Genomic DNA, 52,277 nt, shown 5'->3' with positions numbered 1-52,277 from the left:
ACTCCTCTTTAGGGTATCTAATGCTCTTTTCTGGCTTCTATGGGCACCTATATTCAAATACATAAACAACACATATACATAATTACAATTTTTAAAAAATATTTTTCTGGAAGACTTGAGTCGAGTGTTTCCCCTAGGATGTGATTCTAAGTGTGCCAAGTGTGAAAAAAGATAGAGCAGTGTAAACAGAAATAAACGGATCTAAGAATTGTTGATGTAGAATGAGCTCATATGGGTAAAAATTGGGATAGAAATCCTAGATTGATTGATTGATTGATTTTTTTTTTCTGTTTTTCAAGACAGGGTTTCTCTGTGTGATCCTGGCTGTCTCTGTGCCCCAAGTGCTGGGATTAAAAGTGTGAGCCACCACTGAGCAGACCCCTGAGTTTCACCTGTAAGCACTAGTGGGATTGTGTGATACTGAAGTGGAGGGCTGTGAAGAGGTGTGAGGGTCAGTCAAGGGATGGGCAATGCAGAGGACATATACATGGGGACGTGTATGAAGGACTTTGTGGCATCTCAGAGGAGCACATACAAATATACTTATGAAAAAAAGTAAGGCACTAAGGATTTGTTTACATGTGAATAATGTTATGTAGAAGAAAAAAAAAGAGAGACTGGGTGTATAACTCAGCAGCAGAGCACCTGCTCAGCATAAGAGCACCAGATTCAACTCTTGGCACCGCAAAGAGGAGGAGGAGAGGCAGAAACCACCAAAGATTTCCTGCTGTAACGTCAGTGCTCACAGGCTTAATCAGAAGGATCGCTGTGAGTTCAAGATTTATCTGGGCTACACAGTGAGTTCCAAGGAAGGGAAATGGAGAACCAGCCTGCCTCCATCTTAAGCTTAAAAGCCATCTTATAGTAAAAAACAAACTAGGTTCATTCTTGTTTATGGTTAAACCCCTCATTTTTCCAGGATTGGGCTATGCCCCATCTGTAACCTTAACTACAGATAGTTGTGTATTTCATATTCCAGGAATGGCAATGATGTGTTTATTTCAAAAAGTTGTTTATAACCATCTTGCAACCCTACCTTTGTTTCAAAAGGTGATCTTACCACCTACTGACCACCTTGTTATGACTGACTATCTTGTTCCAGCACCAGGCAACCACGCCTTTGTTTCAAGAGGTCATTAGGACTTGTTTGGCCTGCTCCTATAACCCTGCCTGTTTTCTCCCATTTGGAAACCCCCTACCCCTTGTCTTCCTCATATCCAATGCTGACCTCTTGAATGTGGCCTTCAGGGGAGGCAGCTTGCTTTAATTAATAAACCAATTACTTGATTTTAATTAATTTGGCCATGATGACTTGGCTTTGTGATTTTTCTCTTTTCATCTTTGGTATTAATAAAAAGAAGGAAAGAGGGAGGAGAAAGAGGAGGGTGGGGCAGAGGAAGGAAGGGAATCTCCCAGCTCCAGCATTGTTGGGTGAACATTGTTAAAGGGTGCTGGAGGGTAGCAAGAAAGAATCTCACAGAAATCTGGCAAGGGAGGCTTTTAAGAGGGATGAGTAAAAAGATTCAAAATACATAACCAGGTCACAAGAGACACTGCTTACTATTGAAATGTGTCCCGGCTTTAACATGCAGCGTGTCCTAGCCTTGCTAGAAAGGCTCTGGATGGGGCTATAAAACCAAAGCACAGTGTCCTGCGCATGATGGGAAGGGAAACGTAAAAACAAGTCAGTGCCAATGAGAAAAATGGCGCCGAGAGGCTTTAACTGTATCTCATTAGGGAATGATGGGACGTGTGTCATGGTAGAAGAAAGCTAGGGCTTAACTTGGTAAAACACGGTACATTCAACTCCCCAGTGTTGCACAAACTGACCATGGTGGTTTGAAACTGGGAGTCCAGCATACGGGACATACAGCACCAGAAGTTTGAAGGGATCCTCTGCTACATAGTGAGTTTGAGAGCAGTCTGAGATACATGAGACCCTACATGAATAAACATAACACGTGTCTCAAGCCAAGATGTAGCAGGGCAACCAGCATCATGGGTGTGTCATGTGTGTGTCCAAATGAGACGATATCTAATGTGGTGGCCAGTGGCGGTATAGTAGAAGGTAGAGCTGAGCTTGGGGCTTTATTCTTTAAGTGATGCTGACTTCAAATATCTGTATAATCATAATGAGCCATGAAACCTTTCTATCTGTCTGTGTGATGGTTGTCCACTTGGCAGGATCCTTGGGTGTATTTGTAGGTGATTATTTAGCCTACATTAGCTTCTGGGGAACATTGTGAAGGATACCTTAGTTATGTTAGTTGCAGAGAAAATACCCACCATAAATGCAGGTGTCACCATTTGGAGGGCTGAAGTCCTGGGTCCAGCAAACCAGAAAGTAAGCTAAGCCCTAGCAATCTCTCCCTTAGCATCCTCCCTGCAGCTGCAATGTGGTTAGCTGCCTCAAGTTTCTACAAATGTGACTTTCTCACAATAAACTGTAACCTCAAACTATGAGCAAAAACCCCCTTCCTTCCATAGGATATTTTTGTCAGGGTATTAATCATAAAAGAAAAGCCAGGAGCCCAGTGAGGATAACGGTGACACCAACACCAGTAACGGGATGAAAGGAAATGGAGAACACCCACTGGTGTGGTGGGCGGGCCTCTCCTACACACCAGGCAAGTGTCCTACCACCAAATTACGTCTTAAGCTGAGTCCTCTACACCTTTGACATAGGCAACACAGAAGAGTGACAAAGCGCTTTGCTGCCCAGCTGACTGTCCAAGAATTCTGACTTAGAGAGACTAGATAAACATCAGCAGTGCCCTCCGAATTTCTCCACTCAACAATCCTTTCTGAGGGTAAATCGTTCAGGTGACTGACCGCCTGTTCTCATGCCCACACTTAGCTAAGTAGAGCACACCCCTGTCTTTCTTCGGAGTCTGCCTGTCAGCAGCTCGGCCTCTTTCCCACTCTTCTGCAGTTTCTAAGACCACCCCCCTGCCCTGTAATCTGCTATAATTTGATCCATAGGCAATTCATCAATAGATGCGTGTGGTGATGCATGCCTGCAATCTCAGCACTCGGGATGTGAGGGACAATGTTAGGATTTCAAATAGTGAATTAAGGTTAGCCTGGGTTATATCACATGAGACGTGTTTTCTTTGTGCAGCCCTGGCTGTCCTGGAAAACTCCCTCTGTATACCAGGCTGACTGAATTTAGAGATCTGCCTGTCTCTGCATCCCAAGTGTGGGGTATTAAAGGTGTGTACCACCCAGCTCAAAAAAAGGGGGTCACAGTTAAGTATCAGGCACTGCAGAGAAAATATGATTTAAATTAAATTATGAAAAATAATTTTGGAGAAGGGAATAGGATTGAAAAGGCATATCTAATTTTTTTTTTTGTTTTTCTGTTTTTACATTGTGTGTCATACACATAAATGTGCATGCATGCTTATGAGCCACAGAACTTATGTGGCATCAAGGGACAACTCGGGCTTAGTGGCAAGCACCTTTATCTGGTGAGCCGTCTTAGCAGTCCCACGTTTCTTCATTTTAAAGATATCTATCCTGGGCTGTGGGTGTGGCTTGGTGGCAGAGCTCTTACTTAACATGCACAAAGTCTTGGGTTCAACTGGTTACAATGGATGGAATAACTGCTGAGATGTTAGAATGCTGTGCTTACAGCAGTTTCCAACCTTTCAGAGTCTATTTGTAAAGGAAAACAATTTTACTTAACAAAGCACCAACTTTTTATTCTCAAGGTAGAACAAATGCACACTCTTGTCATTCCAGATCATCAGACCCTTAATTCAGACCATGTATCAGGTTAACCTCACAAGATGCTAGTAAGAATGACATCGAATGACCTCACCAGTGTTGGTGATATTAGATGGGGACTCATGTGTGTCGTACAAACACGCAACACACCATCTGTACCTTCCTATTGACTTTCTTCACTTGAGTGGTCCTTAAGTTTCTGGACACCACAACATTCTTAGTGCCACAGTGGTACCTGGACTCCCCCCACCCCCATGTGTTATCCGTACGATCCTGTGATGTGCGCTTGAAGATATCGGGGGACACCAGCCAATCACAGTCCTGGCGGTGTACTACCTCCCACTCAGCGTCCACTCTTACCAAGGAAAAGGAGGCCTTGCGGTGTCTGTCTGCTCCCTTTTAATGCCTGCACTTCCTCCTTGCATTCAGAGGAGCGCCAGGGCCAGCATGGGTGCTTCTCTGCCCCCTGGTGGCGAATCAAGAACCCTAGCAAGCCTGGTTCTGTGCACTGTACACGGGGTGCTGGTTGTGAACCACTGTTCTTGGCCTATGGGCAGTCTAAGTTCTGACAATTTTCAGGTAAACGAGCTCTTGGTCACAGGACACAAACAGCAACGGGGGAGTGTGGGGGGAGCTGGAGAAAAAAAAAGCACTTGGGCCTTGAATTGACAAGGTTACCAGCGTTTCTTTTAAAATGGCAACAACATTAAAGAAAACGTTTCAGTGAGTATAAGTCACAGAAACTTAGTTCTAAGACCTATTTTAGTGGCTTCTTTCTTCACTGACTTCCATCAGTGCTTGCTCTTTCTGAACATTGGCCTAAACAGTAGGAATGCCTAAGATGTCCTGGGAGAGGTCCAGGCATTTGAAGTCCATTGACAGTATCTTTGCTATAGTTGTCAGGTGAGACTCTGGGGAACTGGCAGCCCTAATAGGGCTTAGCCACCAGTCCTCCACAGGCCAAACAGTGGGCTGCAGAAAGATTTACTGTGTGCAGCAGAAGCCTGTCTTCTCGCAGCATGGCACCATTGGAGAGGCCCCATGTTTGGGGTGAATACCTGGCCGGGAGTGGGTGGGACAGCTAGAACACATCTTTAATCACAGCATCCAGGAGGCAGAAAGTTTCTATGAGCTTCCAGTCAGCCAAGGTTGCACAGTGAGTGCTGTGAAACTTAAAGTGTGTGTGTGTGTGTCTGTGTGTGGAGTGGGGTGGAGTATAGGGGTGACTCCGGGTTAAGAGAACTGTTTCTCAAAGACTCACATAGTGACTCACAATTGTCCATCACTTCAGCTCCAGAACACAGGACTCAGATATACAGGTGAGCAAAAACCACTCAGTCACACAAAGTTTAAAGTATAGAAAAGGGAAGAAAAGGTGTCGAGTGTCTAGATAACATTTTCATTCCTGCCTGTACTGGTCCATTTCTGCAGAGTCCTCACCAGCAAGCACCCTAAGGCTTCTGAGTAGCAGAGATGAAAGAGCTCTTAGTGTTGTGAGAATGTCTTAGAATATGGCTCCAGGCTAGAACCCCAGACTTGGCTGGGTGGGACTACAAATTCCTTAAGAATTAAAAAAAAAGATTTATTACATGTAAGTCCACTGTAGCTGCCTTCAGACACACCAGCAGAGGGCATCAGATCTTATTACAGATGGTTGTGAGCCACCATATGGTTGCTGGGATTTGAACTCAGGACCTCTGGAAGAGCAGTCAGTGCTCTTAACCACTGAGCCATCTCTCCAGCCCCACCTTAAGAATTTTGCTCTAGCAGGTGGTCACTCTCAGAAGGTGTTGTAGAAAGGGCACAACAGAGGCCATTTCTAGTGGCCAATCAGCTCCCCAAAAAGCCCGACTGAGGGAATGAAGGGTAGCAGTTAAGGCCCAAGATTGGCTCAGACTGCCTCTCAGCCCTGCCTTGCGAAAGCTTCAGTACCCACAAGCTAGCTGCTGCCTGGGATTTCTTCGTTGCCTCGGAAGACCAGGCAAAGGTGCCTGCAACCAGCAGGGGTCAGCCTGCATTCATAGTAGGACAATGCTCTAAGACTGCTCCTCTTAGAAACCTTCCTCCGGAAACAGGAGCTTGCCCCCAGGGCTTCACTTTCCAAATCAGCTTTGTCATTCACTTGTAGAAGCAGTGGGCTGAAAACCTGGAGGGAACAGCAGGTAAACTGTTATTTAGGATTTGCCCCAACCCCTCAGCAACACTTCAAATTCAACACCTTGCTGTGAATGCTGGTGTGTGGTAATCTTGCAACTCGGGAGGCAGAAAGCTCAGAAATTTCAAGACCAATATATACAAGCAAGTTCAAGGCTAGCCTGACTTACATAAAACCCTTACCTCAGAGTCTGGAGAGATGGCTCAGTGGTTAAGAGCACTGGCTGCTCTTCTAGAGGTCCTGAGTTCAATTCCCAGCAACCACATGGTGGCTCACAACTATCTTGTAAGGGGATCTGACATCCTCTTCTGGTGTGTCTGAAGATAGCTACAGTGTAATCATATAAATAAAACAAAATAACTCTTAAAAAGAAAAAACTCTTGCCTCAAAACAAAAAGAGAACTGAAACACTTTTATCACAGTGCCTGAACCACAGTATTTGTTCAACTGTTCAAGGAAATTCAAGAACCCAGGAGGATCATGAAGCAGAGGCTCATGGGAAGGGACCGCTGAAACAGGCTGAGTCTGGAGCTCTCTAAGCTCCCATAGCATCTTCTTCCACACACAGAATTCTTGGAAGGGACACAAAATGAAGTGACCTTTCTGAGGACAGACATGTGGGAGAACTGGCAAAGCACTGCCTTTAACCTGTATGCTCCAGGAGCAGGTCCTGAGTCTAACTTGAGTCTAACTGTTGGTGACTTGAGTCTAACCTGACTTTAACAGTTGGTGACCTGAGGGCTATTCATGCTCTCCCCCCCAACCACAACCACAGCCCCCTTTAAACACAGACAACCCACGCTGATTAGAGAAAACGACACATAGATCTTTATTGAACACCAGTGCCAGCACCAGCCTCTTTCTCTCCAGCACATGGGCAAGGGGCCTTCTCCCCTGGCCGGGATGCAGTGGAAGCCTAGCTCCAGGAACTGCTCTCTGAAGGCCAGCACCCTCCTGGGTGCTCGGTGGGGCTGGCTCAGGTCTGCTCAAACTCCTGCTCACAGTAGCCCACACTGATGGGCTGGGCCTGGACTCCTCTCCTGTAAGAGAAAACAAAGAGATGGAAGATGAGTTATTTGGCCTTGGACCATGGCAACACCATCTCCAAGATAACCAAGAGCCCCCATTCCCATGTCGGTGAATCTAAAAATATGACTGTACCCAAATTACTTGGTGACCTCTCTCTAAGGTTCTCAATGAGGACACTCTATCATGTAGGTATCTACTCCCCCCCAAATTCAGTTACAGTGGAAAGAGGCCAGGGCCTGAGGGATGTCTGATGCTCTTGGCCCACTTCTGCTTCTAACACTCTATGAGCACCACGGTAGAAAGGACCAAGCTGGGGACTAAGCCCCATCCTTGGAGCTAAGGCTCAGAGGTCCTAAGAATGGACCTTTAGGGACCTCTAAGCACACCTCCACCATTACCACCATTACCACCACCACCACCACCAACCCCAACATGCTTGGAGATAACAAAATACTAGCTCAATCACCCAGTGTCTCAGCCATGTCTGCTCTGTACTAGGCTGTGTTTCTAGGTTATCAAAGGACTGCTTGCACAAGCCACAGTCAAGGGAGGTATAGGCATTCATGAGTCATTCAGAGCTGCCAGGTTCAAATCTTGCTTCCTACAGATTTTTAATGAAGTACTCAGGAGCTGTATACTCCTAAAATGGGAACAAATATTCCTACCTATGGGCTGTGATACAAATTCAACAGGACAGAGCTGTCAAAAAACAGTACCTGGCACAAAAAACTTCCAAGTTTTAGCTCTTACTCTTTTTTTCTTCTCAGATCTGCCCATTGCTTACCTCAGCAGCTCACAGCGGAAACTCGACAAACGTCTAAAGGCAAAGTCTAAATCAGTTGTCAGGTTACTGCTCCACAGTCTCTCAGCAATGGCACCCGCTCTGGGCCTACAGGAGGGAGAACACAGCAGAGTGGGCCCCATGTGTTCTCTGTCCCAGACTGGCTCAGCTGTGAACGATACTTTGTTCAAAGCCAACAAGCGATGGAGACTCTCAGGTGGTTCGAGGGCTCAGTTCGGTTCATTAAAACCATCCTCATTAACATACAGGCAATGATCCCAAGTTCCTCCTCCCCCAAATACAGGAATAAGGGCAAGCCTTAGAGGCATGCTAGCAGAAAGTTAGCTTAGTATACCCAACCATGTCAGGGGAGGCTGCTGAGAACTGTCTTTACTCCCCGTACTATATCTCAAGCAGGTACCTTTGGGCTTTTATGGTACTTGTTTAGTGGAGACAATGGCCATTCTCCTGCACATGCATGTGGGACATGAGCATCCCATGCAAAGAGAAGCATCATCTCAGTGCCCTCCTCTCAGGGTGAAGCACTAGGTAACTGGAAGGGATTGAGACTGTGAGGTACAAGCCCAGCCTCAAGCCTAACTCCTTCTTCTTCTACCTTACCCTCCTGGCCTCACCCCCAAAATCTTACCAGAGTCTGGGAGCCAGGTTTGTGCTGTCCACATACTCTCCCCACATACAGGCCTCCCCGCCAATGACCAGAGCCTTCTGTTCAGGAGTACCTGAGGGAAAACAACAGACCATGATGGTAAAGCTCCCCTTTAACTAACCTAGTGCAGCCCTCTCCTCAGAAGGGCCATTTCATTTCCTCAACTACAATGTGTTCCTTGCCCCTCTTAACTCTCACCCTGCATCTCAGTCCAGACTCTGGCCAATCAGCAGAGTAGCCCATTCTCACCATGAAATGCCAGGGGCTCCACTTGGTACATGTCCTTCCAGTCAGGGCCATACTTTACTCGGTTCAGGTACCAGGGAGCAGAGAGCAGGGCCCGGAAGCCAGCCTTGGTGATCTCTTCTATCTCTACCATGTACTCTACTGGCATCTCTTCCCGCCATACCTGTATGATGGTGTCTGGCCGAACCTGTCAGGAAAGGTCAAAGGGCAGTGATGATACAGAATTCAGAAGATTCTTGAGGTTCGTTCATGTACATCATGCCCAGGCCGCAGAGAGCCCCCTACTTCCCAGCGGCCAAGGATGCTTCCGATTCCTTTGTCAGTCACACACATCCTTGACAGAGCTTCCTGATGCTCCCCTCCCAGCCCCGCTGCAGCTTCCCTGTCTACATGGAACAAGTAGTTATTGGTTGAGAGCTGAGGGGAATGGCAGTGGGGTCCAAAGAAGCAGAGGATCTAAGGCTATAACTCAGAAGGAAACACAGCACATAAAGCCTCAACAATCCTAAGCAGCCACAATTAAATAAAAGTTTCTCACTCTGAACTCCAGCAGTCACACTTTTGGGGCTCTTCAGGGAGCTAAAGAGATGTCACCCAGTTCTCTGACCGCAGAGCCTATTGGCAACATAGCTGGTCCCTACAGAGGTCGGGGAGGGCCAGGGAGATGGAGACAGGGACAACTCTTCTCTGCCCCTGGCTCACCTTTACTTTATTATCAAATACTTCCTGCCACACCACATAGCCCTTGTCATAATCAGAGACGATGTCCAGCAGCCTGGAGAGGAGAGGAGCATCAGCAAAGTGTCACCAGCTCTGTGTGCCAGCCCTCTAGGTACTGAACCACTGGGTACAACCATCTCTGGGTCTACTACCTGACCACTCTAAACCTGAAAGGACAAAGGGACCCTTGTGGGACAGGGAGTGGTCCTGGGGTACTTTGGTACTGAGAACAGACACCATTCTCACAGAAGGTGATTGCTAATATGTCCCGCCCTTCTTCCTCTCTCACGTCTGGATGTAGAAGGACTCCAGCTGCTTGAAGTCAACAAAGCCCTTTTTCTTCATGAAGGCCTCGATGTTGGGGTTGGACTTCCTGAGAAGCCAGAAAAGAGCGATGATTAGCGCTTCTGTTACTCTGATGCCATGACAACCTTCAGGTTAGTCATCTAGCCTCCTGTAACTGCCCCTTTCACCTAGAATATCAAAACCAAAGACAGCCAAAGGTCTCCAATCAAGTTGTAGCCACCCAAAGCTACATGGACCAAAGACACAGGCTAAAAAAGAAAAGGCCTGATCTTGAGGAGTCTCGAGTCCACGCTGTCAGAGAGAATGCATCTTCCATTTGCTCTCTGGATCACACTGGTCTCTGGCTCTGCTGTCAGGAAGCCTCTGACTTCTGACCTGCAGCTTTCTTAACCTGCCATGTGTTTTTGCCCTTATGTTTTTTGTAGGTCTGAGAGTTTGAACTTTATGACTTAACATTAATTAGGTCTTTTCACTTATGAATCCTGAATTCTGTACTTCAGGTAGACTCATGTTTTTAGATGTAAAACTTTATGATGTGTGTATGTACATACATGTGTGCAGGGTCCCACCAAGGCTGCAAGATGTCAGATCCCTTGGCTCTAGAGTTACAGGCATTCATGACCTGTCCATCTTGGGTGCTGGGAACCCAGATACATCAGAAGTGCTCCCTAGCTTGCACTAACTCTTGAGTGGACTATTTTAAGCCTTCTTAAGTAGGGATTATTTTTTTCCTCTATCTTTCACTTTTCCAAGACAGTTCTAGGCTCAGAATATCCACAAATATCTCAGGGATGTGAGGGAGAAGGCAGGGTTCATTCCAACAGAGAGGCCCTATACTTGCTCCTCAAATAGAACCTCTCTGGGATGAGACATGGTTCCCTCAAAAGTGAGTCCTTAAGTAGCAGTAGTAGGCCCATGGTGCTGACTGAGCAACCCACCCTCAGGCTGGTGCATGAAGTCCAAAAGGCTCATACCAGCAGGTGAAGTCAACTTCATCTCCTCCTAGGTGGAGATAAAAGTCTGGGAAGACAGAGCTGATCTCCAGGAACAGTGTGCTCATGAAGTCGTAGGTGCTGTTGAGACTGGGGTTCACGGGTCCAAAGGTGCCAGACAGATGGGACCCAGAGTAGCAAGGTGTTAATAACCCAGGGACACCTAAGTTAACAGAGAACCCACAAGTGTTACAAATACATATGTCTATGTACACTCCGGCACATTAGGCCTTGTTGTAGAGCAGATGACTATGTTCATCCACATGTGTAGCACTGGGTACTCACGGGCGTCAGTAACCACCACAATCAAGTAAATACAAATATATCTACCATCAGAGACTGAGGCTGGATTGCAGGCCCACAAATACTCATGTGTATGATCCTGCATCAATACATGTTTCCCAGTATAAATCACCCAGCTCCTGAGGCCACTGTCGGTTCTCAAGGGGACAGCACACAGCACCCACTGACAGCCTCTCCACCCTCGTTCCTACTGTCCAGTTCCACATTTCCTGAGGGATGTGTCTGGGCCTGGAAGCTTCCAGGTGTGGCAGAGGCCAGGTAGCAGCCCTTTCCAGTCTTCCCATAGGTGTCATCTGGGGAACTCTGGGCTCTTGGATACAGAAGCAAGTGAGTGAGCTCACCATGCAATGGTGATCTCTGAAGGCTAGCCTCCACTCCTTCTCTGATTTTTCAGAATGGGTTTCACTGCGTAGCCCTGAATAATAAAGAACTCACTCTGTAGACCAGGCTTGCTTTGAACTCAGGAATCTGCCTACCTCTGCCTCTTGAGTGCTGGGATAAAGATGTGTGCCAGCACCCCTGGGCCCCATCTTCTTTCATACAAATTCTACCCTAGGGGTCAAAGTCCTCAGTATCTACTCTAAGGTATAAAAACCTGACAGCAGTGTCTGGGAAACACTTTTGCTTTTGTTGGGGTGGAGGGAGGGCAGAGGGCAAAAGCCTGAATCACTTGTGCCTCAGGTTGGCATTGAATTTTCAATCCTCTTGCCTTTGTGGTTTCCTAAGTGATGGATTTACAAGATGTCTACCAACATGCCTGGCCTCTTCACTTACATACACAAACATATAATACATACATACTTTTAAAGCTGTCGTTTCATGTATATGGATGTTTTGTCTGTGTATGTGCATCTGCACAACAAAAGATATGAGATCTCATGAGAATACTGTTATACATGTTAATTATCTGTTAGGTGGGTGCTGGGAATTGAACCTAGGATTTCTGGAAGAGCAACCAGTTCTCTTAACTGCTGAGCCATCATCTCTCCAGTTCCACCTGCCCATAATTTTGATAGTGAAAGTGCTCTCTGCATAAATAACACCTTTTCCCAGGAGCAGCCCCAGGCAGGAAGACTTTGGGGCCAAGACACCCTTAGAAATGACTTCCGTAGCAGGAGCGAGGGTGAGGACTATGCCTGTAGGCTCAGCCGAGCCGCCTCCTTGCTTTGCCTCTGGAGTTGATGGAGAACAGTTTTTCAAGAGCCAAGGCCAAGATATAAAACATATAACAACTGACACTCTGAGCCCCTCTTTGAGCAGACCCCTCCAACTGCAGCACTGTTCGTACCTGGGCCCCAGGACAAAGTGTGGCCAGGAGTGTCAAATTCTGCCAGCACACGGATACCCCGAAGCCTTGCATATTCAATGACCTCCTTCACATCCTGTGCTGTGTAAATGTGGGTGACAGGGTTGAAGGACCCCTGAAAGGCAGAAAATACCCTTTAGATTCTCATTCACTGTGGTTATTTGGAACAGAAGATATTCAAACACCCTGAACATTAAAACACTTGTCCACAGCCCATGTGTACTAGTGACTTCTTCAAGAGTCTATAATAAAATTTCCCAAAAGTTATCACATCTACTGCTTTCTTTTGTTGAGTGTGCATACCTGCATGTAGCAGCCCCATTTCGTGTGTTCCTGTACAACTTTCTCTTATTTTCTGAGATAAGATTTGTAATGGTAGGAATGGTAAGTTGAGTAAGAATGGTCCCCAGAGGGTCTGAAGAGATGGCCCAGTGGTTAAGAGCACTGAATGCTCTTCCAGAGGTCCTGAACTCAATTCCCAGCAACCACATGGTGGCTCACAACCATCTGTAGTGGGATCCGATCTGGTGTGTCTGAGGACAGCGAGCAACAGGACAGTGCACTCATATCTGGTGGCTCACTCTCCTATAGATCTTCTCCAGCACCATGTCTACCTGCATGAGAACAATGGACTAAGTCTTTCAACTGTAAGCAAAGCCCCAATTAAATGCTTTCATTCATAAGAGTTGCTGCTGTGGCCATGGTGTCTTTCACAGCCATAGAACACTGACTAAGACCAGGGTCACTCCTTAAACCTGAAACTCAGCACTGAGCTCCAGGTACCCACTTTCATTCTCTACCCTCAGCAGACTGCCCATCTGCCCAGGACAGCATCTACTACTTTATCTGAGCATTCTAAGGCTAATGAGATAAATAAGGAAGAACTGTACCCATTTAACAGAATGTATGTAAATAACATCAAAAAACCAAAACCAGGAGATATCAGCCACTAAAGGTTACAAAATGGTTTAATGTGGGGACTTTAATCCTTGGTCCCTGACTTCAAAGCTGTTGCCCTTCCCCTCTGATCGGTTACGCTGAAAACTACTACCCTTGAGAACCTGGAGACCATGTTTGGGTAACATAAATCATACCTTTCTGGTGAGCTCTGGGAAAGTGAAGCTCTCATATGGGAAGGAAGAGTCGTCCACCAAGTGCCAGTGGAACACGTTGAATTTATTGTATGCCATGACATCCTGGAAGGTCAGAGCACAACAGCAAAACTCAACCTCCCTCAAGTTCCAGGGACACACTTATATTTCCTTAAGGCAGATATAAGCCAGCTCTTCCTGTGAGGAAGCATGCTTCAGAGCCATCTTCCAGATGAATCCTGGCCACAGCACTGAGAGCTGCAGTCACAGTAGAGCCTCCTTGCTTTCTAAAGTCCCCATGTATCTTAGAACACTGCCTCCTCCCATCTGACTGTGAGGCCTGCTGGGAATTCAGCTGCCCCATAACTTAACTCAGAGAAGCCAAGGCTGACATATAATATGGCAAGGTAAGGCAGCCACGTGTGGCAGATGGACAATTGCACATACGATTCAGGAGTGTTAGCAACTTCCCCAGCAAAGGCTTTAGAGCAACTTTCCCACGATTTAGACTTAATTAAACTGCAGTCAGATGTGCCTGGCAAGAGACATCAATCCCCCCAAACAGTATAAGCAACACTGTATCCAAACCCATCTTATCCTGGAGTGTGCAGTCTTCTATTTTTCCCAGAGGCTCACAGAGTTACATACAAATGCTCTTTTATGCCCCACTACCCAGAACCTATGCATGAAATGAAGAAGGCCCTGAGGCCTGGTTACCAGTGTGTCCAGAATGCTAGACAATGGCAGGTAATGGCGAGATGTATCCAGCAGTACGCCCCGGTGAGGGAATCGAGGAAAGTCTTTAATCTTCGTCTTGTTGATAAAAAACTGTGTGGAGCAAACATTGGATATATCAGGACTCAAAGGGAGCTTACCATCAGGACAGAGAAAGGAGACTCTCTCAAGATCCCCAAAATACTATGTGTGAACATTTTCCAAAGAAACTCTCCTTCCACTTTTTCCACCAACCTCTCCACATCAAAGAGTACAAGTAACTATCCCATGCCACCCAAGCATGCATCCCATGCACTACTCAATATACAAACTGGAATTTCCTAAAGCCAGAAGGTTTATTTTCTTCAAAGCAATATGGCATCAAGGTAAATGCTAACTGACCCAAGGGAGCCACATTACAGATCTCCAAACAGACTCTCCCCTTACTTCTTCCTCGCCTCCTGCTGGGGCCATGCTTACCGTGCCCTCAGCTGATTTCCAAACAAGCTGGCTGAAAGTCTCCAGACCTGTGGGGAGGAGGAGAGGCAGAGTAAAGACCCAGGAGTGAAAAGGTGTGTCCACTTAGAAAGGGTACCGCAGTGTGCTGTCTATGATCTCCCAGTGAACCATGAAAAGAGAACCACACCCCAGATCAAGGAGTCTGGATCCACAGCAGGGCCTCTTCTGTTCCTGAGGGGGAGGCCCAGCTGCTGAGGGCTGAGGTATGAGAGGCAGCAACTTCCCTCAGGGTCTGCCTAATCAACACTATCTTGGAGTCTACTGTGGCCCAAGCACTGGCAGACTGAGTTCAGAGTGTTGCATGTTCTCAGTGGCGTGGGCCCTACTTCAGGAAACAACAGAAGTTCCACAAAGTATCCTGAGTGCCCAGATTTCAAGATAAAAGGCTCATTAGATCATAGTGGTTAGGCAGGACCTGTGAAACACATTACTGTGTACTGTCTGGGACTCTTCCCACTTGCAGTGGGATCTCAAATCTGTAGCCTTGCACCTTTTGTGCAAAAGGGCAGAGGATTGAGTGGGGTTGTTTATTTTTTCTTCAAAGTATATGGATAGGCAGCGGAACCACAAAAACTGAGAACATGCCTCAACCTTGGCCTCCTAAGAGCACAAATTACAGGCATGAGCCACCCCCTCCCTCTCTCTAGGAGATGGCTGGTAGTCTAGCCTTACTACCCACAATGAACTTCTGGCTCTTGGCATGCGCACTAGCATGCCTAGGCTAGCCTTCTGTCTCAAAGACTTCCCAGTTGTGACCGGGTGGGAGACAGCGTCTGGGACAGGGTCCACTCCCACGGCCATGTGTGCTGCGCAGCAAGTTAGACAGTGTCACCTCCTTCCCGACAATGTTACCTCGCAGGGCGCCCCAGACAGTCTCAGAGACAAGTAAGCACTGGTCATCATTAATGGTCAGGGTGTCTGAAATGAGAAAAATTAGTGTAGACCAAAGCATTCTGTATCAGTCCCTGAACAAGTAAGAAAACAAATAGGACTGAGGACAACACAGGGGAAGATGGCTACAGTCACAGGGAGCTCAAGTTTGGATTCTCAGTATCCCTGTAAAAGCCAGACTCAGTGGCACACAAAACTGATGTGCTGGGGGTACGGGGAAGGCAGGATGGAGACCAACACATCCCAGGAGCTTATTAGGCAGCTAGTCTAGTGAAATAATGCGCTCCACGCTACTTTAAAACCATTAGGTGGAGACTGACTGAGGAAACACCTGAGACAAGTGCACACATGAACAATTATACATATTAAACACATATAAATGAATAAATAATCAGCAAACATCCAAACAGCAGGGTGAGCACCAACTAGCCCTGTAGGCCTGGCCAATGATACATGTGGTTCACACTAGGCAGGGTCCTCGGCAAAGCACCAGCCAGCTTGCTGGTTAAGTTTTCCCCCAAGAATCATGAGATGCCAGCCAGCCTGCAGGGTCCAGTCCAGGATGGTCCTGACCATCCTTGTGACCACTTTGCACTGCCTTTTCCTCCAGGCTTCAGCCAGGAGGAAAATCTGAGAAAGATTCGAATACTCAAGCATTCACATTGGAGACTTCAAAGTTCTGAATCTGTTGCTCAGGACTAATGACAGCTTTACTGTAGCATAAACGACCCCATATGTCCTCCCTCCAGTATTAAATGTCGTTGAGAAAACCCAGTAAAGTGTCCATCTCTCTCTCTTTCTCTCCCTTTTTTCTTTTTTGAGACAAGGTTTCTCTGTGTAGCTCTAGCTGTCCTGAACTCCTTTGTAGACCAGGCTGGCCTCAAACTCACAGAAAACCACCTGCCTCTGCCTTCCAAGTGCTGGGACTAAAGGTGTGAACCACCATGTCTGGCTATGTGTCCACACCTTAATTAGTCCCCTGTTCACTCCAGAAGGCGAGTGTTCCATGGGACTTAAGAGTCTGTGACATTTTCTGTAGGTCTTGACACTTGGTGAGCCACAGTCCCTAAGGTCTTTCAGCAGCAGCCTAGCCCAGGCTAGCTTGAGTCCCAGACAAGAGCTTGCTTTGAAGACAGAAAACAGAATGGTACTTACAGTTTTCTACTGACTCCAAATTAGGAAACTCATTACATTCAGCTGTGACGACTGACACCACCAGAATGTTCTTCCCCAACGTTTGCTGTTTTTCTGTAAAGACAAAGTAATCTCAGTGGGCTGACCTGCCCCCAGAAGCAATAGGCAAACCCACAGCTCTTAGGAAGATCCCTAGCTCTAGTCCCTCTGAAAGGGAGGGCATTGATCCTCGGCACTGGCCCTGCCCGGTCACGGTGAGCCTTTGCTCTGCTTGTGCTCCGACGCCGTTTGGAGTAGCTGGCAGCTATCCCTACTGTTGTCTCTTCTCTACAGCCCCAGCATAGTTCCAACGTCTCAACAGCAGCTGCTCAGAGAGGGTCAGCACACTGCAGTACCTGCTGAGTGGCAGACTCTCCTGCTACTTGGTCACCACATAGGAAGCTACAATACAAATCAGCCATGTAAATCACAGGATTTACTAACATTGTTCTTCCCCCAAAATATTTTTCCATGATCAGTTTGCTTTGAAACAGAATCTTGCTGTGTTGCCCTAGCTGGCTCAGAACTTGTGTGTGGAGCATGTTGGTTCCACACTGAAGGCAATCCTCTTGACTCTGCCTACTGAGGCTGGTATTTAGAAAAAAAAGAATTATTTATTATATACACTGTAGCTGTCTTCAGATACACCACAAGAGAGCATCAGATTCCATTACAGATGGTTGTGAGCCACCATGTGGTTGCTGAGATTTGTACTCAGGACCTCTGGAAGAGCAGTCAGTGCTCTAACTACTAAGCCATCTCTCCAGCTCCAAGGCTGGGGTTATAATTATTAAACTGCCACACCTAAGGTTTAATAATTATAACATCTGGATTTGGATATGTGCATCCTTACCTCACTGTAGACTCAGAAGGACACTGTATGTAGTACTTACTGCCTTTCAAAATTCCCCATAAAGGAATTCCCATTTTGTTAAAGGTAAGGCTCAGATAAGAGCAGCAGTCAGGAGGTCCCCATGATGAGGAAGCTAAGCCCTCAGAGAGGCCGAGGGCATCAGCTTATCTCGTTGTCTCATTGTCCTTTCCCCAGCAGGTTCTCTAGGTAAATCTTTCATCTCAAGGGAAAAAGCCATCTTGCATGAGCCAAGCCACTTGGCAATGTTGACTACAGACCCCAGTCCCATGCAGATAAAAATGCCAAAGCAGTTCTCTCTTATTTCTAACCTCTGAGGATTTCAGAGTGCTCTGATTTTTTTTTTTTTTTTTTTTGGGGGGTCTATTTTGTTTTGTGAGACAAGGTACTGCCCAGGTTAACCTCAAACTTGTAGCAATCCTCCTGCCTCAGTCTCTTGACTGCTAGGAGTTCAGGCATGTACCACCATACCCAGCTTGCAAAGTAGTCTGATTTTACTAATGAACCTTCTCTCTGCTCTTTCCTGGAGCTGTATGTATGCCAGTGACCCTACAATACCCTTAACACCCTTCAAACGACATTGTCAGGGAAAGAATGGCTTGGCAGAAGGCAAGGAGAGTCTTCAGAACCAGAACAATCCCAAATGTTACCCATCTCGAAGTGGAAGGGACCCAAGTGCCACAATCCTTGTAAAGAAAGCCAAACCAGAGATGCTAGGCTTTGCCATGTGTCTACGCCTCAGCTAAGGATGCCAGTCAGTTAGAGTCATTCTACCCTACCAGAGTCAAACAGATCTTTCCCCTCACACTAAGCATCCAGTATCCCCAACCCACTAATTCCTACTTAAACCTCTTAGGGAAAAGGAATTTAACTCAGACCTGTCATTATAACTCTGTTCTTCAGAGGACCTGTCTCTCTAAACACATGTCTACAAATCCCCCACACTAGAGGCTGGTGAAGAACACTGACAGATTATACCTCTCAATGAACTAAACCTGTCTCCTTGAGCCTTTCTTTCTTTTCTTTCTTTCTTTTTTTTAAAAAAAGATTTATTTATTATATATAAATACACTGTAGCTGTCTTCAGACACACCAGAATAGGGCATCGGATCCCATTACAGATGGTCGTGAGCCACCATGTGGTTGCTGGGATTTGAACTCAGGACCTCTGGAAGAGCAGTCAGTGCTCCTAACCACTGAGCCATCTTTCCAGCCCTCTTTGAGCCTTTCTTATCTCCAGTGTGGCCCCAGTGTGACTTCAGAACACTCCTGACTGTCCAGATGGTCAACAGGAGAGAAGAAAGGTCCCAGGCCTCCCTGTCTTCCTCATGGTCCTCAGTCTGTCCAATGAGAAGTCACAAATCACCTCCATTTATTTACCACCATCACAGTCCTAATGGAAAATGGGGGTCAAGCTGAAAACTCCAGGCTCATCAGAACCACCACTTGGGAAGCAGGAAAATTCCTATTTTTTGCTAAACGTCATATTTATTTTTCTAAACACACACACATTTGCTGTCTATAATCTGGGTGAGGGGAATGTGCCGCAGACTCTTTTGAAGACCTTGATCAGGAAAGCCTTTCCCCAGAACAATGGCCCTCACACAAGACCCCTTCTCCAGTTACTGCAATGAATCCTAGCATTCCCAGGACCGCCTGGCTTTGGGCTGGTAAAAGTCGATGCCATGGCTGGGACTAAACAAGCTCCCAGAGAGAAGGTCTGGGGGAGGTGACAAAGCCGGAGGGACACTGGGTCATCTGAAAGGATGTAAACACTGTGTCACCACTTGGTTTCGCCTCTATGCTGCCACTGCGCCAGCCACCTCCACACTCACAACATGCCTGGCATTTGGACTAAGGTAGCAAACACCGGGTGCCATGAGGTCAGCTGGGAGAACAGGAAGCTGTCAAGTCCTAGGTGCCCAGGAGCAGTATAAGCAAGCTTGCTCAGGGCTGGGAAAGCTGGTTCTGCAGTGGCCAAACCACAATGTCAGGGTGGGACCACATTCCTGCTCCTAAGACCTCATGACCGCAGATGGACAAAGTTCTTCAGGGCCCTGTGTCATGTCCGCGAATTCCCACCCTGCTCAGCCAGCACCCTGCTCTCATCAGTTTATGAAATATTCTCTTCTTTGGGTTCACAAAGCAGTTTGTATCCTTTTCTAACTGAAGTAACTGTTTTAAAAAGTCCTAAATGTCTGAATATTAAAGACATAAGCATGGCGTCCCGGCCTTGTCCTTACTGCCAGCCTCACTCCTACAATGCCTTTAAGTTCACCACCAACATGGAATTCGTACAAGGCTCTTCTCATCACACAGGTCCCACAGAGGACGTTTCTCTGAATTCTACTACACAGCTCCTCCACTTCCTGTCTGCACATCCTCTCCTGCCCGTTTCCTTACTTGCTGGGCAGATGCACAGGTGTAATGGCGACAATGCTCTCAACAGCCTGTCTGTCATACCAAGGAACAAAATCCTTGGTCCTGACCAACTTCACATTTGGCAGCTGTGCCTCTCCAGGCCTAAGAGAGAGACGCAGAACAGCAGGACTGCATTCCTCTAAATTTATAGAGGTTCTTGAGGCTCCCATGAAAGTCTTCAAGCTGGGTAGATGGCTCAGTGGTGAAACCCTTGCTGTAGATGAGAAACTGAGCTCCAATTCCTAGCATGTGCCTGAAAAGCCATCAGACCTGTGATCACACACATGGGAAGCAAAGACAGGAGAATCCTGGAGGCCTGCTGGCCAGCCAGTCAGCCCAATCAGTGAGTTCTACATTCAGTGAGACCCTGTGTGAAAAGGAGGAGAGCGACTGCAAAAGATATCTGATATCTCTGCTCTCTACAAGCACACGCACAGACATATACCACACATACACACATGCATCAACAACAACAAAAAACAGAGAAACTTGTCTTCCATTGCCCCCTTCTATTCTCTGGAACATCTTCAAGCCTGTGCCACCTTTCTCAAGTCTACGCCCTATCCCACCTCCTTCAGCAGCTTGAGACCTCACATCTACCTTTCCCACCTCACAGAACACCTGCAACCTGCACCTGACTTTACCTTCTTCTCCCTCTCTATGGAAGACATTTCACTTCACCTATACTCTGGACCTCCCCTCAGACTCCTCTCATATGAAGTATCTTCAAGTGATTTCTTCTCGCTGATTCTTTCCTACCAGCATTAAAGTATTTGCATCTCCCCAGTCTCAAGTGCACATCACCTCAAACACCCACGCTTACTCTGGCTTTCCTGCCTTAAGGAAAATGGAGGAAAAAAACGCATTCTTAGTGGTTGGGACTGAACTCCAAAGTCAGGCAGATTGGAATTTAAATACTGATGATAGTCTTTTTTAACTGCAAGGCCCTGGGCAGGTTATTCACTGAAATGAGGCTTCTCATCTGAGATGAGGACCAGGACATCTACTGTACCAGGTAGATAAAGGGAAGATAAATCCATGAACATGAATATGGCACATGCTAAGTGCTCACATGGCTGCATCTGCTCAGTCTTCGCTCTGGACCATGTCCTCACCTCCACAACATGCTGCTCATGCGCCTAAGACCCAGCTTCCCTAAACATACTCCTCTGAAAATGGCTTCACCAAAATTCTGTGGTTCTGTAACCAAGTTCACGGGACCTTTTCCAGTTCATTCATTTATTCATATCATACATTCATTCAATATTTATTGAGGGCCTACTAAGTGCCAGGCTTATTCATTAAGTGTTAGGAATGCAGCAGTGATCAACATGAACAAACACCTGCTGTCAGGACGAACCTGCTATCCACTCTCCTCTTCCTGGACGGCCAAGCATCCCCGATAAAGCTTGAACTGAAACAAAGCTCACTCTATGTGGCCTCTGGTAGCAAAGGGCTTTAATCCCAACACTTAGGAGGCAGAGAAAGGTGGACTTCTCTGAATTCAAGGCCAGCTTGATCTATATAGTGGGTTCCATGCTAGTCAGACTCTGTCTCAAAATGAAAACAGACTTCCATTGACTTAAGGGGCCTCTGCTCTCTCGGTCTACCTCCTTGAACACGACCATCTCTTCTGATGCCAGCCTCCTCTCTTCCTCCTCTGTGGAGAGCTTTGGGGGAGCTTCTAGGAACCTGGCAGGAATTTGCCATTGGGCTAAGACTATGAAATAGGCTCAGGATGAATACAGCTGAGGAGTGTGCTCCTTGTGTCTTGATGGGTCTTGTTAAGATTCCAAATACAGTAACCATGGGACCTTTGTTCCTTAACCACTCTGTTCATGCCTTCGGACTGACCATATTCTTTGTATGTATGTATGATAAAAAGGCAGACTGGAAAAAAAAATAAACCCTCTTCAGCCTCAGCACTGGCTGGAGTCACATTATAACGTTGTCTAATTGTCTGTTTCTTTTCCATCCTCCCTCCCTCCCTGGAGAACCTGTTGGCTAACTGAGTTTGGCTTGGTTAGTCCTCACTTTATGTCCTCTTTGGACATCTCTACTCCCACAGTAAGCTTCCAAATCCTTCTTTCTAGGCCAGTCCCTCTTGTAGAGTTCTGACACTGTACACATGTGGCTCAGCTGTCTCAAGAGCCACTGGATCTTCAGTGGCTGAACCCCACCCCCCATAACAGCATCCTCCTGAACACTTTCCACCAAGTACAGACCCACTCACTCAAAACAATGTTACATGTTAAACACTGTCCTAAGCTCTAAAGACTCAACAACGAAACAGAAAACCCAATTAAGTTTTATAATTACAACGACTATCAACTCTTAGCATTGTGCTGCTTTCTCACACTCGCTGGGCCAAAGCCTCACTCAGTTCAGGCTGTTGTACTTTCTCACATTAAAAACAAACAAACAAACACCCACCCACCCAGGTGGTCCCTCCACCTCCACACATTCCTCATGTCAATTTGCTGTCTTCTGGGAACCTATGGTATGAGCATCTGATCATGACAATCTCCATGTAAAACTTGATGGGCCTGGGGATGCAACTGGGAGATAAACCACGTGCCCAGCATCAAAGATCATGAAGCCCAAGATTTGACCCCCACACCAAAAGCAAAAAAAGATCCTCTTGTCTAAGATCCCATGGTTTTCAGGTGAAGCCCAGGGGCCACGGATGACCTTAAGGCTCATCCTCTTTCCCGATCTATTCAGGAATTTTCATCATAGCAAGGGGAGCTCTTGCCAGAATCCTGGACTCGTCCTGTCTTATCCACACTTTTCTCACCACAAATTTTGTCCTGCAGTTAAAAAACTTGGCATTTCTTCCACACTTGTTGGGCTAAGAAATAATGCTGGTTTTCCTTTTACAAGACTGTTTTGGCCGTTCCCCCACCCTTTCCTAAGAACACTTATCTTAATATAAGCTGTCTATCTCCTCACCTAGGCTGTGAGTTCCTCAACAGCAGGGACCAATCTGTGTCTTTGTGTTCCCAGTGTCTGATACACGGTAGTCAGTCAATAAGTGTTTGCTGAAAAAATGAATGATGCTAGAATTAAAATATGCACATTTACTGCAATGGATGCATAGTGACTGTGCTACAGCAGAGAGCCACAAATGGTAAACATTAACCTAGAGTCTTCACACACCGAATCCGGGAGGTCGCTAACAGCCCAGGCTCACACAAAGCGCCTTTTCAGATACTCTCAAGAACTTTGGGGCTGTAAATCAAAAGCTTTTAGGCCCTTCGGCAGCTCTGGAAGGAAAATTTTGCTCCTTGTAGGGCACTTGGAAACTATGAACCTTCATCTGAGTGCAAAGCCATCTTTCCCTCCACCCAGATCACTCTTTCCCAAATCACAGCACCCCTAGCTGTTGTGCACTGGACACAAAACCTTGGCAATGCAGAGAAAATGATCGGGGTTGTGTTATAAAGTGGCATTTGGCTTGGCCCCTTGAGGACACCTTCCCTGCCCACAGGCTCTGGCATTCTAAACTGACAAGGTCTGTCCTATGTGCACTCCGTTCTCTGCCTCCCACCTTACCACTCACCACACTCTGGCCTTGCCAACTAAGACACACGGAGCACTCCCTGTGCACCACCAGCTGGGGCAGTTAAAAGAAAAACCTGCCCTGGTCCCTGCCCTTGAGGAGCTCACAGTGTAGTGGAAGAGACACACGGTTACTAAACCCTGCGATGAGCTAAGGCAGACAGCACAACTACCTCCAGAGAGGTTAGAAGGCTTTGCATCAGAACAGCCTCCTGTGTATGATCTGGAAGCATGACTTGGGTTCACAGAGAGGTCTTCTGCAGCATGGGACATATTCGGGTGGGATTAGGGTAGTCAGGGCCACTCCATACAATCTCTGCTTTCAGATTTATTTTTATGTACAGGAGCATTTTGCCTGCATTTATGTCTATGTTTCATGTGCATGCAAATGAACATGAAAGTTAGAAGAGGGTCCTCTGGAAGTGGAGTCACAGACTGTGAATAGCCACAATGGAGGTGCTGGGAACTGAACCTTGATCCTCTGCAAGAGCAATGAGCCATCTCTCTAGCCTCCGATGCAACAGCTGTCTTGGAAGCTACTAACACCTCCCCCAGAAGTGCACTCTCTCACCTGCTGAAGAAATGAATGTTCATGAGCATTTTCCCCCAGCCCATCTTTTGTGGTAAAAATGAGATGTTTCTATTTTCTCCATACTTTAAAACTCTGACCTGTCCCTTTCAGTGCCATCACCACCAGAAGAAGAACATCCCCACACAATCCTCCATCCCGAAAGAGAACTTCGGCTAACAACTTCAGTTTCCAGTAAAAACAAAACAACCCCCTTATGATTTTAAACAAAGATGAGTCCTAGCATACATTAGATTATGGCATTTTCCCATTTAGTAAAATCATCTGCAGATTTTTAAATATTGAGAGAAACCCACCACTATCACTTGTAAATACTGAACAAACCACATTAATGGAACACTCCTAACTTAATCTACCTCCTAATTATGACCTGCAAGTTTCTGGATTTTAAAAGCCTTTTCTCCCCGCAAAGATGAAAGTTTCTCTCTGTAAGTAGCTCTGACTGTCCAGAAACTTCTTTGTAGATCAGGTTGGTCACAAACTCTCGGAGATCCACCTGTCTCTGTCTCCTGAGTGCTGGAATTAAAGGAGTGGACACGCCCCACTATTTTATAACTTTTAGTTTGCGGGAAGTTCACAGCAGGTATGTTGGATGCAGAGGTCAAAGGACAACCTTCAGGAGTCATTCTCTTCTTCTGCTGTGGTGTCCTGGAGATCAAAACTAGTTTGTCTAGCTTGGTGCAAACACTTGTTCACCGAGACCCTATGTTTTGAAGGACCCTATGTTTCTAACTTTTTTTACATTATAGCAGCAAGTGTGTACGAGAGTTTTATGTTTTTATTTTTTTTCTTTAGACAAGGTTCTACGTGTTAACAACCCCGGTTGTCCTGGAACTTGCCCAGGCTAGTCCTGAACTCACTGACAGATCTCCACTGGCCTATGCCTCCCAAGTGCTGGGTTTAAAGGTATGCGCCACCACCACCCAGCTGCAGAACACTTTTTTTTTTTTTTTTAAGAGACAGAAATATCAGGCAAAGATATGAAACTTTTTGGTTATGATACTTTCAAATGTTTTATTTATTTATAGTTGAAACCCACAGATGTGGGCCAAATCTCCACATTCTTCCACCATTGGCCCATCTCAAGTCTATCTCTACTTACTGGTTAAAAAAAACAAGAACAAAAGAAGGGCTGGAGAGATGGCTCAGTGGTTAAGAGAGAGTTTGCTGCTCTTCCAGGGGATCTGAGTTCAGTTCCCAGCAACCACATGATGTGATTCGCAACCACCTGTAACTCCAGATCCAGGGGATGTAATACCCTCTTTTGGACTTTGTGAGCACTGTCACACACAGACACAGACACAGACACAGGGGCACACACACACGCACACACACACTTAAAAAACAAGAACATTCAAACAGAAACATCTCCTCACTGACAATCTTAAGCATTGTTCACAATCACTAGCCATATTCTTTGTGTGCCATTTAGTAAGTTTTCAGTGTAGCCATGCCTGGCTGGTTATTTTTCTATTATTGCTTATGGAGCTCTTTTTAGACTTTTAGCCTTGCCTGCTTTATTTATTTAAGCCCAAAACTGCCGGGTTTAGGCAAGTGCTCTCTCTACCACTGATGGAATCCAAGGAATTAACCTTATTTTTTAAAGATGCGAATATTTGGGGGGGGGGTGTTTTGAAACAAGGAATCTCATGGTAGCCCAGTCTTGCTTCACACTTGGGTAATCTTCCTGCCTCAGCCTCTGAAATGTGGGACTACAGATGGAAACCACATGCCCCTCTTTATCTTTATAGTTTTCACAGAGCAAATACAATAGTTTTTTTCTTTATTTTTTTTCTCTATTTCTTAGAAAGGCTTAGGATTGCAAATTCCCTCTAATGCTTTTATCTTAGAGATCTTGATTTTTAGATATTTAATCTATCTGGAATTTATGTTTGGCAAGAGACAGTGTTTACTTTTTCCAAATGGACAACTAATCACCCTTATATATTTACTGATGAATCATCTTGTCACTCTGGACTGGAAACAGTCTTTAGCAATATGCTAAGTTGCCACATGATATGCTCTTGAGCACACATTAAGTTCCCACATTAAGTCTTGCTGGTCTGTGTCCCTGGCCATTTTATGGTCAAAAAAACCCATATAGCCCCTGTGGCTCATTTCATGTTCCGCTCCCTTCCAGTGAGGTAAGGCCATCTCCTCTCGGAGACCCACCTGCACTACACACCAGCCTCCTTCGCACACCCTTTCATGGCTGCTTAATCTCGATAACTCCAGCTCTTTTCCTTCCCTCCCTCACTCGAGCCCTGTTCTTCCCAGAACAATGCCACATCCCCTACACCCCGCTCTGAGAGGAGGCGCCATCTCTCATCCTGGAGTTCAGTCCTGGTGCTGCTCTGGCCATCTCCCCGCTGACCCTGCTTCCATGCTTGTCTTCTGGGACTCTGGCCATTTAGCCGTGGAATCTCCAACCATGGCACTGTGGAGTTTACACCTTGTGCCGGGGAGTCTTGTGGCTGTCATATGATCTGGACACTCAGAGGAAGAACTAACCCACCTTCTGGCTGAGTAGTTTCCCAGTGATGTGACATCTTCCTCTTCAAACGACCTCCAGCTACTGGGAGCCACTGGGAGCCATTGGGAGCCACTGTGAGCCACTGGGAGTTAAGGGTCCTGCTGAACCTTCCTGTCTTTGGAGTCTCCCAAGCTTTATTACCAATCAACTGGCTACGATCCCTTGTACTAGACACACCCACAGACTTACAGTCAATCAGCCTCAGTCCACCCTAGGTCTCTTGGTCAAGTCTTTCTTTTCACTCTATCTGTGTGAACTGGAAGTGACATGTAAGTGAGAACAAGTACTCACACTGCTAAATGGCAAATATGGGCACCATCTTCAACATCCCACCCTCATCCTAACACTAGACTTCCAAGCACATCATCTCTGAAACCCCCCAGGCAGTCCAGAGAGGCTATGTCTCTGCAGCCAACTAGTCCAGCAACTGTCCTCACCGACCACCAGGAAAACTGCCGTTCCTGTCTCTAAGTATTATTACCACAGATGCCCCCAGGCCGCTAACTTAGGCAATGCTACCTGTGTACTAGGGATGAGAGCAGTTTGATTAATATAGTCTGAACTTACACTATTAACAAATGCCTCCCTCTAATGCTCCTGATTACTAGTGCTCATTAGGTGGCTTAGTGACTCTTCAGAACTTGCTGTTCCATCTGAGATCTGTGCAAATCAACCACATTGACCTTGAGTAACTTGAATGAGAATTAAAAAGGCTTCTTTCCCTGAGGCCTTTCCCACAAGATGGTCTCCAGGGTGGAATACCTCTGGATCACAGGCATCTAAGAAAAGCTTTTCCAAATGCACCTTCCCCACATCCTAACACTGGTCATGTCCTCCTCTTCTGCATTCTTCAAATATCCAGAAAGAAATTATAATTTATTGTATGCTTATAACCTCACATTCAGGAACTGTAATTTTTTTCCCACACAGCTGGCTACAAATTTACTACAAGGCTGAAGAAGACCTTGAACTTGAGATCCTCCTGCCTCCACTTACTGAGTACTGGGATTATGTGTGCCGCCATGCCCAGTACGTGCACACAAACCCAGGGTTTGTGCATGTTCGGCAAGCACTCTACCATCTCAGCCACATCCCCAGACTGCAACTGTAAATTCCGTAGGGATGAGAACAATTCGATTAATGTAGTCTTTGAACTTACACTATTAACTAATTATAACTGATTAACAAACACTGATTGTAGTAAAGATGGAAGGAAAGAGGGAAGCTAGAAATACTTTTGGGAAGTGGTAAATTCAGCAAGGAAAAAAACACTCATTAACTGCATGGTAATGAGAAGAAGTCAGATGTTAGACGTTTCTATTTGGAGTCACTAAGACTAAGATATGATCAGAGCTTAATTTTCCCAGAGGCTGACAGTCTTCCCCATGAGCACTGCAGGGATGCCATGAAGAGAGGACTCTTGATAGATCAGACGGAATCCCCTTACCAGAGCCAGGAGCTGTGTAAGGATGACAAACATTCTGCATTCAATCTCAGTTCTGCAAACAAGAATGACACTGACCCTCAGAGTAGGCTGACAAAACATACCAAATCATACGTGTCTGCCGCTAGGCACACACTCACTTCCCTGCCCTTTCCAAAGTCCCTTTTGCCACAGCAAACCCTGCTATGCGGCACTTACCCAGGAGTCCTGGGAGTGGGTGCCCTAGAGTGTAACAGCCAATTTCAAGGCTCCTTCCACTCAGGTGCTGGTACACACGGCAAACAGCCGGACAACTCCAGCACGCAGAAGGTGGACGTTAACTCCTCATCTGCCCAAGCTAGGCCTGCAGTCTCAGTTACATGAACACAGCCACACGTGTGTACTCCTGTACTGTAACATCAGGGGTGAACAGTAGGGAGAGGTGAGGGTAGCACCATGTACCCGATAAGCAGGCTCCGCCATTTCTGCCCCCAAAGTTTTACAAAAGTAACAGGCTGCCTGCGGACTGCTGAGCTGATGGAGCACCCCCACTTCCTGCTCTTGAGCAGACAAGTGCAAAAGAGGAACTCCAGCCACACTCACGTCTGACCGACAGGCACACCACTATTAGCTGGGGAAACTTAAAGTTACAACTTAAGACAGAGGCAAAAACACAGAGAGAACACCTCCGGAGTATGGTGGTATTTGCTACAGTAAGGAACAGAGAAGAAAACTCAATCCGTTTCTCTAAGACTTGAAGCAGGTAACAAAAATTTTTGTACATGTGCACACATCTTCATGTCTACATACCTAACCAGTTCTTCTGAGCTTTTCAGATTGGTCAAACATACATGTATGTATGTATGTATGTATAGCTATGTATTGGCAAGATTTCACTCAGTAGCCTGGCTGGCTGCCTGGGACCTCACTGTATAAACTAGGCTGCCCCAGAATAGAGATACCCACTTGCTTCTGACTCCTGAGTTACTAGGATTAAAGCATGTGCCGCAATGCCTGCTTTTGGTTTAAACATTTTCTTGAAGGGTGAAGGAAATCAAAACCTATGACTCTAACAATCAAAAAAGCTACAACATACCCAAGCATGAGTTCTTAAGTTTGCAACAACTCCACCAACACCCGCCCTACTTTACTCTTGTCTGGAAGTGGGAGGAGGGCATGCCAGGGTTCTCTCTCTCTCTTTCTCTCTCTCTCACTCTCTCTTTCTCTCTCTTTCTCCCTCCCTCCTTCCCTTTCTCTCTCCCTCCCTCCTTTTATTTTTTTTCTCCATCACTGTTTTGTGGGTGGTCAGACCCAGAAATTTGTGCACACTAAATAATCTACCACTGATAGGCGGCTTCAACTACATTTTATTTTAAAACATCACCAAGTCTTCCCCACTATTATACCCTCCTTCAAAGACTGCCAAGATGTTTACAGCTATTTGGTTTTATTACCCCCAGAAAGGCTCCAAGTAGCTGAAGACAGAAAACAAACCAAACAGGGTTGGGGTAGGAAGGAGGAAGAAGCATGGAGTCTGGTCCTAGGATGAGTGGGGAATGCATCCTGTTTCAGAATTCAGATTCCCCAGTGCTCAGACTTCAAGCATAATATCCTGAAGGTGGGGAGAGCAGCTGTAGCTCTAAGAAACCAGACTTAAAGATTTCCCATATCATACATAACCTAGTCATACACACACCACAGGGGTTGAGCTTCTCGGGCTTAGAATTAGCCAGGGCCGGAGAGGTGGCTCAGCCGCTAAGAGCACTGACTGCCCTTCCAGAGGTCCCAAGTTTAATTCCCAGCAACCACATGGTGGCTCACAACCATCTGTAATGAGATCTGATGCCCTCTTCTGGTGTGTCTGAAGACAGCGACAGTGTACTCATATACATTAAATAAATAATATTAAAAGAAAGAAAGAGAGAGAGAGAGAGAGAGAGAGAAAGAAAGAAAGAAAGAAAGAAAGAAAGAAAGAAAGACCACCCAGCCTGTTGAAGACTATGGACAAAACTTAAACCAAGGCCCTGAGAGTTCAAAATGAAATATAGTAATAGATAAATACATACTTTTGGGCCTCATCTAAATACGGTTGTTCCTAATACCTGCCTCATCTCTAAAGGTATTTTTATCGTTATTTCTCATTATGGGTCACTCCATTCTCCACACACACTCTTATGTCACCATGAAACTTTCTTCCGTTTTAAAAGCAATAAACGTAAAAGCAACCCAGTCTTCTATAAGAATAACCACCAGGTCACTTAAGAGTGGAGAAATTTGTTTTTCTCTTGCTTTGAGATTAGGTCTCTGACAACCCAAGGTGGCTTCAAATTCAGTGTGTAGCCAAAGATGACCTTGGACTCTTGATCTTCGTGGCTCGACCTCCCGAGTGCGTGTGCCATCATGACAGGCTTTAGGAGATGCAGCAGGGGTTTCAAACCCTGGGTTTACAGCACTTCACCAACCGAGCAGCAACTCAGTCTGCAGAGAGTTCTGATCATTACTCTTTCCCGGCCCAGGACCTTAGCTGTGTCTCTCCTATATTCCCCAGATGCATTTCGAATTTCCAATTCTGTGACAAAAGGAGTTCGGGTTGAGACTACAAGCTCCTCCAGCTCCCTCGAAATCAGAGTCTACTCTAAACCCGGAACCTGCGGATCCTCTTCTCTTTTGATGATCTGAGGAAAAAACTAAGGAGGGTGGAGATGCCTTGTGGGATGATAAATCTTCACTTTCAACAAATGAATTGGAATTACCTACGAAATGTGCTTTTAGAGACAGTTTTAACTCAGGAGGTAAGACAACCTCACACCCCCATCCCCCCCTCCACCTCCAATTGTGGATGGCATGGTCTTACCTGCCGGAAAAATGACGGGAAATGGAAAAGTATTCTATTTGATCCTTGACTGCTGTGCGATGTGACAAGCTGCCTCAAACTCAGCCCCCACCCCCAAGCTCTCTCAAGAGGGACTACTTCCTATGCAGGTGAGACAAAACAAAGCTTTTGGTCACAGCAATGGGAACAGGAAAGAACCAACCTTGTATCACAGCTTTTAACACAACAGAGCTAACAATGTTGTTAAACCCATGACATTACAGGCACACTTAGGGAAGAAAAGGCCAAAGGAGGCACTTTAGAAGATTCAGACTATAATGACCTAGGTGACTTACTAACAGTCACTTGTTTACTGCCCCAAGGATGAACAAATCTGGAAGAACCAGATTCTATTTTCAATTCTGGAACAAAAGGTCTTGGGAAGGAGCAAGCTGGATTTGCTTAGCATCTACAGTACCTGGGTCCAATACTGTTCACCTCCGTTTCTGTGGCTCCCCACACCCACAGGTTCTGCACAGCCCTCTGGGCCTCTGCTCGAGTTGCCTCTACCTAGGTCTCTGAAAGCTCTTTGCCCTCACATTTAAACATTTACTAACCAAGTTATGTACCAGACACATGCAGGGTTCTGCTCTGCAGCTCTGGTCACTGCACAAGAAGCCTGTACCACTTGGGCATGTCCTAAAGGATCATCTTAAATGTCTAAAGGCAACATATTGCATATATTCCGACAGCTTGATTGCACTGTGGTCCTACAGTAGGCATTTCTAAATAAAAATAAAAATCTAACGACAACTCTCAAAAGGAGGATTCGGGATAAACTGTGACCCCAAGGAGTCAGAGTAATGAAAGGGGAACGGAGAAGGGGCTAAGCCAGGGAGGCCAGCTATCTGGAGAAAGAGCAGGGGAAGAAAGGCGTGGGAGGTGGCTGTGCAGAGGCCAACGGGAGGGTGTCTGGGAGCCGGGCCGGGGCTGACCCAGGCACGAAGGCGGCTCCAGAACCCGGCAGTGACTCACTTGAGAAGCTGGGTCGGGGCCAAGAGCCGGAACCGAAGAGCAGGTTACGGTAGCGTCGAAAGGCCTCGTCGAGGACGACGCAGCCCGCCTGCGCGGCCGAACCGGGGTGGTACCGAAACTGGAAGTTGTTGGGGTACAGGGTGTAGCGCCGGTGGTAGGTCTGGATGTACTGGGGCCAGGGCCACAGCGCCGTGACCAAGCAAGCCAACGCCGCCGCCAGCAGCAGCGAAACCCAGAGCCTGCAGCCGGCCATGGCCCACCGGCCAGCTCCCCTTCCAGCAGGCTGGGCCCACGTGAGGCCCCGGTCACGTGAGCGGCGCCCACGTGACAGTCATAGGGTTACGTGAGCGAGCGGGACGCAGGGCGGGCTCGATCTCTGAGATCCTTTGGCTAGCGATTCTGCAGCTCCGCACCCGGTGGGCGTTGAAGGATCGGTCCCCTCCCTGTAACCCTACCCTGAGGGATGGGCCCGGAGGGACAGGCACTGCCCCTGGGCAAGGAGAACTAGCAGGACCAAGGAAGTACTGGAAGAAGGAAAACAAGAACTCAACTTCGTAGTGTCACTGGGCCAAATGAAAGATGTCCCAGAGTCCTGTGTGTGATACCAGAGGGAAAGGCAGGAAGTTCTGTAAGTCTATATAGCCAGTAAGGACGGTCTACGAGCGCCGAACCCGGTGCGTCGGCATAACCTCGGAGTCTAGTGCGCAGCAGGTCAAGGCAGAAAGATTGTTGTAAGTGCAAACTTTACTTCTATAACTGAGAAGAACTTAAATTTTCTCTTAACCAGAAGTGTGTAGTTCAGTGGTAGATAGCTTTCCTAGCATGCATGAGAACCCAGGTTCAGGCCTCAGCCCTGAAGTGAGCAGGAGGAACAGTGGAAGAAAAGAGAGAGAACTTTGTCCTAGGTCGTTAATTTTGCTAGACCAAGTACCCCAGAAAGTGATCCTTTCTATAACCTAAGGCTTGTAATCATCTTTTAACAAACAAACAAAGCTTTAAGAGTCTCATCCAGTCCAGGCTGGTTGCCATGCAGCTGAGGATGGCCTTGAACTTCTGACTCCGTTTCCATCTAGTGCTAGGTTTACAGGTATATGCCCAGTACACCTGTCATGGGGTCTGAACCCAGGGCTCATGCATGGTATGAAGACAAACTACTGTCTGTGCTACATCAGAAGCACACCCCCAGCCTCTGGACTCTGGGTTTGGCAGAGCATGTTACATGCGTGTGGGTACACATGTGTAAGTGGAAGGGCTCCCCCTGTCTCTGCCTCCCAGAACTGGGATATCAAGCAACATCCTGCCTTGGCTTTCCCCCCATAGGTTCTAGAAATTGAACTCAGGTCCTCATACTTTCGAGACAAGCACGTTGCCAACTGAGCCTTACATCAGGTAGTCAGAAAGTTCCTGAACTGCAATACTTTTTTTTTTTTTAAGGTAATGCAAACAAATGTTCGGAATCTAACATAGAGATGGCAGAAAAGTTTGAATGAATAAACATTCACAGCTGCTATTGAAAGACCCTCGTCCAGAGGACCTTTATCTGAGGGGACCCCAGGACCCAAGAATCAGCCGAGACCACTGGCTGCAATCAGCATGAGGGTTTATTTGATCAAAGTACACAGGTACCTGTGGGCACACAGTCTCTCAGAGGACTTGCGCGCCGGACAAAGGGGCAGTCCCCTTTTTATAGGGCTTGGGGGGCAGAAGCAAGGTACAGAAGCAGAAGCATAGCAACAGGGTTCTAATTGGTTAGTTTAAATGTGGCCAGGGAGTGAGCCCAAGGACATGGCTCCAAGGAAACAGCTCCTGATACCAGCTGGGGCTGCAGCTCCTGAGAATAGTTGCCTTGGGCTTATCTAAGTGTGGGAACTATGGCAGAAATATGGCTTTAAGGAGGCAACTCCTGGTACCAGTCAGGCTGCAGCTTCCGAGGATAATTGCTTTGGGCTCATCTAAGTGTGGGGACGGTGGCAGAAATATGGCTTTAAGGACACACTCCTGGTTCCAGTCGGGGGCTGCAGCTTATCTGAAAGCTGGGCTTGTCTGAATGTCTTCCTTTCTTTGTCTATTGCTAGCTGGACGGACTCTCATCGGTATCTTGCTTGGCCACCTGGGACCCTGACCTAGCCTGCCCCGTGTGTGCACAGCCTTACAGACATGGCATTTACTGTTGCTAAGCGGGGGTCTTTCACTATGGCTGCTGAGACTTGGGCTCCAGTCCTCTCCAGGAGTGGTGCATACTCTTAACCACTCCGTCATCATCACAACCTTTACTCAGGGAAGACAGACAACGGGACAGGAAACCAGCTGAGTGTGGTGGTGTAGGTCTTTAATCCTAGCATGTGGGAGGCAGAAGTGAAGGATCTTAGTTTGAGCATAGCCAGGACAACATAGAGAGATCTTGCCCTCTCCCTAAAATTAGACAAAATAAACAGACATGCTGGCTGGCTATTTTTATGTCAGCTTGATACAGGCCAGAGTCTTAGGAGACGAGGAAACCTCAATGGAGAAAGTATCTCCAGAAGGTCAGACTCTAGGCAAGCCTTGGGACATCCTTCTGATTACTAATCGATGGCGAGGGCTCAGCCCATTGCGGGTGGAACCACTCCTGGGCTTGGTGGTTTGGAAGCTATAAGAAAGCAGGCTGATAGAGCCAAGAGAAGCAAGCCAGTAAGCAGTGCTCCTCCATGGTCTCTGCATCAGCTCCTGCCTCCCAGGTACTTGCTCTGGCTTCCTTCAGAGATGGACTGTGAAGTAAATGTGTATGTCAAATAAACCCTTTCCACCCCAGCTGGCTTTGGTCATGTGTCTGCTTCACCATAGCAACAGTAACCCAAACTAAGATGGTAGGAAGTGGAATAGTATACAGGCTCTAATAATCGCGGAATCTGAAATGGGAAGCTTAGCTGACCATGAGAAGAAATTTCCTTTAGACCTGCAAATAGGTGGCAGAGCCCAGTGCAAAGTAAAATGTTACCTTGGAGGACCACGGTAGAAAGCCTACAAGTAAGGGTTGCTTTGGCTACTCCCATAAACCCCATGCACCTCCATTCTCTCTCTGTGCCTAGCACAAGCTTCTTTGTCCTGTCAAGGTAACTAACACTTAAAAAAAAAAAGATTTATTTAATGTATATGAATACACTGCCACTGTCTTCAGACACACCAGAAGAAGCATCAGATCCCATTACAGATGGTTGTGAGCCACCATGTGGTTGCTGGGAATTGAACTCAGGGTCTCTGGAAGAGCAGTCAGTGCCCTTAACCACTGAGCCGTCTTTCCAGCTCATAACTAAGACTTTTAAGAGCCGGTCCAAAGTTACATCCCCTGTAAAAGATTTTCCCAGTCAAAATTTTGCCTTTTCTGTTCTCTGCTTCTGCAGAAAAGACTAATTTTTGAGGCAGAAATGTGGACATATTATCTAGTAGCAAATTCTCTTTTTCTCTCTTTTCTTCCTCCCCTCTTTTCCACCCCCCACCACATTTCAGAACTATATAAATATTAATTCATTTAACCAGCTGTCTTTAATAAATAAAAACTACAAAAGACAACCAAATATTACACACTATATACTCCATATGCCGTAGTTAATCATCTACCTTCAAAATAGATGGCAGTGGTGGACCTCAGAGATCACTCAGAAGGTAAAAGCATTTGCTCCGTAGTCAAATAACCTGAGTCCAACCAGGGCTCCAGGGTCCACATGGTTGAAAAAGACACCCGGAATTAGTTTGCTGACCTTCACATGCATGTGGTAGCATGTGCACATAAGTGTACACGCATATACTTTATTTTTTTATTTTAAAAAGATGCTTAAGGGCATGTTCTGCACTCATTGTGTTCCTCCTTCCTCAAAGTATGTTTTCTTTTTCTTTTTTAAAAATTTATTTATTTCTTTTATGTATATGAGCACACCGTAGCTGTCTTCAGATACACCAGAAGAGGGCATCAGATCCCATTACAGATGGTTGTGAGCCACCATGTGGTTGCTGGGAATTGAACTCAGAGCAGTCTGTGCTTTTAACCACTGAGCCATCTCTTCAACCCCTGTTTTCTTTTTCATTGTGCACTTATCTTGAGGATTTAGCCTACAGTGTATGAGTCAGGGAAGGCCTTGTGCTCATAATAAGCATTAGAAGAACCCGGAGTGTTACACACTCACAGGATGCCTTCAAAGAAATTATCTGGCCAGAAGGCTGGTAGCATATGTAGTTGATACCCCGGTGACCTTTGTCCTATGTGTCTGAGACCACACACTGGGTCTTCCCCAGACCCTTATGAGCATGTTTTTCTCTATCAGTCCTATAGAGCCCATCTCTGTGGAAGGTGTGGCATGTGCTTCACAAAGAGTTTTGATGTCACATCTGATGTGTATTTAGCTAACATTGTTCCTCCTTTGTTGTGCCCATGGGATTGAGTTAATTATCACCTGGAAAGTTTTCACCAAATGCTGCTGTGCTTAAATATGCCTAAAACAAACTATTTTATGTCAGACTCCTGGAGTTTGAACCAATGCCGCTGTTTAGTCATGTTGTACAGAGCTACCTTCTTCCCAGGGATCACTACTCTGCCAGCCATGGCGGTTTTGGCGGTCCTAGTACTAGAGGATTTCAAGAAGTACACTGTGACGATAGAATAGATGATGAAATGGTGACTCAATACCTGGCTGACACCCTTCAAGCAAGCATTGTCATCTTGCATGTGTGCTGTGAGGAGAAGGGCTGTGTGAAGCATTGCCTCATCTCCATTGCTTTAACAGGGTTCATTTTGGTCCCTTAGCTTCTCCATGTCCCCATAAGACCACACGATGAATGAGACCATTGTGCCTTTACTGCCTAAGCCAGAACTCTGCAGGCAGGAAGTGTTCAGCTGTGTTTGTCCAGTAAGTGCATGAAGGAAGCACTTGTGTTAGATTTCCAAGCCCAGCCTGGCTCAGTGTGTAGAGAAGAGGGCAGCCTGTGGAGGGAGGCGACAGTCAAGGAGAAACAATGATGTGCTTACTCAAGGATCCAAGGTCCCAGAAGAGCCTGGCACATAGCAGACATTTCATGAGTGTATGTCGGATGACTAATACTGGCAAACCAAAGCAGAGATCTGTGGAGAGTCTGGGCAGGCACCAGCAGACTGCTGTATCTGGCTAGAAAGAAACAGTGGATGAAGAAGGATGAGGCTGGATCATGAACTAAGACTGAAGTAGAAAATCACGGAGTCATTCACTCTGTACCAGATATGTGTCTTACTTGCCTTGCTGTTGTGTTAAACCATCAGGTGAGAGCAATTGAGGAGTTAAGACTATGGTGGCGCACACCTTTAATTCCAGCACTCAGGAAGCGAAAACAGGTAGATCTCTGACTTTGAGGCCAGCCTATTCTGCAGAGTGAGTTCCAGAACAATCAATACTACAGTGAGAAACCCTGTATCAAACAAACAAAAAAACCTAACAACTTTCTTAGTCAGGGTTTCTATTCCCGTACAAACATCATGACCAAGAAGCAAGTTGGAGAGAAAAGGGTTTATTCAGCTTACACTTCCACATTGCTGTTCATCACCAAAGGAAGTCAGAACTGGAACTCAAAGCAATCAGGAAGCTGGAGCTGGTGCAGAGGCCATGGAGGGATGTTACTTACTGGCTTGCTTTCCCTGGCCTGTTCAGCCTGCTTTCTTATAGAACCCAGGTCTACCAGCCCAGGGATGGTACCATCCACAATGGGCTGGGCCCTCCCCCCTTGATCACTAGTTGAGAAAATGCCTTACAGCTAGATCTCATGGAGGCATTTCCTCAACTGAGGTTCCTTTCTCTGTGATAACTCCAGCCTGTGTCAAGTTGACACAGAACCAGCCAGTACAACAACAAAAGCAACTTATGAAGTGAGGGTTTATTTTGGTTGACTGAGGTATTGTCCATCATATCGGGGAAAGCATGCAGCAGGAGTGTGAGTGAGGATGCTAATCACACTTGAGTCCACAATCAGGAAGATGAGGGAGATGAATGGTGATGCTCAGCTTGCTTTCTCCTCATTGTTCAGTCTAGGTGCCCCAGCCAGTGAGAGGTGCTACTTACATTGTGGTTGGGTGGTCTAAATGGGATGGCCCCCATAGGCTCATATATTTGAATGCTTGGTCACCTGGGAGTGGATCTGTTTCAAGGGATTACAAGAATTTGAGGTGTGGCCTTGCTGGAGGAAGTGTGTCATTGGGGGTGGGCTTTGAGGTTTCAAAAACCCAGACCAGGTCCAGTCTCTCTTCTCTCCCCTTCCCTTCCTTCCCCTCCCCCTCTCCTCCTCTTTTCTCTCTTCTCTCTTTCTCTCTCCTTTCTCTCCTCTCTGCCTGCTGCCCAAGGATCAGCATGTAGGTTTCAGTTACTGCCACCATGCTCCCTGTTATGAGGATAATGAACTAAACCTCTGAAACTGTAAGCCAGCCCCCATCTTACAAATTCTCTCCTTTATTAAAGTTGCTGAAGTCAATAACAATAACAAAGACTTCATACCAATAAAACAAAGACAGTAGGTTTCTCCATGCCTTTGAAGCTGGAAAAGCCCTCTTGAGCAGACCTGGAAAAGTATCTTCTAAGTGATTCTATATTTAACAGAGTTTACAATCAAAGTTAATCATGAAGCTAGAAGCAATTCAGGGTTCTTTTTTGTTTGTTTGTTTGGTTTTTTTTTTTTTGTTTTTTGCTTTTGGAGACATGGTTTATTTATGTAGCTCTGGCTGTCCTGAAACTAGTTCTGTAGACCAGGCTGGCCTTGCACCCACATAAATTCACTTGCCTCTGACTCCAAAGTGCTGGGATAAAGGTGTGCACCATTTCCCACCCTGTGCTTCAGGACTTTAGTGCCAGCACTGGGAAGGCAGAAGCAGGTGAATCTCTGAAATGGAAACCAGCCCGGTCTATATAGTGATTTCCAGGATGGCCAGAGTTATATAGTGTGACCCTAGCTAAAACAAAACAAGACAAAACTATGACATTATGATATCTTTCTCATAAATGTTGAAATTCCATTTTATCTCTATTTTACAAGTGCAAAGCTGACTCAGAATTACAATAATTTGACTAATCCTTGATATACTGAGTGAGGTCAGAAAAAGAAACGAGAAGGCAAGAAAAGATCTTTGCAAGGTCTCATTTTATTATTCATATATCAAGGCTAGCCTCAAACTCATAGCTAAGGGTGATCCTTCTCTCTCTACCTCTTGAGTGTTCGAGATCACAGGTATCACCACCAAACTCAGTGTATATGCTTCTAGGGATCAAATATAGGGCTTAATGCATACTAATCTAGAACTCTACCAACTGTGCCACATTCCCAGCTCATTTTAACATTTTAACTCACTGCACCATTGCCAGATGTTTTTTTCTTCTTCTTCTAGATTATACATCTGGTTAAGTCATTTTCCAGCACTAAAAGGTCTTTTTGTTTCTGATACAGGGTCTCACTATGTAAGCCAGGCCAACAATCATACCTGTGGTCCTCCTGTCTCTCTTCCTCTCTTTCATAACTAGTGTTATAAACATCTGTCCCCATGCCTGGCTCAGATCAAGAATTACTATTTTCTAATGAATATAAGTATTTAAGTAGATTGTGTGCATGCTTCTGGTGTCCATGGAGGAGAGAAGGCACCAGACTGTAATTACATTGTAAGCCACAATGTGGATGCTCAGAACAGAAGCCATGTATTCTACAAGAACAAGTGATCCTTACTTCAGCCCCTCAGTCTGCAGATTTAACGGCCATAATGCACTGTCTGAACAAGCTCCAGGGTCGTCAAGTGCCCTAGTTTGCTTTGTATTGCTGTGATAAGCACCAAGACCAAAAGCAACTTGGAGAAGAAAAGGTTTATTTTGTTAGATTTCTGTCCCGGGCTATCATCACTCAGGGAATTCAGAGTAGAACTGGAGGCAGGAACTGATGCAGAGACCACGAAGGATCACTGACTCCTGGTTTGCATCCTTCAGCTCCTTCAGCCTGGAGAAGGACAGTCTGACCTTCAACTGTGTTTATTAGTGCTCACAGCCACGGAAACTGAGAGGTCTGCTAGGGGTAGAACTGACTGATCTTTTGTAACGCCAACCCGAGGAGCTTGGAAATAAAACTGTTGCAATTGTAAGGAGTCACTTGTCTGTCCTTCCTTTAATTGTTTGCCCAAGGCAAGACAGACAGACTACCTTGGGAGACAGGCTGCCTCAACAGATATTCCTTTCTGTGTTAACCAATAGCAGATGAACCCGGGACTCTATCAGTGTGTGTGTAGTGTGTATGTATATGATGAACACGTGTGTTTGTGCATTGATGTGGGAGTCAGAAGATAATGTTCACAATCATCTGTGATCTCCCTTCTACCTTATTCACTGAGGCAGGTTCTCTCAGGCAACGCAAGAGCTCATCAAAATGGCTAGTCTCTTAGCCAGTTTGCTCTGGGATCTCTTCTGAGGTTGGTATTACAGACGGACCACCATGACCACCCAATATTTACATGGTTTCTGGAGATCTGAACTCTGGTCCTCAGGTTTGCTCATTAGGCTTTTAACTGTGCAGTCCAGACACTTTTGACAATCCAAACACATACGTGGACCAGTGGCCTCTTTTGCAGGAATCCTGTACTATTCATCTTGGGGTTTGCCATAGAAGCTGGATTCTGAAGATTAGAAAGGACTAGGCATCCCCCGGCAACACAGAGACTATGCTGAGACACGTGGAGAGAATTTCATTTCCCATGTTTGAAAACACTATTTTTTTCTGGGCAGAGAAACAAGACTAGTTGGATTCTTTGAGGAACTGGTTATTCATCCTTGGCTGTTCATACAGATCCTCAAAAAAAAAAAAAAAAAAAAAAAAAAGGACAATTTATCAGTGTGTGGGGATGTATTTAAAGAAAGATTATCTCAACTTTTGATAATGACTGTCATCAGAAGAAACGTTTCTAAGACTGATCTCAGTCAGCTAGCTGGTCTTGAAATAACTCTGTGTTTTAATGGCAGTGCAGCTGAACGGCAGGGCTGTCACCCTGACTAAATAGACCTTGGCTGTTCCTGCTGCCAGATGGCAGCCCGTAGTGACCAGTGCTATGACTCAGCAGGACTGGCTTAGACAACCTTATTTGATGTTATGGCTCTTCGAGAAGTGGCCACTGTGATTGTGTGGTACTGTCATGACCTGGTTCAGATTTTCCTTTTAAATATCAAGTGGACAAACAATCTCTATTTATATATTTTCTACCTGACTGCACCTTTCCACTGATTAAAATTTTGGCTTAGTTAGAAGTTGGTTAAAGGCACTTAACAAAGAAAAGTTCCACTAGCAAAATACCACTTTTATAGCTAACCAATTACAGTGTTAGTGATAAATGGAGCAGAACTGTGCTGTTATGAATTCTTCCTATGATTACACATCAGGTTTCTGAAAAGCCCTAGGCCCAGGACTGAAGAGATGGCTCAGTGATTAAGACTGTTTGATGCTTACAGAGGACCCAGGTTTGATTCCCAGCACCCATATTTGGTGGCTCAAAACCCCCTTTAAGTCCAGCCCAAGGGAGATCTGAAACCTTAGGCCTCACTCTTGTAACAAAAGTCCTCGTTTCTTCTGCTGCATGATAATGCGGATATAATGTCTTCAGGCCCTAAGGTTCTATGTTAAAACAACCAGCAGTCTATTTCCTAGTCCCAGGACTGGAGAGGTGGCTCAGTGGTTAAGAGCCCTGACAGCTCAGTTCCCAGCAACCATATGGTGCCTCACAAATCACCCATTGCACTCTTCTGGCATGTATGAAGACAACTGCAGTGAACGCGTATAAATAAAACTAAATCTTCAAAAAATATTCTGCATGTATAGTCCCCCTCTTAGACTTTCCGTGCACGCCTTCTGGTTTTGCTCCCCTGTGCTGGCATTACAAGCAGATGACACCATCCCTGGCTTTTTAAAGTGAGAGACATGATCTAAACTCAGGTTCTCATGGTTTCATAGCAGGTGCTTTATCAACCGAGCCGACTTTCACCAACACAGACACACTAAGTTCCCTTGGCTGGCCCAGAGCTTCTTTGTAAACCAAGCTGTTCTGAAACCATGGATCTGCTAGCCTCTGCCACCCCAGGGCTAGCATTAAAGGCATGTGCCTGTTAAAAGAATTCTTTGTTGTTGTTAAAGATTGTCTGTCTGTCTGTATATACATATGTATGCATGTCTGTATGTGTATGTGCATGTGTGGGCAGGTACCTGTAGTGCCTGAAGTGTCCAGAAGAGGATGTCAAATTCCCTGGAGCTGGAGTTACAGGCAGTTGTGAGCTGTCTGATGTAAGAACAGCATATGCTCTTCACCAATGAGTGGTCTTTTCTTTCCTAAAGAACCTTTAGGGCATATCCTAGCAGGAAGTTCTTGGCTAGCTATGGGTACTGTCAGGCGATTCTCAAATCTGTAGATTTCCTGTTTCCACTGTTGGTGCTGTTTTCGGGTGAATAGAAGTTCTTAATGTGAAGGCCATCCTATTTACAACATATGCTGCTCATGTTTTTGTAAAACATTGCGTTTTTCAGAGTGAAAAAGATGTAACTCCATGATGAGCAGGGGTTGTGCATGCTTTTGAATCCCAGCATTTGGGAGACAGAGATGGGCAGATCTATGTGAGCTCAAGGCCTGGTCTAAAGAGATTCAGGACAGCCAGAGCTATATAAAGAATCATTGTCTCAGAAAGCAATAAATGAACGAATAAATAAATAAATAAATAGTTATTCCATATTTGCTTCTTATAAGACTGCTTTTCAAAACAATGACAGTGGTTTCAATGTATACTAAATGCCGGTATACATAGCCAGCAGATTTACATAAGTGTTTTGTTATACCCATCACAGACCCTAGCAAGGTCCTAGCTAGTCCTGTGTTCTGCTCTTTGGGGTAAGTGTTCATGGTAAGTCTGAGAGTTGGGTGGTGCCAATCTGTTCCTTTAATGAGTAGAGTGTTTTAGCCAAGACATTAGTCACTGTTCACAAATGGTCTGGTGTCCCACATTACATCAACAGCATCTGTTTGGTGGTGTGCTTGTTTAATGCCACTGGTGAAGGGATCCCAGGGATCCCAGGGGTAACACAGTTTTCCTACCAATGTTAGTATTCTATCTGTTGTGATGTGGCTTGTGCCAAGACTGCACTTGAGCAAGCTTACAAAGACAGCAGAGGGGCCTACAAGGATGACTGTGTAATACTCAGGATCCAGACCTGGGTAAGACTGTTGAGAGCCTTCTCTCCTCCAGCAGCCTGCATAGTACCTGCCGGCTCTATGGAAGCTGACAAGCAGAACAGAAGTTTAGAGGTCAGATCCTGCTTAATTCCTCAGTGTTCTCTGTCCTGTAACCAGAGCATGGCATGCCTTCAGCAATAAACTGAATAAACTAGATGGTTCACCACAGCATCTAGTTGTGCTGAGCACTGTATGGTGGTATGGTGTTTCTGTTTTGTTCTGAGTTTTTAGGCAGCATCTCACTCTTTATCCAGGTTGGCCTGGACTTTCTTCTGTAGTCCAGGCTGGCCTAGAACTTATTCTGTGCCCAGACTAGCTTCAACCCCATGGGTGCTCACACTCCTCATGACTTCTCAGTGTTGAAATTACAGGCATGAGCCATCACACATGGTTGCAACCTTTATTCTGGACCCATTAGAACCCAACTGCTAGTGTCCTAAGAACCTTGGGCCCTTCATGGCTTCCTGTCTTGGGACAAGTCTTCACCCCAAATGTCCTCCAGGTTGATGACCTAGGGAACCCTTTAAAATATAGCTTGTATACCCATCTCTACTCCTGTGCGTGGTAGCAACTCTTTCCTCTGTACCAACCTCGCTGAGTTGTCTAGAAAGCTGACGGTCACCCAGTCATTCATCACTAAATCTTCCGTCTCCACACGTTGAACCAGTGCCGGAAAAGTTAAAAAGCTCTTTGGCAGAAGGATGTTTGGCTGGCTTTGTTGGTTCCTGCTGGTAGGAAAATGTTGAAGAGGCAAATTCAGGAGGACCATGAGTTTGAAGTCAGCCTGTGTTACACCAGAGGAACTGGGGAGATGGCTCAGAGGACCCAAGTTTGATTCCCAACACTCACATCAGGCAGTTCACAGAGGATCTGTCTCTCTCCTCTGGTGTCTGGAGACCCCTGCACTGACATGCACATCTTCAAATATATCTACATATCATAAAAATAAACTATGAGAAAAGAAGTGCGTGTCATGCAATACCCATAGAGCAGTGGTATACATTTGTAATCCCGGTATTGTGACAGGGAGAAACAAGCATCCCTGGGCCTTGCTGGTCAGGCCAGCCATATTGGAAAGCTCTGGGTTTAATGGAGACCCTGTCTCAAAAATATAAGGTGCAATATGATCAAGGGAGACAACTATGTCAAGCTATGACTTCCCTACGCACGTTTAAATATGTACTGGCACACACAGGTACACATATGTAGATATATGTCCCATACAGAAACACCGCATCCACAAGAGAAGTCTGCATTCTAAAGCACGGGCTTATACTAGAATGTAGAAGTAGTAGTTCTCACCAGCTGAAATTCAGAACAAGTTCAACAGGTCATGGGAATTGGTAAGAGGGTGTGCTGGCAGAAACTTGTAGTCAGGCATGTGGATTCAGATCAGATTTAGGAACCAGTGTATATATGTGAGCAAATCAAGAGCTGATGTGGCTGAGGAACAGAATGCTACCTGCACTGTTGGTGTAGAGCTCTCAGGAGGTGAGAGGCAGGGTTCCGGTGCAGACAGTTGTGTAAGTGGACTAGTGTCACTAGGGCATCGGCTGGGTTGATGTGAGCCAGGGAAACGCCTCACTTTCATGGACAGCCATGCACTGCCTCTGCATCTTGCAGAGTTGTCATTTTTAATACATCATATTTTAGTGCTCAGGGCAATAGTTACCAGCAGTACAGTGGGCCCTGTCAGCAGTGTGTCTGTGGTAGAGTGCTCTTCCATGAGCTGAAGATATTGAAAAGAGGGAATGAGAGGACAAAGAGAGAGCTGCAGGTAAAGGCACTTTATACAAGCCTGGTGACCCAAGTTAGATTCCCAGAATACATGTAAAGACAGAAGGCTATACCGAGAAACCTGTACACACACACACACACACACACACACACACACACACACACACACACACAGAGTCTCTCTCTGTCATCTCTTTCTGTTCCTCCCTCCCTTCCTCCTTCTCTCCCTCCCTCCTTCCCTCCCCCCCCCCCCGTGTATGTGTTAATTTCTTCCTAACATTCTAAGACTGAAATCGATGAAAGAAAAACTAGATCTATACCCAGGATTGTTCTGGCATGTGTGAGGGGGATGTTGAGACAAATTCCGTGACAGCTAGAAAGTTTAACTGGCTGCCAAGATGGAGAGGAAGGAAAAAGATACGACCTTTTACAGTCCAGAGGTCACCAAAATAAAGGGGGACCTGAAATTCCAGTGGGTGAGGAGACAATTCGGGCCAGAGGGGAGGAAGGGGGCTTGACGTGAGCACAGAGCTAGAAAGAGAAAGCACCCAGGGAATCCTGACTTGTAAAAAGAGGTAAGAGGTCTACAGCCCACACCCACCTGGGGTATTTCGGTAGAGAGATGTAGGAGGCCTCAGGGATCTGGGGTTAGCTTCTCGGACAACATTTCCCTCCTCCTTGTAGCCTACTTTTCCTACCGACATCCAGTCGATATCGGCCCAGAAGCGAGAACAGCGTGTGAACGAGGCTTACACCTACACCGGCGTGTTCTGTGCCAGCCTCTTTGGCTTTAGCCTCTTGCTAGTGCTCCGCATGTCCCCACGGAACTGGGTGAAGTTCCTGGTGACCAACAATGGCCTTGAGCTCAACGCAGGACTCTGGACCTTATGCAACCATGAGCTTACATACCCAAGCCACCCTCTAAGTGCCTCAGAATCTGTGTCACGATGGCCACAATCACAGGCCTCATTTTCTTCCTTTAAGAGCTTTGGATCTGAGACGAGACATGAATATGGCTGCCCTTTTTACTGCTGTTCTGTATCTGTCCTATTTCTTATCCTGGGTTGATTCCTGTCCCAAATGAATGAAAGCTGCTACTATTCTTTAGGTAGAATTCTTTCGACACTCATAAGATACTCTCTTGGAAACAGATTTGGATACAGTTGACCCACATGATTGATACTCGAGCGTCCTTTTTATCTGGACCACTCCTCTTTCTAGATCAAGGTTTCTTATTGACAAATACAGGAGATCCCAAACAATTTTTTAAAGATTTATTTATTTAATATATATAAGTACACTGTAGCTGTCTTCAGACACACCAGAAGAGGGCTTCGGGTTCCATTACATACGGTTGTGAGCCACCGTGTGGTTGCTGTAATTTGAACTCAGGACCTCTGGAAGAACAGTCAGTGCTTTTAACCACTGACCCATCTCTCCAGTCCCTGGTCCGAAACATTTTGAAACTTTGACTGCTAAGCCTGCTGCCCTTCAAAAGCGGAAATCAGAGCTGGGGAGGAAGCTCACCTGTAGAGTAGTCACGGCAATCAACATATGTGGAGGACAGGGGTGTGGCTAAGTTGGCAGTGTGTTTGCCTACCATTCACAAGGCTTAGCTGGGATGGCACCCCTATAATCCTAGCATTCAGAATGCAGAGACAGTAGGAGCAGTCAGTTTGAGAAAGCCTGGGCTATTACCGTATCCTATTTCTTTTAAAATCATGTGATCTTGTCTCAGAATAAAAAAAAAAAGTATGTTAAGCCTGGTAGCACATGCCTATAATCTTATTCCTTGGTAGGCTGAGGGAAGATGATAGAGTGTGAGAAAAACCTGGGTTACATAGCCAGACCTGTGTGCGTGTGCGTGTGCGTGTGCGTGTGTGTATGTGTGTGCACAAACACTTGAATGTATGTTAACATCTATGTGTGAAACATTTACTTATTTACACTTGTGTGTGTGTGGTTACACATCTACCACAGCACACTTGTGGCGGTCAGTGCACAACTTCCTGGAGCTGGTTTTCGACTTCCCTAGAAGTCCCAGGGATCCAACCCGGGTTGTCAGGCTTGGCATCAAGTGCTTTTACCCACTGAGTCATCTTGCTGCCCCCCCAACCCCCAGTACCAGAACCATATGAACTGGTTAAGTGTAAGCTCAAGGGTGAACTTGGTAAAAGATAAGAGAGAAGGTCCAAAGGCAGGAAGTGCAGAGGGTGTGAAGCGACTCAGGACTGGGCTCTCAGACAAAGACAACCAGGCCCTCCAGTCTCTCGGGCTCTCCCGTGTGCAGACACTCATCATTGTTTATGTTTGCTTTTATCTCCACGGCCCAGCGTTTCCTGTTTGTTGGTGTGTCGTGCCAACATCAGGCTCAGCCTCACTGCTCATTAGTTCACACAAGCAAGAGGAAATCTACATTTCCAAGCCAAATAATCAAACAGATCCAACTTTGGCCAGGTTCCTTTTCTTGGTGCCCCTAGCTACAGTCAGGCTGCTGTAGGCAAGGATAGGGTGCTTGGAGTATCAGGAGCTAAATACTGCAAAATATGCCTAGCTGTGCGCTTTCCACAGCTCAGTCTCAGCAGCTGGTTCTTGAGGTTACATGGACTGTTCATTCTCAGTGGCACAGTCTTTAGAAAATGAGCTACTTTTAAGTTATTTTCTTTTTAATGTGGCTAACTTGTTGGAGGCCTCGAAGCAATTCATAAGCCTTCATGGCTAGGCTTATGATTTCTATCAATAGAAATGGATTTTTTTTTATCATAAGGAGCAGGCCATAGGGAACAAAGTGAAATTTATATCTTTAAAAGTAAAACATCTCCTCCTCCTCCCTCATCCCTCCTCCTCCCTGCTCCTCTTCCTCCTCCTCCTCCAAATAGGGTCTCAAGTGGCCAGCCTTCTTTTGCCTCCAACTGACTAAGCAGTTGAGGACAACCGGGAGCTTCTGTTCCTCCTGAATCTATATCCCAAGTATTAGGATTACCTGTGTGTACCACCTCACCTGGACAAAACTGAAATACTCTTTGTTTTAAAGGAGGGTCTCACTACGGAGCCCTGGCTGTCCAGTAGACTAGGCTGTCCTTGAACTCACAGAGATCTGCTGACCTCTGTCTCCTAAGTATTGGGACTAAACGCATGTGCCACAATCGATCCCAGCACTTATGAGGCTAAGGTAGGCTAGCCTCTCTTACTCTGTTGTCTAAGTTGAACCCAAATTCAGTAGATAATGAGTTAGAATAACATCCGTTCTCAAAAAAATAAATATAAAAAAATGCCAGGCATGGAGATGCACACTTGTAACTCAGCACTTAAAAGGATCAAGAGTACAAGGTCTTCAGTTACTTAGCAAGTGTGAGTCTAGCCTGGGCTACATGAGAGCTGTGTCAAACAACAGCAAGGTAAAACAATGAAATAAAATGCTAATAATGGTTACTTCTAATCAGAATGTTGCTGATTGTCTTCTTGTTTTGTTATATTTAGTGTTCATTACAATGTTTAGACTGAGCATATATTGCTTTTAGAACTAGAATTAGGGGCTGGAGAGATGGCTCAGCGGTTAAGAACACCAACTGCTCTTCCAGAGGTCCTGAGTTCACTTCCCAGCAACCACATGGTGGCTCACAACCATCTGTAATGGGATCTGATGCCCTCTTCGGGTGTGTCTGAAGACAGTGACAGTATACTTATATACATAAAATAACTGCTTTTTTAAAAAAAGCACTGGAATTAGAAATAAGGTCTTAAACTGGTTTGTGATGGAAATCAGTCCTTTTATAAACTAATTGACATTACTGAAATATTCAGGTACTATCTTTAATTTACCCACAGAGGCTTTGTCTTCACAATAAAGAAAATCCATGTAGCCAAGTATGGTAGTGTACCTGTAATTCTAGCACAGACACAGGAAGGTCAGCTATTCAAGGCCAGCTTAGGCTGCATAGTGAAACTCTGTCTCAGAAGGGGGAAAATTACTTTCAGTGATAATGAAAACTTAGTAAAGAGAATCTTATTAGTGTCCATGGTACCACATGGCAAACTCCATTTCACTTTCCTTCGTCTTAGTCCCTTCTCTAATTTTATTGGGCTTTAATTAGTTACCCATTTGTTTGTTTGTTTGAGACAAGGTTTCAAGTAGCCCAGGCTAGCCTGGAACTATGTAGCCCAGGCTGGTCTGGACCTCCCTAGTTCTCCTATCGTCTTGTCCCGAGTGCTGGGATGACTGGTGTGTGACGCTATGCCTGGCTCTCCAGGTTTCCCCAAGGATGTCAGTTACTGAACTGAGCAGGATTATCTTCTCCTTGCAGATTATCTCCAGTGCTCCAGAGCCCTGTTCACCATCTCTGTCCTCTGCATGCTTACCAGCTTTGGCTTGCTGCCCAGCTCTTGTCGCCCTGCAGAAATAATGGTGTCCGATGACTTGGATCTGAAGGTGTCCATGCCCAGCTTCTCCGCAGGTATGGACTAGTGAGGTAGTAAATGCACCAAGGTCAAAGTGTCAAGGAAACTGAGTGTCTCTGGGGGCTATCGTAGTCTTTCCCATCCTTTACTTCTCTTCAACATCACACCAAGTGACCACTATGTCATTGCATGGAATGTTTAGCTTAATTGTCTAGTACCAAGGTAGAGGACCCTTTCTCATCTTGGCTAATCCCCAAGTTTTAAACCTTTTGATCTCTGCCCTGGGTATGATCCCTACAAAGGAAAGAGGAGCTGGGGGTGGCAGCCAAGGCCAACGAAGATGCTAATAGATTGTGACACCTTTCCTTTTGGTCCCAGCTGTCTGCTTGCTCCTCTGCCTCAACCTGTTTCTGGTGCAGGTTGAATGGTACACAGAGAGTGCCTTGGAGTCTGAGTTCCTGTGGACCTATTATGTTAATTGGTGCAGTGACGTCTTATATATCTGTGCTGGCCAGTCAACCCCCCCCCCCCGAGCTGGCATTAGGAGGAGGGAACAGGAAGTCATTTCTGTGACAGGAGGTAGAAGGGGGAAGAAATAGACACATGGCAAGTTTGTACTTGGTGAGGTGGGAAAGCAATGGTTTGATCATCTAAAGCTTAGAATTAGTAACTTGTTCTCTCGAAAAATGAGGTGTGGATGGGCTGAGTAATTTGTTTAAGGGTTCACAGAAAACAAGAGCATACTCATTGAAATCCAGGGGAGTGAAGCGTTCCTCCAACCAGACGGTAAATGAGGACTACGAATTTTAAGAGCTAAGAGACCATCTGTCTGTTAAACTACACCTTGTTTTCCCCTTCTTCTAGGGATCATCTCTTTCCTCAACTACATAACTTTCCAATCTCATCCTCCTTATGGGATTGTCAGATAGGATCTGCAGCAGAAGTCCAGGCTGGGCTTTGGGCCAGTGCCAATACCAGTGCCTGCTACTGCTGACGTGTCCTGTTCAGAGATGCAGTGTCTAAGTGGGAGACGGGAAAAACTACGGAACACGAGATGGGAAACACTAGCTGCCACAAGACTGTGATAGGAAGACAGAAGGCTAAATCCTGCTGTCTTAAAAATAAAGAAAGAGAGGCCAGTGGGACATGATGGTGAAATTCTCAATGCGACCTTCTGATATCATGTTTATAGTGGCATGAAGGCTAACAAAACGTCTTTTGTGTGCACCGCATCCAAAATATGTAAGACAGTCCTGGAGAAAGAAAGGGAGGGCTGGAGAAATGGCTCAGCAGCTAGCAGTGCTGGCAGCAGAGTCATGGGATTGAGAGTTGGAATCCCGGCACCCATGTAACAAGCCTCCTCGAGGACTAGGTGGAGCTGCGGAGATGGGATATCAGCATTCTCTCCTGGAGTGCAAGCGCACACACAAATATGTCTTGAAAATAAAAGAGAAGATGGTGAGAATTCGCTGAGAAATTATATTTTATTCTTGCAAAAGAGTTATTTTTATTTATTTGTATGTGTCTCTCTGTGAGTGTATCACCTGTGTGCGAGTGCCTGCAGAGGCCAGAATAGGATCTCCTGAAACTTGAGTTATAGGCAGCTGTGAGCTCTCTGACTTGAGTTACGGGAGCTAAAATCAGGTCCTCTGGGAAAGCAACAAGTGCGCTGTAATTACTAGAATTCTCGCTGAGATATTTTTAATCATGATGATGGTGGTGGTGATAGAATTTAGGATCATAAGTAGAAAAGGCTACCAGTCAATGCTCTACGTGGAACAGAGAACTTTTCAGGCAATGGAAAATCCCATGAACCAAGTGAACCTTGATGAAGGAGAACTCTAAGTTGTTTTACTGCCTATGGCTTTGGGCATTCTCAGGTTGAAGACAGTTGGGCAACACTGATGGATAGGGATTGAAAACCACCAAAGGTGAAAACATCAGCTACCCAAAAAAGCTGAGAGGTTCTGGATGGATTCTGGGGGACTCATGGAGATCCCAGTTCTTACGAGGACTGATACTTAAACTGCTGTGTCCAGCCTGGCCTACAGAGTGAGTTCCAGGACAGCCAGGGATACATAGAAAAACCTGTAAAAGAATGATTCCTAGCTGATATTTAACGAGGCATTCACAAACTCACTGAAATTCTCTAGGACATTTGTAGTGATGGAAGGGAAGAGGGGGTCAAACCAAGATGAACAACTCACACACCAGAAACAAGTCATCCACAACAAACTAAACACCAGCAGGTGTTGAATATAATCCCAGGATGCAATGTGCTCTCATTTCAACAGTGAGTAGAAGTAAGGAGGATGGAGATCTCTGTGGTGTGGGTGCAAGGGACTTGGCATACTCCCAAGACAGATTAGGGTCAGGCCTACAGCTTTAACTCAAAAAATTTTTAGTAACTTAGTTGAGTTAAACAGCTGCCAGTCAGTGACTAGAGCTGTAATTTATTTAGAACTCGGGCTCAAGGTGCAGAAGGTTGCAAATGGAAGTAATGGGGCAGCCCCACCGGGTCACTCACTGTTGCTGTGGTGCTCCTGAACAGCAGAGCAGTGCAGGAGCCTGAAGCTCTGTATCAGAAGAGCCAGCCCTCACAGCTGGGTAGTTTGGAGCCTCACAACTAAGATAAAGCTGGACACCGCGCAGTTCTGTAATCCCAGACTCCTACAGGAACGGGAGGCAAAGCAGAGGATCTTTGTGAGTTCAAGGCTAGCCTAGTCTACAGATTGAGTACCAGGACAGCCAAAAGTACATAGAAAAACCATGTCCTGAAAAACCAAAAGAAGATGAGGAGGAGGAGGAAGAAGAGGGGGAAGAAGAGAAAGAGGAGGAAGAGGAGAAAAAAAATCATGGATATTTTAAAAGTAGGCACTGAAATAACGATTCGATAGAGTTATAGGCATTGTGGCTCATGTCTGCAATCTCAGCACTCAGCAAGCTAACGGAGAAAGATCAAGAATTTAAGGTTATCCTCTACTACATAGCAAGTTTGAGGATAGCCTAGACTATAATATATGTAGGACTCAGGTCTTAATTGTC

General features: G+C 45.9%; 2 protein-coding genes and 1 long non-coding RNA gene across 3 annotated transcripts; 2 read left to right on the top strand and 1 right to left on the bottom strand.

The window, feature by feature from the left end:
* Nucleotides 1-6,689: 6,689 nt before the first annotated feature.
* HEXA (hexosaminidase subunit alpha) lies at nt 6,690-32,155 on the bottom strand. The gene is made up of 14 exons (XM_080929776.1): nt 31,868-32,155; nt 16,605-16,697; nt 15,411-15,476; nt 14,520-14,566; nt 14,043-14,153; nt 13,329-13,430; nt 12,217-12,349; nt 10,608-10,788; nt 9,617-9,700; nt 9,310-9,382; nt 8,611-8,794; nt 8,344-8,434; nt 7,698-7,802; nt 6,690-6,924 (listed from the first exon to the last, which is right to left on the bottom strand). Exons 1-14 carry the CDS (start codon nt 32,118-32,120, stop codon nt 6,861-6,863), a joined length of 1,587 nt encoding a protein of 528 aa, XP_080785902.1. The 5' UTR covers nt 32,121-32,155; the 3' UTR covers nt 6,690-6,860.
* A 111-nt stretch (nt 32,156-32,266) lies between these two features.
* On the top strand, nt 32,267-34,615 carry LOC308430589. The gene is made up of 3 exons (XR_013975356.1): nt 32,267-32,598; nt 33,302-33,489; nt 33,943-34,615. It is a non-coding gene; the product is annotated as an uncharacterized lncRNA (long non-coding RNA).
* A 10,617-nt stretch (nt 34,616-45,232) lies between these two features.
* Nucleotides 45,233-50,161, top strand: TMEM202 (transmembrane protein 202; the record flags this gene model as incomplete). Its single annotated transcript, XM_080930604.1, has 5 exons — nt 45,233-45,310; nt 45,519-45,759; nt 49,139-49,288; nt 49,611-49,736; nt 50,097-50,161. 5 exons carry the CDS (start codon nt 45,233-45,235, stop codon nt 50,159-50,161), a joined length of 660 nt encoding a protein of 219 aa, XP_080786730.1.
* Between the last annotated feature and the right edge of the window lie 2,116 nt (nt 50,162-52,277).

Source organism: Micromys minutus (assembly GCF_963924665.1).
Source record: "Micromys minutus genome assembly, chromosome: 16".
Classification (NCBI taxonomy): domain Eukaryota; kingdom Metazoa; phylum Chordata; class Mammalia; order Rodentia; family Muridae; genus Micromys; species Micromys minutus.
This window is presented reverse-complemented; position numbering and strand designations above follow the sequence as displayed.

Excerpts from the sequence above, each read along its gene's own strand:
- HEXA (XM_080929776.1), bottom strand. The coding sequence starts at position 32,120 with ATGGCCGGCTGCAGGCTCTGGGTTTCGCTGCTGCTGGCGGCGGCGTTG. Across the intron at positions 16,698-31,867 it reads GCCCCGACCCAGCTTCTCAA|AAAAACAGCAAACGTTGGGG; the intron begins GTGAGTCACTGC and ends TTGTCTTTACAG. Across the intron at positions 8,795-9,309 it reads TATTTGATAATAAAGTAAAG|GTTCGGCCAGACACCATCAT; the intron begins GTGAGCCAGGGG and ends CTTTCCTGACAG.